Source organism: Vigna unguiculata, chromosome 10, assembly GCF_037176805.1.
Source record: "Vigna unguiculata cultivar grain cowpea cultivar isolate G323 ecotype 2 chromosome 10, ASM3717680v1, whole genome shotgun sequence".
Classification (NCBI taxonomy): domain Eukaryota; kingdom Viridiplantae; phylum Streptophyta; class Magnoliopsida; order Fabales; family Fabaceae; genus Vigna; species Vigna unguiculata.
In genome coordinates this window covers 41,136,433-41,208,521 of record NC_140801.1, presented here as the reverse complement: position 1 = coordinate 41,208,521, position 72,089 = coordinate 41,136,433, and the positions used below count along the sequence as shown (strand labels likewise).

The following is a 72,089-nucleotide window of genomic DNA, read 5'->3' as shown; positions in this document are numbered from 1 at the left end:
GAAGTTGAGAAAGGTGGAAGATGGGAGAAGAAGAAAGGAGAAGACTTTTCATGGTAGTTGATGACGGCAAGAAAATAAGATTAAATAATGGAAACATTAAAAAAAATATGTTATGTGTGGCCATATTTATTTATTTATCCATCAACAATTCCAGGTTTTGTTTTCTACGTGCCAAACTCGTTCAAGGATGGGTCTGCTATTGCCATGAATAATAATAATATACAACGATGGTGGGTGGTTTTTGAATTTTGACTGCGTTTTGGTTTTGGTTTCTGTGATATTTTGTGCACACGGAATTCTGGTGCAGTTCTAATCTTTTGGTGATACCTCAGTTGACATTGTTGTTTTTGTGGTCAAATTTATTAGTTGACAAAGCGTGTAGCAGCCAATTTGTTGAAGTCCACATCACGCTCCTGGGTTAAAGTTTGAGTTTGTGAGTTTGAAGCAAAAGGGGTAAACAGTTAATTGAAATTGTGTATGCAATAATGTTCTGCATATTTTACTATTATAGTTTTCTTGACTTTGTATGAACTGGTAGGCACTGGCTTGATCAAGTTGGTGAGGCTGCAATTGGTAAGGGTTGTTGTGGACTTAGCTGTTAATCATATATTATGGTCTTCCATCATTGCATTTAAGTATTCATTGAACCAATCAATTACTTTCAGGATCACTCTTTGGTTTGGTATATATCCTATTTGGATTTAATATTAAAGAAAAGAAAAGCCTTTACATTTTGAAATTTTCTTTTAAAGTACATAGAGCATACACGTATCAGAAAAACCACATATGATGAGCAATGATTTTGCGAAATAGCCTAGAAATCTAGTGAGACCACAGCATCTAACTTTATCTTTTCATCATATACATGAATACAGCTGGAAGAATACGTGTCTTGCTGGTCTCAAAAGTTAATTAATTAGTAATTAATCTGTGAGATTAATGGTACTGATATTTTTATTTGGGATGCTTCCTTTACTGTCTTTAATGGGGCATAAATGTTGGATTCGTGTGCCCTATGATTTCATCATTGATGTTGTTGAATTTTGTGCAGAGTGGATTTTGACATTTTAAGGAAGTTTCAACAACTCTTCAATTCAATATGGTAAACGAAATCATAGACAGTTCCTTTCGGTACACAAATCATATATGCTAAGAAAATTTTCTCCAAGAGAAAATTTGAAAAAAAAAAGTATTTATTTTGAATTTTCCTCTTTTGAGATTCTTTCTTATCCAAATAAATCTTTGTACATTTATATTTGATAACAATTGTTATCCATGTCTGGGGCACACAATCCAAGGTTTTTTTTCGGTTTACTAACTCCAATTTTTAGCCGCCAAATTTGGATGACTTCAATGGATTAACCGGATGTTGACTAAGCTGCAAATAACTTTGATAAGCACGCAATTAAGATGGCCAAGTAATGCTACGGTTTATTTATTAATAGGATAAGACTTTCATTTCGCTTTCACAAGTATCATTTAAAGTCCTACTTGTGTTTTTTTTCCCTCTGCTCAGGGTCTCTTCATCTTCACTTTTTACACTTTATTTTTGGCCACATTCATAGAGAACGATCCCAATTTTGATACTGTTTCATTAGGCGTGGAAAATCTTTAAGACATGGTTGGTTGGTGGGTTTCTGTGGGCTGTGTTTCACCAGCTAAGGGTTCAATGTTCATGTTCATGTATTTGATCACTGAATCCCATGGTTGCTGTGACTATGTCCCACGCTGTTTTTGTACTTTCTTTCTGTTTTTTGTTGCCAGAAAATTTGAGTATAACTTAAAAGCAAACTTATTTTTTCCATTACTTCCATTGTGGTTTAAGGTAACATTACCAAAACGAGTTAGATATCTACTTTAATTCATATCTTAAATGTGTTGCCATGTCTCAACTTACTACCAACAAAAAAATGTGTTTGAAGATATTAATTGTTCCGCAAAAATAATAACAAATTATCATGAGACATAAAATCTTGCTTTACTCAATCTTGGAATTTCTTGGATGATTACTCTTCGATCTTATTCGATATCTCATCGTGTTCTGTTGTCGGAAGAGACATTTTGGAGGTTACCTGCAAAAAGGACTCCATCGATCAAGTCAACCAGAACTTAAAAGTCAAATCTCAGTTTTCAATATTAATGAATTGTGTACATTTAATTGCTGAGGTCCACCTGTATTTATAGAACATTAATTATAGTTTTACTTTATTTATAGGTTGGACCCATATTTGGGCCTGTATGGACCTGATTCAAGGCTTCAGGTTTGGACCATCATTTTGTTGTTTTCTAAATCTATTCCCATGAATTTTGATGCTTCCACAATAATAAGAATAATAGATTATATTTTTGTAATTTTAAATAATAACTTCAATTTCATTTTAATAATTTCTACTATTTATATTTAAATTTATTACATTTATTTTTAAGGGTAAAATGGTAGTCATCTAATTTTATCCATTAAAATATTTTTTTAGTTTATCATAATCATCACATCATACACAATTTTTCACAAACTTTCATCTCAAACCATATCATTTCTTTCTTAATTCAAACAATAGTGCAATCCTCTCTCTATCTCTTCAAATTCATTCACTCATTCTCTCTCTCCAATCCTCTCTCCAATCGAAACACACCCTTGGTTGGCCCTTAGACTCTCTAATATAATAATGAAAATACAAGATTCTTGAAAAGATAATATATAATTGAAAATTTGCAAACCAAACAAACTTATTCATTATTAAATGTTAATTACATAATAAATATAGATTCTTAATGGGACTTATTGAAGATATTACTTCTAAAAAAATAACAATATACAAATATATACAAGATAACAAATAAAAACAGACAATTTCCTTATATAAATAATATTAAAAAAATAAAAAATATATTTTATTTGTCAAATAATGTTACAAGAATAGAAGTTGTATGAAAAAAATAAAAAATAAAGCAAGCATAACATACAATACTCTTGAAGACTCGATGCTTGATGTTCTTTCAGGACCCAAAATCCCTAAGACCACTTGACCTTACTTACTTCTTTGGCTCTTGATATACAGTCCTAGATGCATGACTCATAGTCTCAGTCTTCTTTATTAAGGAAAATTAACCTATTAACCATTATTACATATTCCTCTATTTACAGGGGAAGTTGATTAGAAGAAGCCCAACCACTAATTAATCACGTTTTATTTGCTTTAAGCTTTATTTTTCATATGTTTAGTGGTAAAATTAATTCGAGACTGATCCAAGTGGTTTTCAGCTTCTGGTTATGGTAAAAAGAAAAACATACAATCAAATGTTATGGTAAAAATTGTCAAAATTTATACAAAATTAAATGTATTAATTATCAATTAAATTAACTTACTTTAGTATTTAAGAGTGGTTCACTCTATAACAATATCTTGAAGATAAAAATACAAAAAAAGTAAAGTTATTTTTTTCTATATATTAAAGTTAATCTATATACAAGTTGAAAATAGAAATTTTAAGAAATCACACTCAAAAAAACTATAAATTGGTATATATAAAATCATCTAAATGTATATACAAACTAATTTCATGCTTCCAAGTATTTTCTAGAATTATGTATTGGAAAGGTTAGAATAAACATATCCATAAGAAGTAATAAGTGGTTGATGAAAGTAATTGAGTGAGGAACATTAATTAAAGTTAGTTGTAACAAACTTGCATGATTGAGAAGAAATGAAGCCGGCCATGGTATAGAAAATGGTTTGTTTGATCTCTCCAAGAATCTAACCAACTAAATGACAACCTTGTAGCTTAGGCATAGACTAATGAATGACATACCACGAACAATACACCAAATTATGGTTTCATAAAACAAGAAAAAGAAAAAAAAGGTAAAAAGAAGAATGATTCATAGCCGAACATCTTTTATGACAAATAATGTTTTGTCCCAATACTCATTCACAAAACACCGTTTGGCAACTTTCGGACATATGATGTTAAGTAACATATCCAAAAAAGTGGAAAAGTCCAAAAAGCACGTTACCAACTTACCCAAGTTGTGACTTCAAGGTTAATCTGCCTCTTCCTTAGCGATCCCACTTTTCCTTCAAGATACGTGCTCCCTCCTATTTCTTTAATAGACAAAATTCTATCTTTATCTTGATTAAATTTTAATCATTATATAAATTTAGAGGATTCATATGAGTCTAAATAATATCATTAACATCGTAGTTATATTTAATGTATTATATATTTTAAAAATTGAAACTTTTACATAATTTTGTTTTTAAAAAATATTTTTGGAGGTTTAAAGGAGTGAAATATATTTAAATTCTTACGACATTAATTTTTTAATAATATGGGACTTGTACCACACCTAGCCAGTCCCTCTAGCATATCAACACATATCACCCTTGACCGACACCTATATCGGCCAAGGCTGGGGGACTGGTGTACCACACCAAGCCAACTCAACAAAATAGTAATAAAACAATACCTATATACCAAAGCATTCAAGTAATCGGCCTAGGCTGGGCTGACCTAAGCCTAACCCGCCTAAACCGGTAACCTAAACATCTAGAGGAACAACCTGCCTAAGACAGCGTATGAGCAACACAAACCGCTGAGGAAAGTAGTTGGCTTAGGCCGACAACCCCAATATACTTAGCAAAATTAAAGTCCCCCTAGTATTCAATGAGTCCACCTAAAGGCCTGGGTTAGGGCCGAGACCCACTTACAACCCAAACTAAGGCCCAAGCTAGGGCCCGACCCATGGCATAACTAGACATAATTAATACTCTATAAATATACGTGGACCCCAGTAATTAAAGGTACGCATTCATTACTCCATTAATCACCTGATTTGACCTTTTGAGAGCTTTGACTCACTTGAGCTTCGGAGTCCCTTTTGCAGGAACAATTGGTGCCCACCGTGGGGCACGAGACAACACCTTAGTACCCATTTTTCTTTGAAGATGGTTTCAACCCACATCAGAGCTGGAGTTAACAAGCAGGCTGATGCTGGTCCCTCAGGACCCGCTAACATCACCCCTGACCTAACCGCCATCCTAGAAGGCCAGGCTAAAATGCAACAAAAGTTGACAAATTTGAAGAAATGCAGCGCTGATGAGATGGAGGCACTACGACAAGAGAATTCTCGCCTCAGGCGAAAGATCGAAGCTGATCCTACCCTGAAAGGAAAAGCCAAGGAGGCGTCTGAGGCCGCAAGGTCCCCAACCTTCCAACCCACAGAAGAAGAAAGCGAATACAACCCCACCCCTCACACCTTCACTACCACCCAACAAACACCCATTCCCTCCATCCATCCCACTCACTTCCCCTCCACCCAACCAGGACACACCGCAGCCCCTACCCCTGCTGCTACCCTCCCCACCACCCAGATCCCTTACAATATACCCACCACCCTACACACTACACATGTTCCACCCTACAACCCACAATACCTCCCGACAACCCACATCCCCCCACACAACTTCACCTCCACCTTCCCCACTCTGATCCACCATCCCATCCCTCCCCATCCGCTCCCACCCCACCAGCCCAAACGTCACCACCCCTTCACCGATTTTATCGCCAACACCCCCGTTCCTGCCCAGTGGGAACCCTTCACACTGGACCGCTACACTAGTGAAACCGACCCTGACAAACACCTCAAAGTCTACATCACCCATGTCGCCCTGTACACGTCCCAGGACGCAGTCTTTTGCAAGACCTTCCCTACCACCCTCAAGGGCCCTGCTCTAGAATGGTTCACAACCTTTTCACCCTACTCCATCGACAGCTTCGACACTCTCTCCTATATGTTCTCCACCCATTTCGCTGGCAGCCGCCCACATCAAACTACCGTAATCTCCCTCCTAGGCATTAGACAAGAACAAGGCGAACCACTCAGAGCGTTCATTGATCGTTTCAGTACGGCAGCCCTTCGAACCCCACATCTCAACCAAGAAATGATCCTTCAATGTATGGCACTCACCCTCCAACCCGGCCCTTTCGCCAACAATGTCTACCTCCACCCACCTGCCTCTATGCACGAGCTCAAGTTGTGTGACGCCGACTATGTTCGCATGGACGAAATGCAAATCCTCCACACCAATTTCTGCAATGACTATGCCACCACTTCCACCAACCCAACCCCGCAACCCCCTCGCCCCGATACCCGCCCACGCGAATCCCGCCAACCCCATTTTACCAGATATGCCCCCCTTACTGTAGCCCGCTCCCGCCTCCTTAATGAGGCCTTACAGGCTGACCTCATTCTGCCACCACGTAAGACAATCACTCCCCCTAACGCCGATATGACCAAGTATTGCCGCTACCACCGCAACCATGGTTACACTACAGAAGACTGCAAAGCAGTCCAGGATAAAATAGAAGAACTGGTACGTGCTGGTCACTTTCGCCGCTTCATCCGTAGAGATGATCATCCCTCTCGATCCCGTCACCCCCCTCGATCTGACCACAGACGCCCCCCACACGACTCTCGCCACGACAAACGCCCCGCCCAACCCGCTAACCAGGATCCCCAATCGGCCCGCACCGACATCACCCATGCCGATCCTCCCCTATGTGGCACTATCAACACCATTTCTGGTGGCTTCGCTAGTGGAGGATCCACCTCTTCTGTCAGGAAGAAACACCTCCGCCATATTCAATCCATCAACCACATTACCCATTCTCACCACAGACGCCGCATGCCTCCCATTATCTTCACAGACGACGACTTTCACGGCCTCGACCACCAACAAGACGACCTCATGGTCATCACTGTTGAAATCGAAAACTACGCTGTTAAGAAAGTCCTTGTCGACCAAGGCAGCTCTGTTGACATTCTCTACTGGGCCACCTATCAAAAACTCCAGCTCCCGGACAATGCCATGGTCCCATATGACGAACCAATCTATGGCTTTTCCGGCGAACAAGTTTACATCCGCGGCTACATCGACCTTCACACCGTGTTTCGTGATGGAACCCAAACCAAAACCATTCCCATCTGCTTCCTTATCGTCGACGCGCCCACATCCTACAATGTCCTCCTAGGCCGTCCTTCGCTCAACACTCTCGGCGCTGTCGTCTCCACCCCCCATTTGGCCATGGAGTTCCCTTCCCCTTCTGGCGACATCTTCACCGTCCACTGCGACCAACGCCTGGCACGCGAATGCTACATGGCCAGCCTGCGCCCACAACTCCCAATCCAGCAAACCAACCACATTGAGTGACCACCTGGCTCCGGCATCGCCCTATTAGGCGAAGATCTAGACCCTAGAGTGGGCCGGGATGTTCGTCTCGAACCTGTTGAAGAGACCTCCCCTCTAGAGCTTCCCAATGGCCACTCCATCAACTTAGGCACCGGTTTGAACTCTGACGAGTGTGCCATCATCATACCTATCCTTGTCAGCAACACGGACCTTTTCGCCTAGTCAACCACTCACTTACCTGGGGTAGACCCCCCAGTAGCATCCCACAAGCTATCCATCTACAAAGAAGCCCGCTACATCTCCCAGAAAAACGCAAACTTGGCGAAGAACGATGCCTAGCAACTAAAGCCGAAGCCGACAAGTTACTGAGCGCAGGATTCATCGAAGAAGCTCAATACACCACTTGGCTTTCTAATGTAGTCTTGATGAAGAAAACCAATGGCAAGGCGGATGTACGTAGACTACACAGATCTAAATAAGGTCTGTCCTCGAGATGCCTACCCCTTACCCAATATCGACCGACTCGTTGATACAACCAAATCCCTATGGTTGCATCTGATATGAACAAGACTGCCTTCATCACGGATGACGCCAACTACTTTTACAAAGTTATACCCTTTGGTCTTAAGAACGCTGGAGCAACCTACCAACGACTAATGCCCAAAACCTCTCGGCGGTCTTCTCCGCGTTACGCCAATACAACCTTCGCTTCAATCCTGACAAGTGTGTATTCGACGTCGACCGCGGTAAATTTCTCGGATTTATGTTACCCAGCGCGGTATAGAAGCCAATCCCGAAAAGTGCAAGGTAATTATCGAAATGCGCAGTCCCACTACCATCAAAGAGGTCCAACGCCTCATAGGCCGCCTTACAGCCATTTCCCACTTCCTACCCAAATTGGCTGAACAAACCCAACCCAAAGTCCAACTCCTCAAGAAATCCGCCCAGTTCATGTGGACAGACGACTGTGAACAAATATTTCAGAAACTAAAAACCACTCTCACCTCACCACCTATCCTCCACAAGCCGGATACTCGCCAACCCTTGCTAGTGTACATCACTGCCACTGACCATACCGTTAGTGCCGCGCTTGTCCAAGATATAGAGGGCACGCATCATCATGTCTACTTCGTTAGCAGGATGCTGCAAGATCCTGAAACCAGGTATCAAATGGTGGAGAAGTTATCCCTATCCTTGGTTCACGCAGCTCGTCACCTACGCCCATACTTCCAAAACCACAGCATCACCGTCAAAACCGACTACTCAATCCAAAAGATATTGCAACAACCAGACCTAGCAGGACGGATATCATCCTGGGCCGTTGAGCTGTCGGAATTCAAAATTCGTTATGAGCCCCATGGCTCCATCAAAGCCCAATGCTTCCTAGATTTTGTTAGTGACCTCCAGCAAACACCAACAGAGGACTAGTAGACACTTCATGTAGATGGTTCCTCAAATCTGAAAGGTTTCGGTGCTGGCATTGTGTTAGAAGGGCCTAACGATATCCTCATTGAGAAATCCCTCCATTTTGCCTTCAAAACATCCAACAACCAAGCCGAATACGAAGCCATCCTCGCCGACCTTTCTCTTGCCTGCAAAGTTGGTGTCAAAACGTTAACGTGCAAAACTGACTCCAAGCTTACTGTAGGACACCTAAATGACGAATTCCAGATTAAAGACCCCATCCTTCTACAATATTACCATCTGGTCCGCACAGTCATTCAATCCGCCTTTGAACGAGTCCGCATCGAACACATCCCCAGGACCAACAACATTAGAGCCGATGTCCTCTCCAAATTAGCCAGCACCAAATTAAAAAGCCGCAACCGATCCCTATTACAGCAAACATTATCTACACCCTCTATCACAAATACCTGCCATAACCTAACCCACCCTCAGCCGATAATACCACCCCTCCCCAAACCCACAATTCGACCACCCCCTATATCCAATACCTCCAAACCGGCAACCCACCCCAAGATACTGACAAAACTTTGGCTGGCTAAGGCCGCCAGGTATACCATGATAGGCGATGACCTCTACAAACGCGGATACGACCAACCGTTTCTCAAATGTGTCACTGCAGAACAAGCGTAGTATATCATTAAGGAGTTACACGAAGGCATTTGCGGCTACCATTCCGGCGCACGCACTATGGCCACTAGAATCCTCCGAGCCGGCTACTTCTGACCGACTATAGAAGCAAACTACCATGACTACGTCAGAAAGTGCAAACCATGCCAAAAACATGGCAACCTCATCCACTAGAAACAAGAAGAACTCCATTCCATACTATCCCCATGGCTCTTTGCTAAATGGGGAATGGATATCCTCGGCCCCTTCTCCCCCGGCAAAGGGCAGGTGAAATTCTTGATTGTATCCGTTGACTATTTCACCAAATGGATAGAAGCCAAGCCGCTGACCACTATCACGACCCAACAAGTTCAGCAGTTCGTTTGGAAAGATATTATATGTAGATATGGTGTTCCACATACTATCATCACCGATAATGGCCGACAATTTATAAATAAGGAGCTAGTCAAGTTCTACACTGGTCTGGGCATCAAACACATCACAAGTTATGTAGAGCACCCACAAACAAATGGACAAGCAGAGGCGGCCAACAAAGTTATCCTAGTAGAATTGCGCAAGAGATTAGATAATGCCAAAGGCCGATGGCCCGAGGAGCTGGTAGAAATGCTATGGGCTTACAGGTGCACCCTTCAATCATCAATAAACGAGTTCCCATTCAGCCTAGTTTACGGTGCAGACGCCATGATACCGATCGAAATTGGCGAGCCATCCCTACGCCGAGAATTGTACGAACTAACCCGCAACCACCAAAACATGGCCACTCATCTCGACCTCCTACCCGAACTCAGAGAAAAAGCCCAGATACGTAACTTAGCCGCCAAACAAAGAGCTGCCAGAACGTATAACGCAAACCTATGTCCATGATCGTTCGTAAGCGGAGACTTAGTATGGAGAATGACTAGCAGTGCAAGAAAGAAGGATGGCAAGTTCTCCGCCAACTGGGACGACCCATACAGCATACGTGAAGACGTAGGAGGAGGAGTTTATCGCCTGGAACATTTATCTGGGGAGAAGATACCCAACACTTGGAATGTGTCCCACCTCAAATTCTACTTTAGTTAAATGTATACTGTATTGAACCGAATACTTGTAACCCTGGGTGTACTCTTTTTTCTCACCTGGTCTTTTTTCCCTAAGGAGGGTTTTGGCCAGGGAGGTGTTAACGAGGCACCCCAGATTCAATGAATAAAACAAAGGGTTCTCAACTGTAGGACTATTCTCTATTTACCTTTCGCATTCGTTTAAGTTCCCCACCCTTATCACAAGTAAGCGGCCTGGGTCTAACACCTTTAACTTGATGTTAATTCGTTTAAGTTTCCCACTCTTATCACAAGTAAGCGGCCTGGGTCGAACACCCTTAACTTGATGCTAATTCGTTTAAGTTCCCCACCCTTATCACAAGTAAGCGGCCTGGGTCAAACACCCTTAACTTGATGTTAATTCATTTAAGTTCCCCACCCTTATCACAAGTAAGCGGCCTGGGTCAAACACCCTTAACTTGATGTAAATTCGTTTAAGTTCCCCACCCTTATTACAAGTAAGCGGCCTGGGTCGAACACCCTTAACTTGATGTTAATTCGTTTAAGTTCCCCACCCTTATCACAAGTAAGCGGCCTGGGTCGAACACCCTTAACTTGGTGCTAATTCATTTAAGTTCCCCACCCTTATCACAAGTAAGCGGTCTGGGTCGAACACCCTTAACTTGATGTTAATTCATTTAAGTTTCCCACCCTTATCACAAGTAAGCGACCTGGGTCGAACACCCTTAACTTGATGCTAATTCGTTTAAGTTCCCCACCCTTATTATAAGTAAGCGGCCTGGGTCGAACACCTTTAACTCGTGGTTAATTTGTTTAAGTTCCCCACCCTTACCACATGTAAACGGCCTGGGTCGAACACCCTTAACATACAATCGATTGCGCCAAACATAACATACACCACAACTCATCAAACACCTGGCATACACAATAACATACAAAGCATTAATCACATTAAGCATAAACTCAAAGAAATGTGCCAGCGTAACGAACATAATGTACCAGTTATTACAAACATAGGCTCAATAATACTTTTAAATCATTAAAAAATTGAGGTCCTATTCTGCTGAATCATGGGCCACCTCCACGGCATCATCCGCCTCCTTCTCTTCTTCGGCCGCCTCCTTCTCCGCCTCCTCGTCTGGACTGCTCTCATCCTCCTTGATAAGCTTCCCATCAACAACATCCTTGTTCACATCAAATTTTGAGTCAGCGGCGTTAACATCTTGGTGAAAAAAGGCTGCTTGCCGCAAACCCTTCTCAAAACCGTTGATATGCTCTTGGATGATGCAATTCTTCAAGTCATCAAGTTCACCTACAACACCATCATACTTGTCTTTCAATTCATCATAATTTGCCTCCAAATCTTCTATCTTCTTATTCAGTTTTCCCTCTGAGTCCAAACAACGGACCTTCCAGGTTCCCAGCCTTTTTCTCTCTTCTTCCCAACTTTCCCTTTCCTTCTTCCATGCGGCTCTCTCCTCCTCGAACTTGTCGACCTTTCCCTGAAACTCCTCCACTTTTTCCCTACCTCCCTCCTTTACTTCCCGTCGATACAGAGACCCAACACGATAGCTCAATATCAACGCCTTACTTCCAAACTCGACCATCGTCCTCACAATATGATCTGCCTCCATACCGTTAATGGAGTTGATGATGGTATCTGAGTGATTGATCGCAATATCTTTTCTGACAGATATCTCCGGCAACTCAATCAAGCCGGACTCAGGTCCCTTCACCCCGCTGACCGATGCCGCCCCACTAACCGGCCCCGCCCCGAGTAAGGCCGCCCTCACCTTCTTCACATCCTTCCCCTTGCCGGATCGAGGCGGCAACTCGGCCTTCCTCTTGGTCCCGTCGTGCACATGTACCTCAACCAACGGTTCCTGCAAGTTGGGAACATCAGTCTTCCTGGCTGCCTTGACCTTAGCAACCATTTATTTCCTCAACGTCTGGAAGAGCGCCAAATTCTTCTTCCCGATTGCGCCATGTGCCCTACAATAACATATCAAACCTCGGTTAAGACAACTTAGAATCATTACCACAGTTTAAGTAATAAACAGATACCTTCAATATCAATAATCGGGTGCACCGAATTATAAACTCTGACTAGGCCCTTAGTGGGCAACTTATCAGTAAACTTCATCAAAGTCTCCACCACCTCCTTATCCCCCGCCGACAACTCGTTGGTGCCCATATCCTTATACCGAGAAGGGGTTCCCGTCCAGCTAAACGGGAATTTTGTACTCCCATCTGCGTTCAAGAAATGGGACTTGCCCTTTTCCTTCACCACAACTTTAAAGTATCCATCCTTAAAATGCTTGAAGGATTGAGAAAATGCGTCCAATCTGCTGATGCTGGGACGACTTATCAAAGATAGCCAAGTAGTCGGTTGTCAAGGCCTAGTATCATAGAAGTATAGGAGAAGGCTGCAAATATAGGGATTGGCACAAAACGCGGAAGGCTTGCATATAAGCCCAACTGTTTGGATGTAGTTGTGTAGGTGCAACGTTCAGCGCACGCAACACACCCATGGTGAAGTCGTCCAGTGGCAACCGCACATGTAGCTGAGAGAAGTGGCACATGTACATGTAGAAGAACTTTTTAGTTGCCCCTCTTGCCCATGGCATACGCAGTCGATGGCGCTAACCCGTTCCAAGGAAACAATACTCTCGCTTACACCTTTCGTGATAACAAGTGTACAATTTAGCCAGGAGTTCAACAGACGAGACCACCGAAATAAGGATGACTGATTACGAATGTCGGCAGCCACCCACCCGTAGCCGCCCTTGGCCGGCCAATTACTCTCTGCTAACTCCTCCGGAGGGTCTTCTCGAACCTCAGTCACAGTCTCCATAGGAATTATGCCTACTACACCCCTAGAACTAGTGCTCTCCTCTTCAACATGTCTATCTCTACTCCTTCCTGACTCTACACTCTCACCACTAGACGTTGACAACGACAAGCTATCGCTACTAGACATACCTTTTCTTTTTTCTGGAAAGATGACGGCTGAAATTAGGAATAAGTCGGACAGGAAAACGCACACAAGATCTCTGACTGAAAATTCTCGCGAATGAACCAACAAACCCTTACTCATTGTAAAATCCGCATTTATAGGACAAAATCCCAAACGACAGAACCCCTTCCTGCCAAAATGACAACCCATACCAATCGACACAATCATTTCAAAAGGCATAAGTGTTAAAAACGACGGCGCAAAACTCCTTTTGATTTGACCTCTAACATCCCTTCACCTGCCATCAACCCTTCCTTACCTTTAGCCTTAACATTGTTCACTGTTCATCACACTTAAAGGCTGGGGGGCTGGTGTACCATACCTAGCCATTCCCTCTAGCATATCAACACATATCACCCTTGACTGATACCTATATCGGCCAAGGCTGGGGGACTGGTGTACCACACCAAGCCAACTCAACAAAATAGTAATAAAACGATACCTATATACCAAAGCATTCAAGTAATCGGCCTAGGCTGGACTGACCTAAGCCTAACCGGCCTAAAATTTGTAACCTAAACATCTAGAGGAACAACCTGCCTAAGACAGCGCATGAGCAACACAAACCGCTGAGGAAAGTAGTCTGCTTAGGCCGACAACCCCAATATACTTAGCAAAATCAAAGCCCCCCTGGTATTCAATGAGTCCACCTACAACCCAAGCTAGGGCCCGACCCATGGCATAACCAGACATAATTAATACTCTATAAATACACGTGGACCCTAGTAATTAAAGGTACGCATTCATTACTCCATTAATCACCTGATTTGACCTTTTGAGAGCTTTGACTCACTTGAGTTTCGGAGTCCCTTCTGCAGGTAACCCCTATTGGGTCCAAGCCGACACGTACCAATCGGGAAGAGGCCAACTGAGGAGATAACGGACTACATGGTTAAGGTGACGCTTATGCCTAACTTATCTTGTTTGTTCTCTGCAGGAACAAGACTATTGTGACATCCCATTTAAATAGAATAATCTACTAAATAAAAACATCACATAATTATAGAAATAAAAGAGTCATCAGATGGACAATATACATATCAAAATCTACTGTTACAGTCATCCAGGAACAAGTACTCAAAAGATAACAAGGCATACCATAGATTGCCATGAACAAAACATAGACGATGAGTTAAATAGTTTGGCAAAAGAGTTACTCATAGAGCAAGGAATTACAAAGGCACTCGGGCCTTAACAATTCTCATAAGAGCTACAACTAACTGATTCATGACTAAGCAGCTGCGTCACCACCACTGGATCTACCATCAGAATTTCCTCATCTGCTCCCACCATAAGGTGATCATCGCAAAAGAAAGCATAACAAAGAACAGACACTAAATGAAAGGGTAAGCTAGTGAAAAATAAATTTCAACATATTATGGCAAACAGATACTCAAAACAGTTCTCAAGCATGCAACAAAGTAGGCACAAATTCATGTTATAGCAAACAAGCAGGATACTATGACTCAATTATCCGGATAAATATAATAAGATCAGATTCACTGGACGCTTGCACTTGTGGTGGCCTCTACTTCTCTGTAGAGCCATTGCCAATGGGTTTCACCCAACCACACACAAGGTTAGCCTTCAAGCATCTAAGGCCATTATCCTGCCAGAGACTAGGGCCTCCCGCTACTCTCACCACTTAGATCAGTTTGCTCTACATGAGACTCACTGATCCTTTAGAGTTTCGGGATGCGATCCTTACTTGAATCCTTATCTTCATTATATTCACTACACACCACCATGAGATCTCCCCACGAGACTCATGGAATTACGCCTATCTCACAACCAAAGTCATGTTTCTCATACCATTCCTATCACTTTTATTTCATTCATCCAACTCTCATGTTAAAACATCACCAACCCACAAATCCATGATCAACCTCATACCAAGCATGCCAATTTCATTCATAGGATTCAAACAACCAAACACATTCACGTACATCTTGTTTAGGAAGAGTAATCTAGACAAAACATGCAACAAATCATCCAACCATTCAATAAAACAGTGTCAGAACGCACCACTGCGCTAGCCTCGCTCAAGCTAGGAGCCCTCGCTCAGGCGAGGGAAGTTGCCTCGCTTAAGTTGTAGGCTCTCGCTTAGGCGAGATTGCAACAGTGGCCCCTGGGAGATTTCACGAGCTCTAGCTTAGGCGAGGCCTTCTCTCTTGAGCGAGACGGGGTGTCGCTCAAAACGCGAATGGACTGCTTGGGCGAGCGCTCAAGGCAGAACCTTGGGCCAGCTTCTACTATTCTCGCCTAGGCGAGGCGAGCTCGCTTGGGCAAGAATATCAGCTCTCCCCCACTATTCCACACATGCAGGGTAGAAAATAATACAAGACAACATCTATAATACAAGCCAACCATTTGCACATGATTAAAAATACCATTCAAGCACCCAGAATCATGGAACAGAACATAAACATGCGAGAATAACTTTAAAGCTTAAAAACCTAGCTTCCCTTACCTTTTTAAGCGCTAGCAAACACAACGGGTCCACAACTACAAAACACCACAACTCCATAGACTACAATAATGAGCTGAAAACATGAGACCAGGACAAAGCAAGGGTACGAAGTTAGACCCTAACCAAACTCACGTGCCCAAACAGTGAAGGAGAGGGAAAAGACCAAGAAAACTCTAAGGTTTAACTTACTTGGAAGCAAAGTGGACTTAGCTAGCTCGATGCGGGAGGTTCACTGTGCCCTAGCAGAGCTCTCAAGTTCCAGCAGAGAGTGTGAGAGAGGTCTGTTTCTGGAAAAGAGACAAAGAGAGAGTGAGGAGCTGGAAGGAGTATTGGGGGTCCCTTACTAGGCTGGCCTTGAACCTACGAAAAGGTCAAGTTATAAGCTGGAAAAAAATTTATTGAAAAAACGTTGTTTAATTGATTAATTAAAATATTTTTACCTTTACTTCTCACGTCTGAACTCACCCGTCAACTCTCTCATCCTTTCTCTAACAATAAATTCACGGATTAGTAGGAGAATATTACAAACGGAAGGGATGAGTTTACTGATAAATTAACTTAAAGCCCAAAAGTAATGGTCACATTGACCATTAACACCAAAATTAAATAACTGAATATTGATGAAAAAAAGTTGAGCACGTGAAATGTTTTAGTAAATATTTTATTGAAAATAGCCAAATTTATTACATACATATATTTTGATTAAATTTCTTTTTCAAACTTATTTTTCGCTTTTTACATTTTAAATTGATAAGTCCATCTTTCAATTTTTCTAACTTATTAAAATATGAAATTTTAATATTTAGTGATGATTTTTATTATCATAGAATTAATACAAAAATTAAATACACATATTGTTAAGGTTTGAGTATTAATTAATCAATTTATAAAATAAAAAGTAAAATAAAATTTGACAAAAACTACATTTACCAAAAACATATCTAACCATTATTTTATTAAGGATCTTTCTCAAGTAACCTTTTATTCAAGTTTCTCAAATGAAAACGTTCCAAAATTAAACACTCGAATTGGAATTTCACCCCAGCAGTGGGAGAAAAAAAATTTTCTCTATTCACCATACTATTAACATATTTACTTAAATAACAGTTTTATTTTTTAAAATGAAAACCATCTTAAAAAAATATTTTACAAATTTAAAAAGATATATATATATATATATATATATATATATATATATATATATATATATATATATATATATATATATATATTTAGAGAGAGAGAGAGAGAGAGATTATCTTTATGCAGAACTAGTTTTCACCATACTTAGTGTGCTCTATTGTAAGCGATCATTACCCCACAAAAAGTTCTTGTTTAGATACCTACCAAAATTTACAAGTATCCTAAATTTACACACAAAAAAAGTTGAAAAAATTAAAAGGAACCATTTATTATTTTTACTTTTTAAAGTGATGATTCCATCACATACTAATTATAGTTGATAATTCAAAAGTATCTTTATTGTGTCTTAGTTCTAGCTTCCATCGAGATTCTACTTCTTTCTCAATCATTCTGTTAGAATCTGCATCATCTTTACTTTCTGAAAACACATAACAAATGCAGAGGCTTCAGACACGGTCTCTCAGTTCATCGTGTTTATAAAGACGGTAGCTGAAAATTCTTGACACCTCAGAGTCATTTGTATGCATCACTTGATTTTTCACTATTTAGGTCGATAAACCATCATCTATTAATAATAAGTTGAATTAAATGATGATTATAGATATCAAAAATCGATTTTATTAAGATTTGTTGTTTATTAAATTTATTATATTATCCGTTGAATCGATAATTGTTCAAAATTCAACACATGTATCTATTTTGTTTATATTTGTATTCTACTTTCTTTGTAGTTGTTACGTCCTTGATCCAAATATATCTTCTTTGTTCGGTTTCAGTAATTCTCGATTGATGAGTTTATAAAGTTATTCTGACGTTGAAGTCACTAATATGTAAGAGACAATAAATACTATAATGATAGAATCATATGTCATATTTTCTTAATAATGTTTATTTATGTCCTTGGTCCAAGTATGTCTTCCTCGTCCGATCTCAGTAATCCTCGGTCGACGAACCTATAAAGTCATTCTGACGTTCAAGTCAGCAATATGTAAGAGACAATAAAACTATAGTGATTAGATCATATGTCATATTTCCTGAATAATGTTTATATCAACGTTGGTCCTTGATGAAAGTGGCGGATCTTCACCAAAATTTTTGGGAAAGCCAAAATAATATACTCAAAATTTATATATTTAATATTATTGTGACTAATTCAATAAAAATGAATACATAATCTAGTACATTTATAATTATCAAAGAAATTACACATATCTAAAGGAATGTCTATTGTTTTTTCATATTTTTAAACTCATGATAATTGAATTATAATTAAATTTTTCAGTTATTCTTTTTATGTAAATAACCATATTATCTGTAAAATATTCATATTCTATTTTATTAACCTGCATTTGATTCAAAAAATATTTACAAGCTTTCTTTTCATTGTTATGCGACAAATAACCATATTATCATGTTTTCATCTTCACCAGTAGTTTCTCTATCAACTTTAAAAAAAATAAATGTATTCTTTTGTTTTTCATTAATATACCTATTTAAAAAGTAAGTTTAAGACTAAAAAATAATTTATCATAATCTAATCAAAAGTTGAGAGACATAATTACTAAAAAAAACTATGATAATCAAGTTACAATTAAAAATCGATTATGAAAAATCACATATTACATTGTTTCTTCTTCTACATTAATAAAAAATGAATATACTAAAAGGTCATGAAATAAAAAATGATGCTAAATGTTAAACAAATAGTTCATTATCATGTGATATAAGAGAAAATTACCTTATTTATTTATTTATTTAATAATGAAAGAGAAAATATGAAAAAATAGGACAGAAATATTGAGTTTATGTCTAACTTTTCTTTAATAACAAAAGAAAATAAATAAGCATGAAAGAAGAATATAACATATGAAAAACTCAGAAGACAATGGGAGAGAAAATAAAAAATATCTTAATAATTTTGTTTCTTCATATATTTAATTTTATATTTTATTATTTATTATTGTACTTTATAAAATAAATAAAAAATATTTAATTTAATTTTTATTAATTTTGAATTTAATATTATTTATTTAAAAAAATAGAAATGTTGAAAAAAATTTAAAAATTTATATAATTTAAAAAAAAAGAAATATAAAATAATGAAAAAAAATAAAAAAAATTGGGGGAGGGGGCCGTGGCCCCCGCCTGCCACTTGCATCCTTCGCCACTGCTTGATGAACTTAGGTTTCATAGGTGTATCCTGGTTTAAGTTTTCCTATGTAACAATTAGTTACTTTAATCCTCTTTTAACATCATGTATTTGTTTTAATAAGTAACATTGTTTGCATAAAACGCGAAGATCGAACCTTACTTTACCGGTCTTTGTGCCGAGGTCATTATGTATTTGTTTTTTCGGTGTAAAGTATCAAATTTTCATTAATGTTTAGTCCCAAAATCGAAAATGAGTTTGAAAATGTTAAGAAGTAAATTTTATGTCTAACTCGATTCCACAAGATTGGCTTGTAAAGTAAGATTTGCACTTAGTAGTCTTATCTCTAGCGATGTGGGACTTTGAGCACACCTCTCTCACAATTAGGTATATACATCTCGTATATGGGACTAGACACTAATGGGTGGTCTAATAGTGGGTGGAATTATATGTCTAACAAACACAAATCTCGTATGGATAGACTTTAAACTAAGACTCTTATACGACGATAAGAAGTGAAATTTAAGTCTAACTCAATTCCACAAAATCAACATATAGAATGAGATTTACATCCAATAATTAAGCCTATATTGTAAATTGGTCTTTTTATCAAATCGATATAGGACTTTCACTAAAAAATTACATATTTAAATTTGCCATCGATGAATTCAATGAGCATGTTGGCTCTATTGAGGAGCGTGTTCCACTTGGAAGATGAAGCAACCTTTCCACCATTTATGGTCATATATAACTCCTCATCAGATAAAAACAACCACAAAAATGACACAATGTTCAATTCAACCATGATGACGATGTATCAGTTTTGTTTGCCCATATAAACAGTAGTTTTCAAACAGTTTATATTTTGCTGTTATGAATGGTCAATGCCGTGGTTTGGAAATAATTTCAACAATTGTGATGTGGCTGTATGAAAAATATGAACACAAATTAATTTTCAAAACTTGTATTGTTCAAATTAACTCAATCTTTGGAGATACAGAAGATCGATTTTAGCTACAATCAAGCATTTTGTTTTTGAATGATTTTTTATTTTAATTCTGTTCCGTTATAAGCTTGGGTAACCGTCAAGGAATTTTGAGATTATATAAAGGATAAATTACTTTTTTGTCCCTCTATTTATTAAAAAATTTCAATTTTATCCTCAAGTTTTTCGTTATCTCAATTTGATTCTCATTTTCTTAAAAATATTCAATTTGGTCCTTGTCGTTAATTTTGACCAAACGGTGTTAAAGTCAACGTCACGTGTCAAATATTCAATTTTGATAATTAAAATTAAAATTATCATTAATACTCAAAATATAAATTTGTAATATGTTACTGCACATTTTTTTTCAATGATTTATTGTAGGATGAATACAATTTCCAAATAATATTTTAAAAAAATTACACTGTTTATATTAATTATTAATTAATATAATAATAATAAAACTTGTATGCTTTTTTTTTATTGTTGTAAAACTTATAAATGAAGACATTTTGTGTTTTTAAATCTTTTAATGATTTCAATTATTTTTCATTATTATTAGTTCTATTATTAATGTTATTAATTGTAGTAGCTACAAAATTATTATACTATTAGAAACATCAATATTTTAATAAATTAATTGTTTCCATTTTCGAATTTTTGTTTAGGAAAGGTAGAAAGTTGGAAAATGAAATATGAAAAAAGAAAAATGTTGTAATATGAAATATAAGAGAATATACAAATACTTTGTGAAAAGAAATCATACAAAAACTCACTTTTCAAATTTTAAATTTTGATAATAGAAATTAAAATTATCATTAATATTTAAAATATAATTTGTAACACTAGTGCAGATTTGATAATTTACCTCGCCTTATAGGCCTCGGTTATGGTGGAACCGAAGCCTATAAGGAGGCGATGACAATTTTGCAATTTCAGCAACCTATATTGCTTCGGTTCTACAAACAACCGGTGCCGTAAGCAGCTTTAGGCCTCAGTTCCTTAAGAACCGAAGCCTATTAGGCAGTCCAGAAATGAAAATTTTAAAATTGGCGCCAGCGAGAATACATTTGGCCTCGGTTGCTTTTCGATCGAGGCAATATTGGGCAGTTTTAGGCCTCGGTTGAAATAGAACCGAAGCCTATAACCCTGCCCAGAAACCTTAATTTATAAATTTCATCAGCGCCGCCCCCTTTGGCTTCGGGTCCCCTTCGACCGAGGCCATTAAGCTTGTTAAAATCCCCAAATCGCGAACCTCGATCACTATTCATCTTCTTCCCCAATTCTCTCTGGGCGAACCCCAGGTGTGATGGACTGCCTACTGCTGTTGCGTTTGCGTGGTGGTGTGGAAGCTATGTTCGCTGCTGTTGCTACTGTCAATGGCTGAACGATGGAGTTCTCGTCACTGCTTGGTGGACTGCGCGAAGGATTCGCGATGGGTGTTGTCGGTAAGATGAAGAATGGAACTGCGGTGGCTGAACTCGCGTCTTTGGTGTGTGCTTGCGTGATTGTTGTTGGCGCTGTTCTGGTTCGCTACTGCAATGGAGGATACGTCTTCGCTGCTGCCATGGTGGTCGCGACTCTGGTTCGATGTGCAAAGGTGGAGCTCGCGCCGGCGTTGCAGTGGAAATGATGGTGGTGATGCTGCGTTTTCAATGGTTGTGGTGGCAACGTGAAGATGAACTCTCGATGGTGATGGCAGCGTCGAGATGATGCACGGCTGCGTGGCTGAAAGGTTGGACGCAATGCAGATCTGTGTCACAGTGATGTTGGTGTTGCATTCGCGTTTCCGCTGTTGTTTCACTGCTACAACTGTTTCGGTGTGATGGTTCGTTCTCGCTGCTTCCATGGTGGAGTGTTAATGGTGTTTTGAACGCTGTTGTTGCTCCAAGCACAATGGTGATGGTTCAGCTGCTGTAAATTCGAAATGCAGGTAGCTTGCTCATGGTGGTTCGATGGGGTATGGTGTTGCGGTGGCTGCGCGTTGTATAGAAGATGGAGAAGCGGTGGCTGCCGGCAATGGTGGAACGTGAACTGCCATGGTTGGTGCGCGAGGAAGCTTCGCGGAGGCTGCAAATTTTTTTTTTATTTTAAATATTGAATCTATGGCTTCGATCTCTCTACAACCGAGGCAGAAAAGAGATCTATGACTTCGGGTAATGACCGAGGCCAAAAGGGGGTGTCTTTTGGCCTCACTTTAATATGCCTCGGTTCTTAAACCGAGACAGAATCTCGAAAATAACTGGGGCCAAAAGGGGTACTGCACTAGTGTAATTTACCATTGTAAATTTTTTTTCAATTATTTATTGAAAGATGAATACAATTTTCATACAGTACAAACATTTAAAAATTTTACTTGGTTTATATTAATTATTTTAACAACTAATAAAACTTGTCTGTTTTTTTTATTGTAATAAAACTCATATCGAGAATATTTTGTATTTTTAAATCTTTTAATGATTTTAATTATTAATTGTTATTATTAATTCTATTATTAATGTTATTAATTGTAGTAAAAAAAATTATTATATTATTGAAAACATAAATATTTGAATTAATTAATTATTTTCATTTTCGAATTTTTATTAAGAGTCATAGATAGATATTTAGAAAATGAAACATGAGAATGAAAGACCATTAAAAACTGAAATATGAGAAGCATTCGTACATTGAGACTGGTTTTAAATTTTCAATTATTTGTAATAAAAATTAAAATTATTATGAATTAAATTTCAATTCTAATTTGAAATTGTGAGACCCCTTTTTACTACTCCTTCTTTTTCTCTGCTACCACTTACACAGAACCCGCACTCTTCTTAAAACCACTCATAGACTCTGCATTCACCTTCTTGTTTTCCACTTCTCTCTAACCAGAGGACTTGAGCTCCCATTCTTATACATCCTCTCTTCCTGTTGTAGCCAGCAAACTTGAGATTAGAGCAAAACCTCTCCCTCAAGCTGTGTTTCCTTCCCATCCATGTAAGTTGATTTTTGGTTTCCCCAATTCTTTTTAAATTTTGAATGTTGGAACCTTCTCCTTCTTCTAAATCGAATGAGAGCCCTATTCTCACTCTAAGTTTATGCATTCTAGTTCCTTAGGTTGTGCATTTGAGGTGCCCCCTACTAAAATTTGTTCTTGCTAGTTGGTGATTGTTAGAGGTAAGGGAGGCTAACTGTTTTGCTTGAATTTAATATAGAAATCATTTTGATGACTTTGAATTGCATGATTGGGTGTTGTATGAGTGCTTGAACTGTGTAATTGGGGGTATGAATGGATTGTGTGAGGTTTATGGGCTTCTGCATGCGAGAACAAATTGGGAATCTGATATTTTCGCCTAAGCGAGCAGCTATCGCTTGAGCGAAAACATCAGAAACTCACCCCTGTCACTGCGCAAGATCTTGCCTAGGCGAGCCAGTCTCGCTTGAGCGAGAGACACTCTCTTCTAAGCGAGATAGCTTAGCCTGAGCGAGAATTCACCCGGAGTTTGGGTTGTTCTCTGTTTCAAGCCTCGCTTAGGCAAGAATGATTCGCCTAAGCGAGAGAGACCTTTCGCCTGGACGAACCCCTCTAGCTTGGGCGAGAACCTTTGCAGTTGAGTGTTATTTTTTTTGTTTTGAGGGATGAAGCTATGTTTTAATGTTCAAAGGTGAATTTAATTAGGATATGCATGGATTGTTATGGCTGGTAACATGTGTGGTGAAATTGCATGAATTATTATTATGAAAGAATGTGATTGAGCTAGGATTTCAAGGGAAATGTTTAGTGTATGTAAGGACATAAGGACTCACTATTGGAGGTATCCTGAAACTCCAATAATCGTTCACGCTCAGATAGAGCAAAATGGATTATGTCGTGAGGAGTAGCAAGAGGTCCTAGCCTTTGGACTTAATCAGTCTTAGGCGCAAAGGGGACTTACCCTGTGAGTAGTTGGGTGATAACCCCTTGAGGCCAAACTCTGCAGAGTTTGGGAACCATCACAGGTGCACGCCACCAAGAGGTCCAATGTCGCTTACATAATCCAGTGTTTGTGTGGCCTATATGATTCTGGTGAAAAAGAAGAAGATTGCATGGTTTTCTGTTTATAATTGAATTGCATGACTCCTTTAATCAGATTAGCTTACCCTTTCATTTCTCTGCTTGTTTTGTGTTTGGTTCTTTCTTGCAATGATCACTTTGGTGTGAGCAGATGAAAATGCAGGTGAAGATACTCCTCACCTAGATAGGAGTTGACAACAATTTAGGGGTTTGATGGTTGACCTGTTTATGTTTTGTCCGGGGGACTTTTGTTAGCTTTTTCTTAGTATAGGATGTGTCTAGAACCAACATGTTGTTATGGTTCTTCGGATGACTGTATGAATACTTCACATTTGCTAATTTTTACTATCTGCTTTGTTTTATCATGAATGGTATATTTTATTTGGTAACGTAAAAACTATTAAATGGGAGGTTACAGAAATAACATTAATAAAAATTAAATATAAATAATTATAAAATAAAATATAAATTTCAAAGTCACTCTAAATTAATTGATCTTTCTATTTTAAAATATAAATACAAATGTAATTTTAAAAATAAAATATAGTATACTCATTGTTTAATTTAATTTTTAATATATATATATATATATATATATATATATATATATATATTGAATATAATATTGTTTAAAACTTATCTTTCTAAAATAAAATCTTAAATATTTTATAATAAACTGTAAAAAGTTTATACTTATTTTCTTACAATATTTTTAGAAATTAATCATAAGGTAATTAAAGTTTATTTGAATTTTTATAACTAAATTATATATATTAATTATATAAAAAATATTTTGACTTTTTAACTGAAAAATTATCCGGTAAAATATTGATCGTAAAATAAATTTAAATTTAAATTTAGTTCATAGGAATTAAAAATACTATAATAAAAATAAAAAATATATGTAAATATCATTTTAAATCAGTTCTTCATTCCATTAATTAAATATAAAATATTTTATATATAGGATTTATGTATATTTCATTCTTATATTATTTTATTCAAACCCAATAATTTTAATTATATAATAAAATTCATATTTGTACCTTATATTATAATAAACCTATATTATAATTAAAATTTTACTCGAATAATGAGTAAAAAATATTTATTTTTATTTATGTAACATTTTAAAGTAATATTTTATAATTCATGTTTTCATTTTTTTTTTCTAAATATTATTTCACATACTATTTCTTAAAATTCATAATTAAACTTATAAAATAAGGGATGAACATTGTGAGACTCACTTCATCTCTTCCCTTTTCTTTTCCTCTTTCCCCTTTTACTCTCACGATATCACTGCTGCCACACTCACAGAACAACACAATTTCACTTCACCTTCTCCATTTTTTTTTCTCTGCCATCTCTCTAAACCAGTGAATTGAAGCTACCATTCTAATTCACTCTCCAATTCTGCAGCAGCAAACGAACCTGGACCCAGGGCAGAAACTTCTCCCATAATTGAATTCCCTCTTCATCCATGTAAGTTAACTTCAGTTTCCCTTTTCTCTTTAATTTCGAATCCGGGAATTCCATCAGTGCTAAGTCAATTTAGGATCACATTCTCACCCTATGAACCTGTATTTCAGCTTCCTAAGTTGTGCGTTTGGAGGTGCTCACTGTTAAAAAGGGGTCTTGTTTGTGAGTAAATTATAGAGGTAAGGGAAGCTAACCGAAATTCTTCTCATTTAAACCGTGAATCATGTTTGATTGAAGCTTTGTATGTTGAATTAATGTTTGAAATGCATGTGTGGTTGTTTGATTGTGGTTTGCCATGGATTCAGTGCTCCTACATGTAGGAGCAGTGGAGTAACCTGGTATTTTTGCATAGGCGGGTGGTTCTCGCCCAAGCGAAAACATCAGAAAACCCACCCCTATTCCTGCGTGAAGTCTCGCCTAGGCGAGCTGGAGTCGCTTAAGCGAGAGATACTCTCGTCTAAGCGAACCAGCTTAGCCTGAGCGAGAGTTCGCCCAGTTTTTAATTTTTGCCACTATTAGAGCCTCGCTCAGGCGAGACTGACTCGCCTAAGCGAGATGGCCTCTCGCCTAGGCTAGAATGTCTAGCTTGAGCGAGATCCACTGTAGTGGGACACCTCAGCTTCTGTTTTAAAGAGTGAGATTACATGTTCTAATGTGGTTTTGTGCAAATAAACTCTTATATGCTTGGAATGTCATTATTAATGTATTGTGTGATGAAATTGGATGAATATGAATTATAAAGAGTTGTGGCTGGAATAGAATTTCAAGGGAAATTCAGGTGAACTTGTTAGTGTGTGTAAGGACGTGTGGAATCCATATTGGTTGGTATCCTGAAACTCCAATAATCATTCACGCTCAGATAGAGCAGAATGGATTATATCGTGAGGAGTAGCAGGAGGTCCTAGTCTTTGGACTTGATCAAGTCCTAGACGCGGAGGGGACTTACCCTAGGAACAGTCGGGTGATAACTCCTTGTGTCCAGACTTTGCAGAGTCTGGGAACCGTTACAGGTGTAAGCCACCAAGAGCTCCAATGTCGCTTACACAATCTGGATATCGAGTCTAGAATTATACAATTGAGTTGTGTGTTATGAATGATATTTATATTGTGAATTGTATCATTTTTTCTCTTATTTCAGTTAGCTTACCCTTTTGTTTATGTTTGCTTGTCCTTGTGTGTTCTCCTTTGCAATGATCACCTACGGTTGGTGTGAGCTGAGCCGAATCCAGATGACGATACCCCTCTGCTGAGCAGGAGTTGATCCTTTGCTTGAATGTTGTGTTAGTTTTTGGACCAGATTCTGCAAAGTCTTGAGACTTGTAGTTTAGATCTTCTCCTTATATTTCTACTCTTGTCACCAGGGTCTTATATGGTGATTTTGGATGACTGTACCAGCTGTATATACTTATATGTATATGACTGTTATTCCTACTATCTGCTATGTTTGATCATGATATAATGTTTTATTTGATAGCGTGAAAAACTATTAAATGGGATGTTACATTTTTGGTATTAGAGCAGTAGTTCCTTTAGGGTCTGTAGGTGTGTTTCTCATAGTATTTTTGGTGCAGTTGTGGTATTTGTTAGCTAGACTGATGATTCTCTCTTTGTGTGGTCAGAGCTATGGCACTTGGGCCCCCTCCTCCTCCTCTTCCTAACCCGGATAGTTCTCACTTGGTGGGGACAATTGAGGCAATGTTAGAAACTATGCAGCAGCAGAATGCTAACATGATGAATCAGCACAACTTAGCTCCTCGTAATCAGATTGCACTTAAATCTAATAGTATCATGTCAATATGTGTTTTTTAAACAATTTAATAATATTATTTTTTATTTTCAGTGCATATGTATTTTTTATTAAAACTAAATTAAAGATAATCTTATTATTCATTATATTAACTAATTAATACGAAAATTTTATTTTTGTAATATCAATCAACTTTACAAAAGAAATCAATTAGTTTACTCTATCTTATATTCTCATTCCCTCAAACAAAAATGCATAATGTTCAGGAGAGATAAAAAATAATGATTCTAACTTTTTTAAAAGATGAATGCAAGTTATTACAATATATTTAATAAGTATATTTATTTACAAAAAAAAATAAGTTAACCTCATTTAAATATAAGAAAAATATGTTTTTTGTCTCTCAAGTTTGATCCAAGTTTAGAGATGGTCCTCGGTCGAAACTTGGTCACTATTTGGTTACTGCACATTAAATAATAATTATATAATAATAATAATAATCATAATATTATTATACTAATAATAATATTATATAATAATTTATAATTATTAATAATATTAAAATAAATAATAATACTACTACTATTAATAATAATAACATTATATATTAATAATATTATATAATTGTTAATAATAATATTATCATATATTAATAATAATTAATAATATTAATATATCAATAATAATATAAATAATACTATTAATAATTATATATCAGTACTATAATTATATTATTAACAATATTAATATTATTATTATCATATAATCTTATTAATTATTATTAATATTATTACTGATATATTAATATTATTATTTATTATTTATATTATTACTGATATATTATTATTATATAATTATTTTTAATATTAATAATAGTTATCATATTATTATTTATTTTAATATTATTAATAATTATATATAATAATAATTATATATTATTATTATATAATATTATTATTATTAGTATAGTATTATTATGATTATTATTATATAATTATTATTTAATATGCACGGGCTATACAAAGTTTCAACTGAGAGACAATTTCCAACTTAAATTCAAACTTCAGGGATCAAAAGTATATTTTTTCCAGTTTTTGTGAAAAATCGTAGGCCGACGCTAGTTTTATTTTTTATATAAAAAATTAAATAACACGTGGCACGTTGTTTGTTATTTTTAACGACGTCCAAAAATAGGGACTAAAAAATTTGATTTTGAAAGTATAGGGACCAAACATTGACCAAGTTTCGACTAGGGACCATTTCCAAATTTGGGTCAAACTTGAAGGACCAAAAACATATTTTTCCCTTAAATCTAAAAATAAAACTTATACTTTTCATGTGAAGTGAATTTTGAAAGGAATATATTTCATATAAACTACTTTATATAAACTAATTTGAGTACCAAATTAAAATCTAAACACATTTTTACTATTCAAAAAATTGTTCTTAAACATTAAAATATTCATCCCACCAAAATTTTACAAAATATCAACAAAAGTTTTCAAAACAGCGAGGAGAAGGTTGAGTTCTCGCTTTGCAGAATTATTAGTTGTTTCATCCCAACACTTTGCAGTGAATATCATAGAAAGAGCCAATTAGACTTTTGTAAATAATCAAATTAATTTCACTTCTATAATAGAATGAAGTAGACACATTAGTCGAAATAAAGTCAATTTCTATAAACTAACAAATATATCCTAGCAGCATCCATTTGCTGGTCAAACTCGATTGAAGAGAGGCTACTTGAGAATGCTCTTCACTTGGTGCCAATGATCTGAATCAAGAAATGTTTTTCTCATATTAAGCGGATCTTGTTCATCTATAGCATTAATATGAAGAAAAAGAGAGTAATAAAGTCTATATTAACCATTTTTCCAGAAAAAAAGGCATGAGACCGGTAACTTAGGAATAACATTGATCTACTCAACATAGCAAGCTTTGATTGCAGTACTAAAAAATATAGTAGCCACAACATCATTGTCCACAAATAGAGAGATTAGAGAGTGGTTCTACACTTGTGAAAGGTAAGTAAATGCATACTGTTCCAAAGCCTACAAACCCATTTGTCTACTTGATTAGTATGCCAGTAAACATAAGCATTATCACTAAAACAAGTAGAGTTCGGTATAAATTTGAAGAAAACAAAGAACCAAAAGTCTAGATCAAGAAGTTGCAAAATAGCAATACCATAATTAAAAAACTACACTTTTAAGAGAACCCTCAAAATAAAAAACTGCATTGTCATTATCTCCGACACTGGAAAATATGAATAAAGAGCAAGCCAAAATGTATATTAGATTTATCTGCTAAATTATTGATTACTTAATTCGAAGATTCTTAGTTTTGATGCACCAATATTTCACAACCAAGAGGGGGGTGAATTGGTTTTTCAAACTTTTGATTTGTTCTTACACTTGAAAAACAATTTTTATGAAATCTTTAACCAATTGACAAAAGGAGTTTAAGAATGCATATTGTTCAACCTTTATACCTAGCATAAATTAAAAGAGAATGAAAGAGAGCACGAGAGACAACAAGATTTATACTGGTTCGATTCAAATGAATCTACATTCGGTCTCTAGTTTTCCTCACTAGAAATTTCACTATATCAACAAGAGAAGGAATACAAGAAACACCTATGCAATTCCTAAACTCTAAAACCACACTTTCTTGAAAACATCCCTTCAAGAAATGTGCAAATTGTAACGCTCCAAGCAATTACACACAATTACCACAATCATAGTGATAGTACACAAAATTTCAGATTCAAGACTTACAAGAAACTAATACAACAACTACTACAGAATTTGATACAGAAATAGTGACAGTAATGAAATGAAAACACCTGATTTGTACACTACTTTAATGTCAATATTACACTCTCTTCACTTGATCTTGTTGATCAATCTTGATGAACACATAAGCCCTTGTTGCAGTATATTCTCCAAGAAAATTTCCAGCTCTCTTTTTCACTTTCTTTCTGGTTGAAAACGTATTCTTTAGAGGGTGCAAGAAACTATTTTTATCTAACAGCTGCTGTCAGGACGAGACTTAGTCGACTAAATTAGTTGGATAGTTGACTACATTATGATAGGCCCAAAACCAAGTACCAGAACTAACCTAGTTAACTAGATTAGTAACTTAGTCGACTATCAAGGCAACATATTATTTTCAGATTATCACATACATGTCATGCTAATCATTGTCATGCTATTATTGACATAATAAAAAACTTAAAATCATCATACATACATTTAATAACAATAATTTCCCCCTTTTTAATGATGGCCAAAACAAGATATTCATCAATTCAGTTGATTTTTGTTACCCATATATCATGTTAATTCAGATATAAGTCGTCAATAGCAGTCAACTTTCAACAATACAAAGTTCTCCCCCTTTTTAGACATAAGCAAAACAAGGACAGACCAACCATAACAAGACAAGATAACGCAACCTATACTAAGTGAGATTAAGAAACTGAAATTGATCAGATATATGTAGAGATAAAGGAAATAACCCAATAAAGGCCAAAAGTGAGTAAGCAGCAATGAAAGGTTGCATTAGTCAGACATGTCATCTGTAGTTGAGTAGGTTTCTTCATCAGTAGTATAACATCCCATCCGGATATTATTTTAAATAAAATAAAATAGAAATAATCGTCAGCGTCATTTATTAAATCTCATTTCCCAAAACGCGGGAAATTTAAAACTTCATTACATAGTCAAATAAACTAAATCCAAATCATAAACTTGATTAAATCATAAGTATCGCAAAGTGTTTACAAAATTATTCCAAATCATAAAACAATAAAACTCTGAGAAAACTCTTTATCCCAATCTAGCCCCGCTTCGGCTCTATGCCTCACTAGATCCACCTGCAACATCATCTGCTCACGTGTACCGCGTACACGATCATCGCCAAACACAAGCAGATAGGGTGAGTTAACAAAATAAACATATATATCTATGGCACAATTATACAATCACACAATCACACCAAAGGAAATCCATCCCTTGATATCCCATCACATGGCCACCACCATGTTAATCATGTTCTACGTCTTCTAATGAGTACCTCAAGGTGTCTTGCTGCCATACCTATCGGCCACAACCGATAGAGCACGTGCGAGAAACCATTGCTACGGATCACACACTGTAATGCCAGGTGGAGTTCCCAAATACGAACATAGTTCGCAACGTCCCAAGACTACCAAACTCGTCAGTCAACTACTGAGGAGGGCAATCTATCTGGACCCATCCGTACTGGCCACAACCAGCACACTCACACTAGCAACACTCGCCAACCCGAGCCACAACTCAAGAGTTCCTCGTGTTCATCCGCCATCTCGAGCCATAACTCGAGGGATGCAATTCCGAGCCACAACTCAAGGGATATGTTCCGAGCTCAACTGAAGGAATACCAGCAAACCCACCTTTAAGATACCCTATAAGCCTTGTAGATCACGCACATCATAGCAAGCATAACACCAATCTGCTGTAGCAAAATCGCCTAGCGAGGGATGATGAACGTTTGGCAAGTGAACCAATCGTTAACGTAGTAATAAAATATCGTCCTCTAGGATTGACTTGTTGAATATTAGATTCTTAATTTACGTAATTTTGAGCAAATGTGAATCAATATAATTGCAAGCATAAAATTTATAACAAAAACTTTAATCAAGAGAAGAATCGTTAGAGGATTGATTTCGTACTTTTTCCTATAAAATTCTACTCCTTTTCAATTGATGCGAGTAATGTAATCATCCACTTGAGTTTACTGAGAGCTGTTTTACCCCCAATCCCTTAGTAGGTAAAGAGAAAAAAAGAGTAAAAAAAATGAGAGGAAGAAGAAGAAGTTTTTTTTCCGTGAACGCTCCCCTTTATCTTTCATCCACATTCCTCTTTGTTGAGATCACTTTCTCTCTCCTCTAACCGTTTCCCCTATCTCTCCTCTTTATATATATTCTTTTTCTTTTAAATCTTTTGGAGTCCACGTAATCTTTAATTTTCTCGCTAGAAAATCCACAGGTTGTGGAAAAATTCACAGGACACCTATGGAACACTCTGTTTTGCGCATGATCTTCTGAAGTCAAAACCATAGGTCGGGGAAAAATCCACCAGGCACCTGTGGAACACCCTGTTTTTATCTTCCAATTCGCTGCACAAAATCACAGGTCGTGGAAAAATCCACCAGGCACTTATGGAAGAAACTGTTTTGAAACTTGCATCTTCTGAAGCCACATCCACAAGTCGTGGAAGACTCCACCAGGCACTTGTGGAACATACTGTTTTGCGTCTAACTTACTCATTTCAGACCTGTTTACACAAACAACGTACCAATCTAAATGTATGATCCGAAACTAGATAATGCATGATGAAATGAGTCAAATAATGCACAAATGAATAAAAATGTCCTAAACTAATGCATGAATATATCTATATATGATATGCTCATCAAATTCTCCCAAGCTTAAACATTTGCTTCATTTGCATGTTAGTTGTTGCATTTCATTTGCATAGCATAAAAATAAATCTAACTCAAGTCTAAGTTTATTCAATTATATTTGGAGAAGCACATTAGATAATTGTTGGGGAACTCACACACTACACAAGATGAGGGTTTGACACTTGACATGTAAGGAAGATAATTTTTGAGTGATAGACTTTAAGAGTTTCTTTTTGGGTTTCTAAGGTGACACTCCCTGCATTTGGTCACTAGAGAAATGACTGTTTGTTTCACAATATAAAAAAAAGGAAGAGAAAAGAAAAAAAAAGAGTTAAAAAAAACAAGAGGAAGAAGAAGAAGTTTTTTTTTTCTGTGAACGCTCCCCTTTATCTTTCCTCCACGTTCCTCTTTGCTGAGATCACTTTCTCTCTCCTCTAACCGTTTCCCCCTATCTCTCCTCTTTATATTTTCTTTTTCTTTTAAATCTTTTGGAGTCCACGTAATCTTTAATTTTCTCGCTAGAAAATCCACAGGTTTTGGAAAAATCCACAAGACACCTATGGAACACTCTGTTTTGCGCATGATCTTCTGAAGTCAAAACCACAGGTCGTGGAAAAATCCACCAGGCACCTGTGGAACACCCTGTTTTTATCCTCCAATTCGCTGCACAAAACCACAGGTCGTGGAAAAATCCACCAGGCACTTATGGAAAAAACTGTTTTGAAACTTGCATCTTCTGAAGCCACATCCACAAGTCGTGGAAGACTCCACCAGGCACTTGTGGAACATACTGTTTTGCGTCTAACTTAATCCTTTCAGACCTGTTTACACAAACAACGCACCAATCCAAATGTATGATCCGAAACTAGATAATGCATGATGAAATGAGTCAAATAATGCACAAATGAATAAAAATGTCCTAAACTAATGCATGAATATATCTATATATGATATGCTCATCAAATTCTCCCAAGCTTAAACATTTGCTTGTCCTCAAGCAAAGAACATGTAATGAAACAACAGAACAAATGCAAACAGAATGATGATGAGTTGGTATCTAAACTCAAATCCAAATTCATCCAAAAATATTCTAGATACACACATTCCACATATGTTGGGTCCCTAAGTGCAATTCAATCAATGAGTAAAGACACAAGACACTAAGGAGGAGAATATTTGATGTGGTTTTAAAGTGCTCTGCAAAAAGATATCTTTTTAGGTTTCTAGCCTAGAAAACACTTACATGCTAACTAAGCATGGATCCTCCACTCCAATGCTTTGCACTTACCACACCAGTCTCAAAGGAGTGTCTCTTTTCCCAGTAACTAACAGTCTCAAAGGGATGTCCATTTCACTTATTATTATTATTAATTATACTCTCCCCTTTTTTTCTTTTCTTTTTTTCTCTTTTTTTTTCTTTTCTCTTCCTTTTTTTTTATATTGTGAAACAGACAGACATTTCTCCAGTGACCAAATGCAGGGAGTGTCACCTTAGAAACCCAAAAAGAAACTCTTAAAGTCTATCACTCAAAAATTATCTTCCTTACATGTCAAGTGTCAAACCCTCATCTTGTGTAGTGTGTGAGTTCCCCAACAATTATCTAATGTGTTTCTCCAAATATAATTGAATAAACTTAGACTTAAGTTGGATTTATTTTTATGCTATGCAAATGAAATGCAACAACTAACATGCAAATGACTCTCCCAAGCTTAGATGTATACGTTGTCCTCAACATAAGCAAAAACAACTAAGAAAGGAAGGGAGAGACTCACAAAAAAAAAAATATTAATGGTGGGGACGAAGCAAAGCCAAAGTGTCATGGAGCAATTGTTCCACATGTTGCTGATGGAGAAGTTGACTATCTCTGAATTGCGCGAACTCATTGTAATGGCGTTGTTGTTGCAAGTGGAGCTCAGCAAGGGACTGATGGATACGGTTAAATGCCTCAGCATGAGACTCTGTAGTGCTTGATGGCACCCGAGAAGGGGGAAAAAGTGGGGGAGGAGAGGAATGGTGTGCATCAGATGCTGAGAATGTCCATATATCTCTACCATACACTGTAGTAAAGGCAGGATTAGGGAGAGGTTGTGGTGGCATGCCTTCTATAGAATTCATCACTAAACAGTATCGACCATCTCGTTTAACCAACATGCCATTGTTGACAAGCATATCAAGATCAATACAAGATGTCCCTAGAATTGGCTTATCATCCTCCAAGGGAATGTTGAAATGGAGAGCAATAGTTGTGATCAGCCCACCAATTGCGATGTTTCCTGAAGAGGCTTTTCCAACCTTTGTGAGCTGACGAGCCAACCATGCACCGGAGTCTAGGTGAAAAAATCATTGACCATACCCCACATAAATAACAACTCTGATTTTCTCACAGCAGCAGTGCTATCACCCCTTGCAAACAGTGTGTGAGCTAATAAGCGATGAGCATAACGAAAACAGGGATGATGAATATGGGATTCTTTGGAATCTGATGAAACAAACTAACTAGCAGTGGATAAATGACACCAAAAAGCATGTTCATTAAAAATACGGGGATACCTCCTCTCACCACCACTAGGAAACCCAAAAATAGCATTCAACTCAGCCAATTCAAGAGTATAATCAGTGTTATGTAATCGGAACTTAATCAACCCCTCTTCGCAATTCTTTCCCTGCAAAATCTCTGTGCTCACAGAACTGAGGAATTCAAGAGTAATCCTCTCATAAGCAGGGTTTTTCAAATTGGTAAAAGTGGTCCAACCAATATGTCTCAGCATAGTAGTCATGTCTTCTAACATTCCCAATGTATTCAAAGAATTTTCATCAAGATACCGTGTAGGGAGAATCACTCACTTGTGTAGAGAAGCATACCTCAGTTTTTGTTCTTCATTTTGGAAAATAATTCCATGGCCATTGTCCGCAGATGAAGAAGAATGCCTACGTTTTCTTGTGCCGGCCGACCTTCCCACCGTCTGAGAAAACGCTGATGTCGCATAAGGTGGTGCAAGAGAAGGTCTAGGTACGGGAGAGGTTCGAGATGCGAAAGATACTCGAAGTTCTGATGAAGCAGGAGCGTCAAGAGAGGCTCAAGATTCTTCTTCTTGAGTGGGTTGAGGTTCCTCTAGAATGGGTTGCGATGACGAAGAAGGAGATGAACTCACAGTGACTAGGGCAAAGACTTTAACTAGGCGGGGCGGTTTCCTAATCGAAAGGAGGCGGCTAGAACGGCAGCACATTGTTGGAGAGGGAAACGGTAGCCGGTGGATGGCAGAGACGTGACGGAGGAGGGGTAAAAGTGAGCTCTGACGATTATGGGGAGCTTTAGGGTGAAAAGGAATTACCTCTCTCGCATCCGTTGTAATCCTCTTTTGTTCCCCTTTTTTTTTCTCATTTTTTTTTTCGTTTTTTTTTTCGTTTTTCGTTTTTTTTTTCATTTTTTTTTTGAGATGAAAAAGAGGACTTATTCAGTATCTGGTTGTGGTAATGTTAATGCAGAAGTGGTTACATTCTTTTTGAAAACATCACCCACATACACCTTCAATCTTTGACCATTCACTCTAAAATTTCTTTTTGAATTGAGGTCTGAAATTTCAATTGTACCAAAGGGAAATACTTGCTTCACAACAAACGGACCAGACCACCTTGACTTTAATTTACCAGGAAACAATTTGAGCCTAGTATTGTATAATAACACATGTTGTCCTGTTGTAAGCTCTCTATGTGCAATTCTTTTATCATGCCATTTTTTTGTCCTTTCCTTATAAATGCTAGCATTCTCATAGGCTTGAAGTCTAAATTCATCCAACTCATCCAATTGCAATAAACACTTCTCAATAAAACCACGAGCATCTTTAAAGAGAGTAGGCCAATAGAAGCCACTTTGTAAAACTTTAGAAGCTGTTCTCGCAACACTAAAATGCCCCCCATAATCAGATCCATGACAATGCCACAGGATACTTTCAAATTCATTTTCAGGAACACATCGCCTAATGATACCATCACCACATCTTCTAAACAACAGAGGATCATCCCATAAATAACTTTTAACATCATGCAATAATTTCTATCTCTGCTGAAAACTCAAGTCATAAGGAATTATACCAGCTGCTTTGAAATTGGCAAAGTCTGCAAACCATGGCAAAGATGTAATGGCTAATAACTACTCATTTGGAAACTCCTCTGGAATAGGTTGTATTTCTCGAGCATCATCCTCACCAATTTTCAGTCTTGAAAGGTGGTCAGCTATTAAATGTTGCTTCCCTTGCTTATCCTGAATTTCCAAGTCAAACTCTTGTAACAAAAGAATCCAACGGATTAATCGTGGCTTGGCATCCTGTTTAGCAAACAAATACCTCAAAGCAGCATGATCAGTGTAAACAATAACTTTAGATCCCACAAGATAGGATCTAAATTTATCAAAAGCAAACACTATAGCAAGCAATTCTTTCTCAGTCGTGGCATAATTCTTTTGAGCCTCATTCAATACACGACTGGCATAATAAATAACATGAAACACTTTGTCTTTTCTCTGTCCTAATACAGCACCAACAGCATAATCACTAGCATCACACATAAGTTCAAATGGTAAAGACCAGATAGGTGTTGTAATTATAGGAGCATAGACAAGTTGTTTCTTTAAAGTTATGAATGCTTTCAAACATGCATCATCAAACACAAAAGGGGCTTCTTTTTCAAAAAGGTTTGTCATAGGCTTTGCAATTTTAGAAAAATCTTTAATAAATTGCCTATAAAAACCTACATGTCCTAAAAAACTCCTTACCCCTTTTACATTCAATGGAGGAGGTAATTGTTCAATGATTTCCACCTTTGCTTTATCAATCTCAATGCCTTTAGCAGAAATTTGATGACCAAGAACAATTCCCTCCTTTATCATAAATTGACATTTTTCCCAATTTAGCACTAAATTAGTTTCTTGACATCTTTTCAACACCAAGGTCAAATTAGATAGACAAGAATCAAATGAAGAGCCAAATACAGAAAAATCATCCATGAAGATTTCAATGCAATTTTCAATCAAATCAGAGAAAATGGAATACATACACCTTTGAAATGTTGCAGGTGCATTGCAGAGACCAAAGGGCATCCTCCTGTATGCAAAGACTCCATAAGGGCATGTAAACGCTGTCTTCTCTTGATCTTCAGGAGCTACGGCTATTTGGTTGTAACTAGAATAGCCATCTAGAAAATAATAGTATTCATGTCCAGCCAATTTCTCAAGCATTTGATCTATAAATGGGAGGGGAAAATGGTCCTTCCTTGTAGCTTGATTAAGTCTTCTGTAGTCAATGCACATGCGCCACCCAGTCACCTTTCTTGTGGGAATGAGTTCATTCTTTTCATTTTTCACAACTATCATCCCACCTTTCTTAGGCACCACATGAACCGGGCTCACCCACTCACTATCCGAAATTGGATAAATAATGTCCGCATCTAATAGCTTTATCACTTCTTTCCTCACCACATCTTTCATTGTGGGATTGAGCCTTCTTTCTGGTTGTCGGATAGGTTTGAAGTTATCTTCCAAATAAATTTTGTGCATGCACACTGTAGGACTAATACCTTGTAAATCATCAATTTGCCAACCTATAGCAGATTTGTACTTCCTCAACACCTTTACAAGCTCTTCTTCCTTAACAACAGTAAGTTCATTGCTTATAATGACAGGATTGAGCTTTTTCTCATCTAAGAAATTGTATTTATGGTGAGAAGGAAGTTGTTTTAATTCTACCTTGGATGTCTCGTTTCCTCCACCTTCACTCATGTTGAGATCTTCTACTCTTTTGGTAGAACTGAATAAAGGCTTAAGAACTTCTAATTGATGTGCACATTGAACCACCTCTTCATCACTCACTTCTGCCAATAACTCATCCGCTTGCATACCTGATAACAAAGTGAGCTCTAATGGACTCTTCCTCCCATGATTATCCATTTCTTTATACACCAGAGACTCAATAATTTCAGCTCGAAAACAATCCTCCTTTTCCACCTTGTGTTTCATTGCTTCACTTATGGAAAATGTGACTTTATCATCAGCCACTCTTAACATCAACTTGCCTTGTTGTACATCTATCAATGCTCTTCCCGTGGCTAAGAATGGTCTTCCCAATATAATTGGAACTTTAGTATCTTCTTCCATATCAAGGACCACAAAATCAGCTGGAAAGATAAATTTATCCACCTTTACTAAGACGTCCTCCATTACTCCATATGGATAAGTCACTGAACGATCTACCAATTGGAGAGTTATCATAGTAGGCTTCACTTCTCCAATACCCAACCTTTTAAAAATGGATAAAGGCATCAGATTAATGCTTGCTCCAAGATCACACAATGCTGAAAAGGCATATAGATTTTCGAATGGTGAAAAAGCAAAGTAAATAATAAAATCATCTAAGAGAAAAGTATATAGGGAAGAAGCGAGAAGAGGGTAAGGTTTTCATGTATGTTGGATATGGTGTGCAGTAGGGTTTGTGATGATAATAAAGTGGCAAGGAGAAAAAGATTAAGGTTTTGCATTTGGAGAATGGAGAGATGTGTGCAGGAGGCCTGGAACTAAGAGGCTGAGAAATGCACCCGATAAGGCGCCGAACATTTAAAAATTCAAAAGTTCAAATTGCAGAAGTTGATTTTTGTGTTACTAATGCACGTGTCAACCGTTTATGTTGCCAAATCTAAGACAGAAAAACTTGTCAAAATTTTAAGTGTGTAAAAGTTTCCCCTTTTAGTTAGTTTTGTTATATTTTGAATTTTATGTTTGATTGAATATAAGAACTTGCATTTTTTGGTCCTTCTAATTGTATTATATATAGATTCAAACTTTTTTTTAAACACTCTTGTCTCTTTTTCAATCACAAACTCCTTTATACTTTTACTCTATCAACCCAACAATGTTTCTTCTACCATTATAGAATTATTTAAGTAAGTGCATTTATCTCCAATTAAATTAAAATAGTTATTGCTCTCTTAAAATCATTCATTCTTTTTCTTGCAAAACTTTAATATCTTGTTAAAAAAATACTTTTAGAAAAATACATGTATTTTCGTAAAAATGCTTTTTTTTTAACATTCCAAAATACTCTTTTCATTTTTATGTTTTAGGAAATACTTTTAAAATATTGAAAGTATATTAGGAGTGACAATGCAGGACAGCTCTGGCGGGCTGGCCCGCAGAAGTTTGACCCATGCAACTTGCAGCCCGCGTAGGCTAGAGGCGAGGCGGGAAGGGTTCACCCACTGACTCGTAACTTACCCCAATTTAATTGAAATGTTGAAACCCTAATTCATTTGGATTCTTGTCTCTCTGTCATGTTTTGCGTTCTCTTTCTACTCATCGCATGTCATCCCTAAACTCACCATCACTCATCTCACCCAACCACAAATCATCTCACCCGACCACCAATCATCTCACACCACTAACCGTAACAAACGGAGATGAAGATGTAGGCGCATATCCCACCACCACTGCAAACAAAGACGCGAGTGCAAAGCAAACAAAGACGAAGATGCATCTCACTCGCCACCATAGCAAACAAAGTCATCTCACTCACAAATTTTGAAGAACTGCACCATGGATTTTGAATTATTGTGTCGGGACACGAGCCTCCATCGTAGACGAAGACTCCGAGCAACGGCCTCCTTACCAGCATCGTCATTCATCAATTCAATCCTCTCTTTGATTCGTTTTGGAGACCTCGTTGTTGTCCTTGCAGGTGAGCTCCTCTTCTTTGTTGGTTTTTTAGTGTTTCTTTGAATTTGAATATGCATATATATATATATATATATATATATATATATATATATATATATATATATATATATGATATTGTTGTTATGCTTCAACACTGTTGTGTAAAAATTCATGATTATTTAGTGTAGTCTTAATCTTTTGTGTGATTGTGTGTGCTTTTATTGAGTTGTCACAAAAATACCTAATCTCTTCCTGAAAGTTAAATAGATTTCTTATGATATCTATGTATGGACATATGAGTTGAATCAACACCCGAGGGGACCAATTTCTAATTTTAAAAGTTCACCAAAATCAATAAATATGTTAGTTTAAATTAATCGGATTTTGAGCAGTTTCCAAGCCTGAGTCACTCTATTATACTTAAATTGAGAATGTTTCGATGGTTGATATATGTCGAAACAAGTTCAACAAGTTGTTTAATTTAAAGATGTATTTAGTTAAAAGTTTAATTAAGTGTAAGCTCCAGTTGTGTGCTTGTGTGTGCTTCTATTGTTTAATCCATGGTTTTCTATGTGCATCATATTTTCTAATTTTGCCAAATTGTTTTGAGAAGTTAGAATGAAAAGGGATGATATTAATATACCCTTTTGTGAAAATGAGATTGAGGTGAATCATACTGAAATTATTGAAACTAATAAAAAGAAAAAAGGATAAGGTTTCCACATCTAATTGTTGGAGGTATTTTACCAAGATTGGGGTTGATAGGGAAGGAAAAGAAAGAGCAAAGTGCAATGGTTACTACAAAATATTTTTGTGTGGTGGAAGAAAATATAGTACTTCTCATTTGAATTGTCATGCTATGAAATGTGATCAAAATAAAACTGAGGATATTGGTTAAATGATGTTAGACATTCATGGAAAATTGAAGGGAAAACAATAAATCAAGGAGTGCACCGTCAATTGTTGTGTAAAGCAATTTATCTTTGAGTGCTCATTTTGTTGATTCGAGTTAGATGTTAAATAGCAAGATTCTCAAGTTTTTTCATATGCCTCCTTTTCCACACAAGTTTTGAGTTGTCTAAAAACATTTATGAACTTTTACAAGACTAAGGATTAGAGAAAAAAAAAAATCTATCACTTTTGGACAATGCTTCAGCTAATGATGTGCTCCAAAATAGTTTAAAAAGTCAACTTATTCTACAAAGTGGCTTGATATATGGGGGGAATTCTTTCATGTTCGTTGTTGTGCACACATTCTGAATTTGATTGTTCAAGAATGTTTAAAGGTGTTTGACAATGCTCTAGATCAAATCAGAACTAGCATAAAATATGTTAGGGGTTCAGAAGCTAGAATGATAAAATTCAAACAGTGTTATGAGAGGTTTAATGATATTGATACATTGTGTGGGTTGTGTCTTGATGTCCCCACCCGTTGGAACTCAACATACTTGATGCTCAAAAGTGTCCTTAAATATAGACATGCTTTTCATCTTGCACTTGATTGATGAATGTTACAAATATTGTCCTTCGGAGTAAGAGTGAAAGAGGGCTGAAAACATTTGTAGGTTATTAATATCTTTTTATGATATCACCTGCTTAATTTCTGCTACAATCTACCCTACCCCCAATTTGTACTTTCTACAAGTTTGGAAGATTCAAAGGATGTTGATTGAAAATATAAAGGATGGGGATGGAGTAATTAAGAACATGACTGAATTCTTGATGGTCACATTTGAAAAATATTGGGATCAATATGGCATTATGCTTTCTCTTGAGGCAATTTTAGACCTAAGAATGAAATTGGAAAATTTGGCCTTTTTCTTTAAAAAAAAAAAAATTGATTCACTTACTTGGGAGCCAAAATTGGAAAAATCAAGAAAATTTTGTACAACCTATTTGGTGAATATAATAATAAAGGTTTGACAACATCATCAAATGTTTAAAAGCGCAAACATGGACAATCTTCATCCTTAAACATGAAACACCTTTTTTATGTCAATTGTTTGCTTCTTTTTAATTTACTTAAATTTATTCTTGTGCAATTGTTCATTATGTTATGCATTTTACTAATTTCAAATATTATAATACGAATTGATAGAGTGCAAGCATCAAATAACTAATAACCTGGAAGGACACAACTTGACATATATTTGGATGAACCAACTTTAGATTTTGATCTTTTGGAGCAAATGGATGCCTTACAATGGTGGGAAAATAATAGTCAAAGATTTTTTTGATCTATCTTGAATGGCTAGAGACGTATTAGCCATTCCAATAAGCATTATGGCATCTGAATCTTCATTTAGCATTGGATCTCAGATCCTTAACAAATATATGAATCGACTTTTGTCAGAGAATGTGGAAACAATTATTTGTAGTTCTAGTTGGAAGCATTGATTTGTTAAGGGTAATTATTTGACTTTGATTCATACTTCTTGTTATTGTATTTTTTTAATCTATGTTGACAAAAAAAGAAGATTGATTAAAAAGATTTTGATGATGATAAAGATATTGAAGAAAATACTTGAAGATATTGAAGACAATACATTTTATATTTAAAGTTCTTATTGTAATATGCTTAACTTTTATCGATTACCAATGGTAATCGATTATCACTGGCAGTTATAACTTGGCTCTTGCAAACCAACTCGAAATAATCGATTACCATTTCTGGTAATCGATTACCACTAGCAATTATAAAACTATTTGTTCAAAAATGTACATGAGATAATTGACTGCCATTTTGGGTAATCAATTACTGCTGCAAAACTTTGTTTTCAAAAATCACTAGAATAATCGATTATCTTAAGTGGTAATCGATTATCCTTGGCAGTTTCAGCTCAACTCTTCATTTCTAACTTAACTTTTGAAAACCTCCTTTAATAGAACTCAGTTTAGTTTCCAACTTCAAAAGCACCTTTTTAAGATTCAGAGTTCTTGTGTTGTGACTACAAAGTGGTGCTCTGTGAGATTCTTAAAAATAGTTTTGAAAAGCCTAGTGTGAGTGAGCAATAACTTTTTCTATGTTAGTTCTCAGAAGATTGAGTGTTGTGTTGTTGTTAGGAAAGTTGGTCATCCTCTGTGTGACTCAGGGGGAGTTTTTGTTCATTCCTTGTGTGATTCAAGGAAGGTGTTTTCATCCCTTGTGGATTTCAAGGGAGGTGTCTTAATCTCTTGTGTGATTCAAAAGAGGTGTTTTCTAATCCTTTACTCTTTTATAATATGTTTGTACTCTGATTATTATAGTGATTGAGTTAATCTATTTGTTTAAGAGATTAACAACTGGACGTAGGGTCTTTTGATCCGAACCCGTATGAAGACTTTTGTATAAAGGTAGTCTTTACAATATATTTTTCCTTTTTTCTAATATAAAAGGTATTTTTTTATAACATTATTTTCATAACACTCAAAAATGTATTTATTGCAAAAAAAATCATTTACTTAACATTATGGAAAGAAATTTTTGGAAATGAAACAAGAAAAGAAATTTCAGATGAATATTTATTTTAAATAAAAGAAAAGAAAGGGGGTGCATTTAAGAAATATGGAAGTGTAATAGCATGAACATATTTGGATCTCGCTCACACCTTTTGGTACTTCCCATTTTCACATTGTCTTTTTCTTCCTGCATCCTCAGAATTTCTATATGCACTCCCACAATTTTCTCAACTTTTTGATGATTTTTACTCTTTTTAACAGTGTCTTCTTGATTAAGAATAATATTTTTAGAATATGATTTTCATAATAAACGTTCAAAAGCACATAAAATTTATTCTGAAACAAAATTAGTTTTTATTATGAATAATATTAGTTTTTATTATGAATAATATTAGTTTTTTCGTTATTTTAAAACTCTGGTACAAAAGGACCCGGGTTCAAATTCTACAAAAGTCAATTGTTTTTATTTTTTCATTTATTTATGATTTCAACTATAATATTAATTATAAATAATATTATTATTTGTAGTATTTTTATAAGTATTAGTATTTCTAATTATTAATAATATTATTATTATAAATATTATTTATAGTGATAGTAGTAAAATTATAACAAATATTAGTATTATTATAATAATAATAATAATTTTTATTATTATTATATGTTACTATTATATATTATTACTATTAGTATTATTAACATTATTAGTAATAAAGTTATTACTCTTATTTGTAATATATAATATTATTACTATTATATATTTTTTTTTAGTAATTACAACTCAATTTTTATTAGATTATGATAAATTATTTTTTTGTCTTAAACTTAAAAAAAAATAGGTATATTGATAAATATATGATTAGTTTAAAATTTCACTCCAATATTTCATTGTTGATGTTCACACTTATTCAAATTTGAAGGATTTGTCGACCAATATTGAATTATGTCAATATTTGACAAAAACAAACAAATTAAAGATATTTTACTCGATTGATTGTCTAATTCATTTTATTTAATTCTTAATGTTTCATTTTCTACAACAAAGATTATCAAAACAAAATTCGGAATAAGATGAAAAATGAATTTCTTGAACACAATATGGTTATTTACACTAAAAAAGGAATAACTAGAGATTTTTATTCCGAATAAATTATTGATGAGTTCAAAATTTTTTACTATAACTTATTTTGGCTCCTCCAAAATTATAGGTCAAGATCTGTCACGGGTTATTATTATCAACTATAATTAATAATCATTATTACTATCAACTATAAATATTATTATCATTATTATTAATTATAATTATTTCTATTATTATATTACTATTATTATTATTAAGAACTATATTTATTATAATATTTATTATTATTATTGTTTTATTATTATTGTTAGATACACATTTTTAGGGATGTCAACGGGTGGGTAGGGTACGGGTAGTAGTTCCCCCATACCCTACCCGCTGGAAAAATATTCGCTCCGTACTCATACTCATATCCATCGGGTATCCATTATGCAGGTATCTGCCTTTTTTTTTTCATATCCGCGGGTATCCACGGGTACCCGCAGATATTTACAAAATTATTTAAAAAACAAATATTTAATCATAATAAAATACATCGCTGTCATAAATTTTAAATAAAGTTCAAATAAACTCAATTTCATACAAATCAAAATAATTATAAAAATAAATATAAAATGACATTCAACACAATGAAAATTCTTTAATTAGTGTTTTGATCAATAAGCTCACTTTCTCCGATTTGATTCCTAGAAAATAAAAAAATAAACAAATAATAAAACTCAACTGTCACGTGTCAAGTATTCTTATTTTGATTCCATCATTTGACAACAAACATACCATAAATGTCACTGTCTATATAGAGTTTGATGTATATGTCCAATTTCAAAGAAAGGAAAGAGAATAATTTCAAGGGGTGTACTTGGAAGAAGACAATGTACCAATACTCGAAGTTGGAAGAGTGAAGACAGAAGACAAGATGTGCAGCTTATAAAAAATTAGGTCAGAATGTGTTTTACTAATATATATATATATATATATATATATATATATATATATATATATATATATATATATATATATATATATATATATATATATATATATAAGGGTATTTTTGTGAATTAAAGTTTAGTGGGTATGGGTATCCACGGGTACGGATACTATGATACCCGTACCTGCCCCGTTAACTTGCGGGTATCAAACATATATGTACTCGTGGGTAGAGGGTATCCATTTTTAATATTTGTTTCCTACCCGTTGCGGGTTTTATCCGCGGATACCTGCGGGTACGGATTTTTTTGACATCCTTACACATTTTACTTTTACTTACTATGTAAGAGTCATGTTTCAATTACTTGTCATTTTTATTTGTTTTGTTGTTCATTTATCTTTCCATTTAAACAATTATTTCAATTTAAAAAAATAGTTACTAAAATTAGTAAAATAATAAAACTGAAAAATATTTTTTTTATTATAAATAATTATTTAAATTTAAAATATAATAATTAAGAGGATAAAATTGATAAAATAGAAAGGACACCAAAGATGTTTATCTCTTTATATATGTAGTTGTATTAATATTATTATTATTATTATTATTATTATTATTAGTATTAGTATTTTTTTTTATCACTACGTGATCTTATTATGGTGGTATTATTATTGTTATTATTATTATTATTATTATTATTATTATTATTATTATTATTATTATTATAGTTAGACACATATTTTACTTTTATTTAATACGGGATCATATTTCAATTATTTGCTCTTTGTATTTGTTTTGTTATTCATTTTATCTCTATATCTTGATATTTTTTGAATTGAAAAAAAATAGTTACTAAAATTAATAGAATGATAAAACTGACAAATAATTTTTTATTATGAATAATTATTTAAATTTAATAAATAATAATTAAGAGGATAAAATTGTAAAAACAAAAAAGAACATAAAAATGTGTATCTCTTTATATATTTAGTTAGTGTATTATTATTATTATTATTATTATTATTATTATTATTATTATTATCACTACGAGATATTATTATTATAAAGGTATTATTATTATTATTATTATTATTATTATTATATTAGACACACGTCTTAATTTTATTTATTACGAGATCATATTTCAATTAGTTGTCCTTTTTAATTGTTTTGTTACTGATGTATATATCTTTATATATAATTATAGATTATTAGTATGTCAACATTAGTCTTGGTATTTGCATTGACATTAATATTTATAATATAAACATTATTATTATTATCATCATTTGTTTGTTATTATTAGTATCATTATTATTTTTATTATTATTATTATTACTTTTCATAGTGATGTTATTAGTATAAGTGTTTTTTTTTAATTATAAAAAACGTTATTATACTAAATACTTTTGCTAAATAGATTTTTTATCTTTTACAAATTTTATAATTTATATTATTATTATTATTATTATTGTTTTTATTATTATGGTTATATACATATTTTACTTTTACTTACTATCTATGAATCATGTTTCAATTACTTGACCCTTTTATTTGTTTTATTGTTTATTTACCTTTACATTTGAATAATTATTTTTATTCAAAAAAAATAGTTACTAAAATTAGTGAAATAATAAAACTGAAAAATAATTTTTTTATTTTAAATAATTATTTAAGTTTAAAATATAACATTTAAGAGGATAAAATTGAAAAAACAAAAAAGAACATCAAGATGTTTATCTCTTTATATATGTAGTTGTATTATTATTATTATTATTTTTTATCACTATGCGATATTATTTTAGTGTTATTATTATTATCTATTATTATTTTATTATTATTATAATTAAACACATATTTTACATTTATTTATTACGAGATCATATCTCAATTACTTGCACTTTTTATTTGTTTTGTTGTTCATTTTATTTTTATATTTGTGTAATTATTTGAATTAAAAAAATAGTTGCTAAAATTATTAAAACGATAAAATGGAAAAATAATTTTTATTATGATTAATTATTTTAATTTATCAAATAATAATTAAGAGGATAAAATTGTATAAACAAAAGAGGACACAACAAATGTATATATCTTTATATATGTAGTTATTGTATTATTATTATTTTTATCATTAGGAGATATTATTATAACAATATTATTATTATTATTATTATTATTATTATTATTATTATTATTATTATTGTTGTTGTTGTTATTATTATTATTATAGTTAGACACACATCTTAAAGTAATTTACTACGGGATTGTATTTCAATTACTTGTCATTTTTTATTTGTTTTGTTGTTAATGTATATCTTTATATATAATTATAAATTATTATAGTTGATATTAGCCTTAGTGTTAGCATTAATATTAATATTTATAGCATAAATATTATTATTATTATTGGTATCATTATTATTTTTATTATTATTATGACTATTCATAATGGTGTTATCATTATAAGTGTGCTTTTTTTTTAATTATAGAAAATGTTGTTATACTAAATATTTTTTCTAAATAGAGTTTTAATATTTTAAATTTTTATAATTTATAATTTATATTAATATTATTATTAGTATTTTTAATGGTTAAATAAATATAAAAACAATTATATTATTATTCTAAAAAAATTTAAAATAAAACAAAAACAAAAAAATGTTCTCACGGATCATAGGCTATTATCATCATTTCATAAATTCAATTAATTATATTATATTGTGATATCAATTTTATTTATTATATTTAAAACTAAAATTATTATTGCATCACTTAGATTTACTATTTCATTACTTTAATAACAACATTTACATTTACAACAATATAACTTAATTTTCATAATATTTCATTACATAATATTTTTATTATTTTATTATTTTAATATACAAAATAAAACAAATACGTCTCGTGCACGCACATGTCAGTATACTAGTTTTAAATAAAAGAAAAGAAAGGGAGTGCATTTAAGAAATATGGAAGTGTAATAGCATGAACCTATTTGGATCTCGCTCACCCCTTTTGGTACTTCCCATTTTCACATTGTCTTTTTCTTCCTGCATCCTCAGAATTTCTATATGCACTCTCACAATTTTCTCAACTTTTTGATGATTTTTACTCTTTTTAATAGTGTCTTCTTGATTAAGAATAATATTTTTAGAATATGATTTTCATAATAAACTTTCAAAAGCACATAAAATTTATTCTGAAACAAAATTTTTAAAATAAAATCTTCATAATATATATAAGATCTTTTAGATTAAATTTTGAGTTTTTCAGAATAAGTTTTTATTTGGAAACAAACTTTCTTTTATAATTCATATATAGTAGATAATGCAGGTGCAACAGTGATGACACAATAACAATAATAACATGACCTTATTATAACATGATCTGATTAGGAATAATATTTTATTCTTTTTCTATTAGTACATGAATGTCGTTAATAATAATGACAGTGCACAATGATAAAGCTTTCCCATTTAAATTCATTTAAACAAACATTTATGTCATTTATATTTTAATATATTTATCTTCTAGTAAGAATTCGAATAATATAGTAAAATGTAAATCAACCTAAAATTAGGATTTATTTTTTCCCTTAACTTGAACGAAAATTAGAATTAATTTCTACTCAAAAATTTAACCATTTATTTTAATTTTAGAAATGCATAAATTTATACTTTTAACAAAATTTGGTTAAATTTATTTGATATTTTAAATATTTTTCTTAATGATATTTAAATTGCTTATATCGTGTCACAATGTATCCGCTTTAGTATTTAGCTAAAAAAGTTAAGAAAAATATTTGAAATGTGAAATAAACATAACAGTTGATTAAGAAGCCTAAATTCTCACATTTTTAAAGAAAAAAGATTAAATTTATTTAAAATTTCGATAAAAAATTAATTTTAATTTTAATTTAAAATTAAAAAGTCAAAAATATATTTAATCTTAAAATTAAATAATAATCAAATATTAACAATATATACATTTTTTTATTAACAATAAAAATTGAATAAATATAAAAATATTTGGAGTACTTTAATTTTTTTATAAAACTTATATTTACATGTCATAATAGCATAAAACATTAAACATATCTATGAATCTCATAAAATTCCTATTAACTCCTACAAAAATATCATGTTTGCAAAACTCTACAAACCCTATAATCGTTCTTCATTACTATAATTCGTATTAAAGAGTTTTAATAGAATTAAAAATAGCAAAACTCTCGAATGCAACAACTTGTTGATCTCAAAAAGAATTTTGAAATTAGAGTTGATATGTTCAAAGTGCTTAATTAATTGGTGTTAAACATCATTAATATAAAGAATTATAATATTTATATCCACTCTGGAAATCTTTGATGAATATGTAACATTAATGAATTAAAAGTATATCTCGATCACAACAATTAATGACAATAGAAAGTAAATGATTAATTGGATGCAAAATCTTAAATTTTAAATTGAGAAATATTTAAAGTTATGATTCCAAAGTCTTTTTAATCAAACAAGTTAAGACAATGATATTTTAAAGCTTTTGAAAATAAAATAAAATTGCTACAAAAAAAGTATATTTACATTATTAAGTGAATAAGTAGACCCAATTGAGATAGTGGAGAACCTTCTTTGATTTTGAGAAAGTCTTAGCCTTCTAATTTTTTATATATGAAATTAATATATAAATAAAAATAATTTATTTTAATTTTAGTATATATATATATATATATATATATATATATATATATATATAACATTCCAAAAATTTTGTACATGTATTTTGATATTTTCAAAATATTTTTTTTAAAATCTCACTGAATTATGATGAATTAAATTTTTATGAAGTTGGTATGAGAAAAAATTATTGTATACATATTTAATCACATCATTACAACTATACTTGGATTATAGTTTATAAGACTAACCGAAGAATTAGTTAAAAGGTAAAAGTTATTTAGAAACTAAAAAATTGACTGGTAGTAAAAACTATTAATCTAGTTTTACTGAATACAAGTGTTTAGTACAATTATGTTAAAACTATAAAATAATGTAAACAGAAACTTTTAAATGATATTTTTATATAAAAAATAATTTAATCATATTGTCAAATATATTTAAACCCTAATTACTAAAATTTGAAAACATAATCCGACCTGCCGGATTCGAACCAGCGACCTAAGGATATCTGGTGAAACAACTACAGTCCTCCGCTCTACCAACTGAGCTAAGGTCGGTTTACTCTTTAATTTTTCCAAAGATTTAATTTAATATATATTATGTATATAAAAAAATTTAATAGTAGATACTTTAAATTTTTTAGTTAAGTAATTTTGATCTAATCAAATATATTATCTAATTATAAAGTGACTATTGTTATGCAAGAACCACAAAAAATAGACTATTAAGTCAACTATTTTTTACTAATTTTGAATTGTGTAAGTATAGAAAAAATAATTATCATATTTTATGTTACTTATAATTTTAGTATATTATAACTATTAAATAAAATATAAAATATACGTTATTTTTTTATAAAATTCTTATTTATGATATATCAAAATAATTATTTTACAATTATTTGAATTATAATATTAAAATTAATTTGCAGATAATAAATTATAAGGGCATTATTTAATTATTTGTAACAAAATAAAATTTTAAAAATTTATTGAACAAAAATGTGCTTATCTTTTATATATTAATTAATTTTTTATTTAATTTTTTTTTCTTATCATTTTAATGAAAAAAAAATATACCTTTTAAAATTCAATTTAAATCATTTGGAAACAAATTTTCTAATACATTTAAATACATACAAATTTTCAATATTAACTTAAATAATTAATTTAAATTATAACTTAAATAGTAAATTTTATTATCAAATAAAATTATCATTATTAAACAACTTAAAATGTTATCAATTTTAAATCATAAAATTTCTTTACATAAGAAATAATAATTTTAAAAAATACTATAATACTTAAAAAATAAAAAATAATTGTAATATATTATTTCATTAAAAAATCTCAATTCAATATAATACATTACTTATTACTTAACATATGTTACATAATCAACTCAACAAATTTATTGAAATTATCATAATATTTAATAAGTTTGTCAATTGTTGTAGTATTTATGCTATTCCATAAAAATCATAAATTTCTGATGAGAAAACAATACAGACTATCATTTGAGTAAATATTACAAATAATATATCTAAAAGAAACATATTACTTTGGAAAGAGTTTTACCTAACATTATTCCAAATTGAAATTACTAAGAATTCAAAAAAGAATAACAAATTATCATCTAAAGGTTAAAGTTATTGAGGGGATAGGATTAAACACAAATTTTTACATAAAACTTTACGTATTCATCTTAAAATTTAGGTTTAGCTATAACTCTCTTGATTTTGTTGGATCCACCCTTGTATTATTTGAAAAAAGTAGTTTTGTTTAATCTATTAATTTGTGATGTTTTATTTTACTTCAACTGAATCCTAAATCCAACATCTTTACTCTCATAAATGTTTTAATAAATTAAAATGTAAAAGACAGGAACAAAATGAAGAGATAAGATCTGAATATTGGACCAAGTCATGGTTTTTTTTAGAAAAAATGGAGACTAAACTGTCTATTGTATTAATTTTAAACTTGAAATTTGAAAATTAGTAAATTTAAAAAATAACAAATCCGACCTGCCGGATTCGAACCAGCGACCTAAGGATGCCTATTTTGCACAACTACAGTCCTCCGCTCTACCAACTGAGCTAAGGTCGGTTTGTTTTTGAAATCCCAGACTAAAAGTATATAAACCATATTATTTAATTATGTTTATGCAATTTTCCCTAAACTATTTAGTTAATGACTAATTTTGGTTATTGTAACATAATTTTGTTTGCTTCACAAATTTCAGTATTCCAAGTAAATTATCTGGATTGGTTTAACTGTTACCATAAAATTTATTAGTAGAATATGTTTGTATACAAAAGTTTTGGTTACATTCATATTTTATTACAGTATAACATCAAGAAAGTTAATTAATCTTTATATAATAGATTGAAGTTAAATATATTTTTGGTTGCAAATCGTAAAACTTTAAATTAAATTGTAAAATATATTTTTCAGTAAATGATATGTAAAATATTTTGTATTGATAAATAAAATTCAATCGTAAAATATAATATAACTTTCATGAAAAAGAACATGTTTTACACAAATTTTATAAAATATAAAAACAAAATATTTTATAATTTAACTTAAGAATTAAAAATATTTTTTTTAATAATTTATAAGATAAAAATATATTTAATTAATATTAAAGTTTTAACCTATCTTATTAATAGCTCTTAAATATCTTGGTATAACTTTTTGTAAGGATAATTAAAGTGACATTACAATTATGTATTTGATATGTTTCTGTTAGGTTTTGACACTGTTTAGTACATCAATTTTCATGATTTAAAGTTTGATTGATCTTTATACATCACATTTTGATAAGTCATCAGTTTTTCCTTGAATTATTTTAATTATCAATTTTAAATAATGATGTTATGTTTTAATTTAATAAAATTCTTGATTTCAAATGTTTTTAGTTTTTAAAAAATTATATATTTTGAATCCAGTTTCGAATATAATTTTTTTATTTGATTTTTAAAAATACATTTATTTATAATTTATTTACCATTCTGTTATATTTTCAAGTGTTTATCAAATACTTTTATATTTGTTTGCTTAAATTTTATATGCCATAATATCTTATATTTTTGTATCATATGGGATAATACTTTTATATTTGTATGCTTAAATTTTATTTATAATTTTATATTTTATATGCCATAATATTTTGTTGGGTTAATAACAATGTATCCGGGGCAGACCTGATAAAAATAAAAAATCCCATGAAAATTTTGAAAAATAATTATTAGACACTAAATGTAAAATTTCTAATTTTTTTAATAACCAAAACATTTTTAAGCCATAATTTTATTGTCTATAGTTACAAATAATTTTCTATTGGTTTTATCTTTAAAATTTGGTTAGTTGAAATAAAAATATATTACTTGACTAACTTGTATGCCTAAAAATAATTTGATCATCATTTTTTTATTTTAATTAATATTTGTGAGAATTAAACTGATTAATAATAAGAATAAAAAATTTCCAAATTTAAAATTAGCAAAATTTTACATGAATTAAAACTAAAACATAAAACAGTTAAATTTAATAAATATGAATATATAAAGATTTTGGTTAAGTTCTGAAAAATAGAAAACTCCGACCTGCCGGATTCGAACCAGCGACCTAAGGATTTCCGTTTGTGACAACTACAGTCCTCCGCTCTACCAACTGAGCTAAGGTCGGTTTGCTTCCCAGTTAGCAAACTGACATATAAATACGAGTACAAATATAATTTCAAAAAGAGAATTTTTTCCCTTTTACTTTTAAACTAGTTAAATTTGTCTTTAGTTCTTTTGATTTTTACTTTATAATTCTTAGAAAACAGCTTTTAAAATTATTTTTTAATATAATATATTTCAAACAACTTATATCATAAAGGTGACTAAGAAGTGTAGACATGAGAAAATGGAATTGAACTAAAGTATATATTAAGCAAGTATGATTTGCCATAACTGTTTCTACAAGTAGAAAATAATGTTCAAGTGTGTCATGAAAAACATAAATAAATCAAAAACATTCCAATTTTCTACAATTCATTAATAATGATCTAGTAACATATCTAAATGAAAGCCTTTCCATATTTCTAAAATTCATAGCACATTATTTTATCATTACCAAGAAATTTGATATTTTTGTCTTATTTACACTCTCTTCTTATAAAAACATAAACCAATCTTTTGACATTACACACTGTGAAAAATGTTATTTTATTTTCCGCCATAGATTAAAAAAAAAATAGACGAGAAGTTAACTATGTTCAAGATATTGTAATTACTATTAAAAAATTATATTTAAAGAAATTATATTTAAAGTATTGTTGTCAAAGTTTCAAAATATTTGTGTAACATATTATATTAATCTTAGTTTTGTATTGGGGCTCGATATAAAGACTAAGTACTATTTTTAATAGAAAATATGTCTATGTTTTCTTTCATACAAAGATACGAAGAGAGATTATTGAGAATTATTTTTGAAATTTTAAACTGACTAATTAGACAAATTTGGAAGATGAATAACTTTCTTTTTTAGTTCATTCATGAATATATTTTAATAAACATTTCATATATTTCCTAATATTTTTGTTGATTATATTTTATGTTGCTATTTGGGTGCATTTGGATGCTTAATTATCTTGATTTAATCTCATCAATATTACTTTGTCTTTACATGGATACTAACAGAAAAATTGTAGAATTTTAATGAAATATAAAGAAGGCATTCATGCATGTCTTCATTAAAATGGTGGATTCATGAATAACGTGTAAGTACAATTTTGTTAGAGTAAAAGTCCAATCTCCCATAATTTTAATAAATAATAAAGTATTAAAAATAGTCAAAAATAAAATAGAATCATGCTTATTCTTTGTATAAGATATGATAATATAACTTAACAAGATATCATAGCACAAACAAATATTTCGTCTGACAAATAATAATTTTTTAATTTTTACATGACAAAATATGTGTTTAGACGATAAGAATATAAAAATAAGTTAACCTTAAACTACACAAAATATACAAGAGAAATGATATGTTGACAAGAAAAATTTGATAAAGTTTTGACAAAGTTGAGGTGGCTTCAAAGTGACATCTATTTTCAATTTCTTTTATCTTTTAAAAGTTTTTTCACGTGGCAGAGGAAAAAAACTCTATTCTACGTTTTCCTTTCTATTTTCACTCTTCTCGTCACCAGAACCCTAATTTCACACTTTCAAATCACCTTTTGCACATTTTCTTTCTCTCGATTTCTCTCTCAATCATAATTTCAGCATCCATGTTTCATTATCATGTCTCCGTAACCGCTTGCACATTTTGAAGTGATGAAATCGTTAAGGAAGTTGAAGAAGAAGAAAAGAAAAAACAAATATGGTTGCAATCTCATATATAGCATAAAACTCCCAACTATAGTTTGACTGCTCAACACACTTTCAATTGGATGGTGATTTTTGCTCAACACATCACCTATCCCTAATCTTGGAGCTTTTGAAGACAAAAAGGTTGACATAAATTAGGAAGATTTAGGGTCGTGGCCTATGGTAGTTGGAGAAATCAGCAACAACAAAGGTTTGGACTCTTGCAATTGGAAAAAAAATGAATTTAAAAAAAATTATTATTTGCTTTAGTATTAGTATTAGGTACCAAAATAGAGTAATTATGTGACAAACGAAGTGTTACTTTTTTCAAAATTATAATAATTGAGTTATATGTTGTGATGAATTTTTCAAGCTCTCACAATTGAATGGTATTTAAAAAATGTGTATGGTTGGAGTCTTGCAATTGGGAAAAATTTAATTTAAAAATTATATATTTACTATTTCTTCCGAAGTATTTGTACCAAAAATAGAGTAATTATGTGACAAACATATGTGTACTTTTTTCGTAATTATAATAAATGAGTGCTTAACTACCTTGTATATGTTGTGAAGAATATTTACTATATCACAATTGATTGGTATTTACAAAATGTGTAGGTTTGAACTCTTGTAATTAAGAAAAAATTAATTTACTATTTTTTCCAAAGTATTAGGTACCAAACATAGAGTAATTATGTGACAAACACAATGTTACTTTTTTCCCCAATTACAAGAGTCCAAACCTACATATTTTGTCGATACCTTTCAATTATGAGCTTGTAAATATTCTTCTTAACATATACAGGGTAATTAACCACTTATTTATTATAATTATGAAAAAAATAACATTGCATTTGTCACATAATTACTCTATGTTTGGTACCTAATACTTTGAAAAAAAAGTAAATATATATTTTTTAAATTAATTTTTCCAATTGCAAGAGTACAAACCTACACTTTGTAAATATCATTCAATTGTGAGCTTGGAGAATCCTTCATAATGTATACAAGGTAGTTAACCACTCAATTATTATAATCATGAAGAAAAAGTAACATTGTTTTGTCACATAATTACGCAATGTTTAGTACCTAATACTTTGGAAAGTAATAATAAATGTATATTTTATTTTTAAAATCATTTTTCCTAATTGCAAGAGGACAAACCTACACCTTGTAAATACCACTTAAGTGATTCAATTGTGAGCTTGTAAATATTCTTCATAACATATACAAGGTAGTTAACTACTCATTTAAAAAGTAACAATACGTTTGCTACATAATTACTCTATATTTGGTACCTAATACTTTGGAAAAAATAGTAAATATATTTTTTTAAAATTAATTTGTTCCCAATTGCAAGAGTCCAAACTTATAGATGTTGTTCCTGATTTCTCCAACAACCATAAGCCCTAACCCTAAATCTTCCTAATTTATGTTGATGAGCATATCATATAATAGATATATTCATGCATTAGTTTAGGACATTTTTATTCATTTTGTGCATTATTGGACTCATTTCATTATGCATTATCTAGTTTCGGATCATACATTTGGATTGGTGTGTTGTTTGTGTAAACAGGTATGAAAGGAGTAAGTTAGACGCAAAACAGCATGTTCCACAAGTGCCTGGTGGAGTCTTCCACGACTTGTGGGTTTGGCTTTAGAAGATGCAAGTTTCAAAACAGTTTGTTCCATAGGTGCCTGGTGGATTTTTCCACGACCTGTGGTTTTGTGCAGCGAATTGGAGGATACAAAATAGGGTGTTCCACAGGTGCCTGGTGGATTTTTCCACGACCTGTGGTTTTGACTTCAGAAGATCATGCGCAAAACAGAGTGTTCCATAGGTGACCTGTGGATTTTTCCACAACCTGTGGATTTTCTAGCGAGAAACTTAAAGATTACGTGGACTCAAAAAGATTTAAAAGAAAAAGAAAATATAAAGAGGAGAGATAGGGGGAAACGGTTAGAGGAGAGAGAAAGTGATCTCAGCAAAGAGGAACGTGGAGGAGATATAAAAGGGGAGCGTTCACGGAAAAGAAACTTCTTCTTCTTCCTCTCGTTTTTCATCTGTTTTGGCTACCGTATAGAGTTTTTATTTTCAGTATGCAGAACTAATTTCATTTTGTTGGAGGATTGATGTAAGACTTTGGATTATAGGTTCTACTCTTTACATTTGATGTTTTGTTAATGTTCTTTATCTCAGTGCTCTATTTATGGTTTTATCGTTTATTTATGAGCAATTTCACAATTGGGAAATTAGGGATTGCTTGCGATTATAAACAAGACAGGTTAGATTATGTCACAATTTGGAAATTGGGCATATCTAATTAGTTTGCAATAGAGATTATTATTGATTTTTCATGATTTTATTGAATTTTTGTAAACTGACCTAAGGAATTGGGGGTTTGAATTCAATAAATAGATTTTACCTACTAAGGGATTAGGGGTAAAACAGCTCTCAGTAAACTCAAGTGGATGATTACATTACTTGCATCAATTGAAAAGGAATAGAATTTTATAGGAAAAAGTACGAAATCAATCCTCTAACGATTCTTCTCTTGATTAAAGTTTTTGTTATAACTTTTATGCTTGCAATTATATTGATTCACATTTGCTCAAAATTACGTAAATTAGGAATCTAGTATTCAACAAGTCAATCCCAGAGGACGATATTTTATAACTACGTTAACGATTGGTTCACTTGCCAAACGTTCATTATATGTCAACCTTTTTGTCTTCAAAGCATAAGCACCGAGATTAGGGATAGGTGATGTGTTGAGCAAAGATCACCATCCAATTGACCACTATAATACGGAAGCAGTCGAATCATAGCTAGGAGTTTTTTGCTATATCTGAAGTTGCCTCCATATTTGTTTTTCCTTTTCTTCTTCTTCAACTTCGTTAGTGATTTCATCATTTCAAAATGTGAGTAGTTATGAAGGCATTACGATAAAACAACTGAAATTATGGTTGAGAGAGAAACCGAGAGGAAGAAAATGTACAGAAGGTGATTTGAAAGTGTGAAATTAGGGTTTTGGTAAGGAGAGGAGTGAAGATAGGAAGGAACAGCGACTTGAGTTTGAATGACACTCTTCATTTGTGCTTCAATGAATGGAAAAGGAGAGAAAAGAGGAGCGCCAAATGAAAAAGTAGTGAAAACAGGGTTTCTCTCCTCTACCACACGGAAAAGCTTTTAAAAATTAAAAGAAATTGAAAACAGATGCCACATGAAAGCCACCTCAACTTTGTCAAAACTTCGTGTCGCAACCTAAATCGCGACGAGATGGCGAATCAAAAAGAAATTGATTTGAAAAAAGAGATTAGAAGTCGTCACTATAGTTTATTCTGGAAAACTATGGACAACCACAAAAATAAAATAAAGTCTGCGAAAACCAAATTTAGGGTCTGAGAGTCGATTACGCGTAGGGAAGGTATAAGCACCCTATAGTGTCCGTCCAAAGGCGGTACCTTTAATTAAATTTGCATAAGAGATGTGTTTATTTTATAATATTTATTTTCTAAAAAATAAGAAAATAAATTGAACAAATATATTTTTTTGAGTGAAAAGGACCCGACAAGGGTTAACCTTGGTCCTACATATTCTCATTAAAATTGAGAAATCAAAGATACATAGTTCTTTATAAAACTATTTAAAAATGAAATTTTGAAAGTGAACTCGACAAGGTCTGACCTCGCTCTTACATATTTCCATTTACAATGGAAAATCAGGGATCACGTAGTTCTAGATAAAACTCGATTAAAATATTTAATTTTTAAAGTTGTCTTTTGACATTTTTTAAAATAAGTGTCGTGCGACTGGGTTGACACCAAAAACATTTTTTATATTTTACATTTTTGAAAAGGAGTGTCGTGCAACGCGAGCGGTCGATTAGACACAAAAACATTTCTATGATTTTTTATATTTTTGAAAAGGAGTGTCGTGCGACACGAGCGGTCAATTAGACACAAAAAATATTTTATGATTTTTTATATTTTGAAAAGGAGTGTCATGTGACACGAGCGGTCGATTAAACACCAAAACCATTCTATGATTTTTATATTTTTAAAAGGAGTGTCGTACGATGCGAGCGGTCGATTAGACACCAAAACTGTTTTTATAATTTTTGTATTTTAAAAAAGAAGTGTCCGTGCATTGCGAACGGTCTATTAGACTTTTTATAATTTTTGTATTTTAAAAAGAAGTGTCATGCGACGCGAACGGTCGATTAGATACTAAAAAGAAAAAAATAAAGAAAAAAAATATAAATTTTTATTTATTCTTATTTTTATCATTTTAAAAACTATTTTAATATTTATTTCAATTTAAAATATTTTTATTATTTTAAAAAATGATGTGATTGAAATATGAGATTTAATTAGAAAATAATAAAATTGGAAATAAAAAATGAGAGTACATAAATGAGTATGTAAGTGCAATGTGAAAAATTATACACATTAAAATGGGGTGCACATAAAAAAATGACGTAGTGTAGGAAATAAATCAGTCTACAAATAAAATTAAAGTAGAGTGTGTACTTAGTAAAAATCCAAGTATAAAAAGTAAAATCAATAAAAATGAAACAAAAGTTGCAAGAAACCGGGGTTATTACATTGAAAAGTGCACGAAGTGGAAAATAAAACAAATGGCCCAATTATTATGCAAATTTGGAGAGGTATGAAAATTAAGTTATGCAGGTGCATCATGTTATACTCTGTCGGCAGCAAAACACTAGTCCACTATCCCCATATTCATCAACACACCAAACTTAATTTTCTCCAATTTCTATCCCACATTCACGGTGCACAATATCAACATCACTGCCATCTCCACTGTTCACCGCAAAGTCGGCGCCGGCGGCCCCAGTCACCCTCAACAACCTTGCCGGCGCCATTTCCGTTTTGCCTCTGCACGAAATATCACTAAACGGTAACCCTCATGTTCAACGTCCCCATCTCGGGCCACCATAGCCATCGCCGGAGCCGCTGTTCCGTCAAAGATACCGCCGTCAACAATAAGGGTTGTCACCAGTGCCTCTTCATGCTTGTTGATGTATACCTTATGTTGAATGTTGATACTTTCTCAGATTTTTCTTGTCAAAATATCATTTCTCTATAACATATAAATGTTTCTTACATGTAATTAGGAATGTTAATAACTTCTTCAGTCTACTGTAGAGATTTATTAACAAAAGACAATAATCAAGATTGTCTAATGTAAAAGGAGATTCGTTGTGTGAATAAATAATAATCAAAATGTTTTAAACAATAAATAGTTAAGCCATAAAATTACGTTGTTGCACATCATCAAGCAGAGCTACACAATTATCATCAACTAGTTGCTTAACATATAAAACTAACTTCTAAATATCACTTATAATGATATTTACAAAAAGTGTCAATCAATAAATTAAAAGCTCGATCCAACTCTCCAAGCAATTATTTTTGGAAAAACAATATTATTGCATAGTTTTATTTTTTACATAAAAGGTCAAATATTGATTTGATAACTTTAATACAAATGTGTGGTTTAGTTAAAATATGATCAAGTTTTTTTCTTTCATCTAAAATATTAAGTTACTAATTAGTTTTTAAGTTTAATTATGTCTTTGGTCCCCATTTTGGAGTCAAAATCTCAAAATGGTACCCAAATTTTTAAAAGTTTCAAGTTGGTCCCTTTTTTTGTTAAAACGTCTCACGTTTGTCCTTTCCGTTAAGTCAAGGTTGACGCCGTTAGAGGAAGTGCCACGTGTCAATTTCTCAATTTTTTGAATTTTTTTATTATTTTTTATTTTTTATTTTGAATTTTTTTAAAAAAATCAAAAAAATTGCACGTGTCAAGTTGTCATTGTGCCACGTGGCAGTGACAAAGTGGCGTGGTAGTGACAAAGTGACGTGGCAGTGATAGTGACACGTGTCAGTATTACGCCAGGTGTTGTAACACCCCATTTATTTAATAAAGCTAAATAAAGGATATGTCACACAATATAATATAAGAAGCAAGGATAAAAGAGTATAACGTCACTCCTACAGATATCCCAATTGCTTAGAGGACGAATAAAAGAGATACACCACGATGCCAGGTACAAAGTAAAGTAAGAGAGTGAAAATGACTTAAACAAATTTCCGGAGAAAACAATACATGGGCCTTAGCCCTAAATGAAGAGCCCAAAGGCAGAAGTCAACCCAAAGGCTAAGCAGCAGAACCATCACCTCCATGTTGACCACGGGTGTTCCTCGCATCTGCTCACATCAACAAGTTGATGATCATCGCAAAAGAGAGTACCACACAGCAGGACACACAACAAAAATAAAAGGGTAAGCTAGAGCCAAAAGTGGTTTTATCATGCAATCAGATATGCTTTCACAGTCAATTATACATACATCACCCAAGCATGTTATGACCTTCCAAAACAATACACTAAGACTCGACTCATCCGGATACATATAACCTGGTCGAATTCAGCGGATGCTTGCACTTGTGGTGGATACCTCTGCTCACCCCCGAGCTGCTCACCCCTGAGCTATGTGTTACAAGTGTTACAATGAATCGATTTCCCTCACACACAAGGTTACCCCTTAATGAGTTTCAAGCCTCCTGCTACTCTCACCACAGGAGCCAGTCCGCTCTAAGTGAGACTAACTGACTCCTTAGAGTGTCAGGATACGATCCTTACCTTGAATCCTTACCAAGTTATATAGATAGGGCACCATCATAGACACCCACTAACAGGGGCCATGGAATTACGTCTCGACCACTGAAACACGACCCTGAAGTCCCACCTAGAGACTTCAAGGGATTACGTACTGACCATACAACAAACATACACAAACAGCCAAGTAACAGATACATATATCATAAATAGGAACCTCATCCCCTCATTCGTAACCAATCCTTATTTATCATACGTTGAATCAATACCAACTCGTCATTCCCAACCATGAGTAAAGAGTTTCTCCTCATACCAAAGCCATGCCACTAGATTACCAACCATCATGTCCATTGTTGCTCATGTCAAACTCGTGACCACATATATACATATATTCAACCTCTCGAGTATAATTCATATAAAGATTATGTCAAACTCATGATTCACACATAAAACCCTCTCCCAATCATGCATAAACATTCCCATTAAGCCATCATACAATAACTCATACAAGTACTAGCTAAACATTCAAGCACAGAGGGAACCCAATTCAGGACGCATTCTCGCCCAGCTCGTCGCTTAGGCTGGAGGATCTCGCTCAAGCGAGAAGGACTTTCGCTCAGGCGAGCTCCCTCCGCCTAGGCGAGAGCTCGACACAACACAACACAACGGCCTTTGCGCATTCTCGCTTAGGCGAGACTCCCCTCGCCTGAGCGAGACACTCGCTCGCTCAAAACTGAGTTGGTCGCCTGAGCGACCCCTCGCGTAAAAAGTCTGGGTGAGCCTCTGCTCATCTCGCCTGGGCGAGATAGGCTTGCCTGGGCAAGATTATCAGGTCTCGCCACTGTTTTCCTGCGACAGCCATTCATACCAAGCCAAGAATAACACACTAAAGCATTTCACGCATCCAGGACATCATATCAACCACAAAATCGTAGTACAACAGCCAAACAGTGAAAAGGACGAATACAAGATTAGGTTCTAGCTTCCCTTACCTGGAATGAGCTAGTGCAAGGCCTTGACACCAACAGCGGAGCACCACAGCTCAAGGAACAAACTTAGAAGCTGGAAAAATAGCATAATAGAACATAACAAGGGCATCGAGATGAGCCTCAGAGTAAACACGAAAATAAGACCAGGAGAGATCTAGTATGAGCTAAGGAGCAACTTACATGGGGTCGAAAGAGCTTGAGCAACCTTGACAAAGGCTAAGGATCAAACCCTAACAAAGCTTCCATTGAGAACGAAGGGGTTTGAGGACAAATGTTTTCTGAAAGTGAGATGGGAGTGAGAGTGTTAGGCTAGTTTAGGGTCTTTGGCTCCTCATGGGCCAGCCCTTAGGCCCAATTAGATATGAGGCAGCCCTTAAACATAAGGGCAGAAATATTGGGTCTTACATGTGTCATTTCCTTAGTCTCAATTTGGTCCCTTTATTTTAATTTGTCTCAATTTAGTCCCAATTTTTGTAAAAATTAGCAATTTTGTCCCTTTTCAAATTGAAACAAAAATTAATTTTATATAAATGTTATACAAATATTTTTATTAAATTTGATACGTGCCACATCACTCTGTCACTGCCACGTGGCACGATGACAGCTTGACACGTGGTAATTTTTTGGATTTTTTTAAAAAAATTCAAAATAAAAAAAAAAATTCAAAAAACTTATAATAAAAAAATTCAAAAAATCGAGGAACTGATATGTGACACTCCCTTTAACGACGTCAACCTTGACTTAACGGAAAGGGCAAACGTGAGACGTTTTAACAAAAACATGGACCAACTTGAGACTTTTAAAAATTTGAGTATCATTTTGAGATTTTGACTCCAAAATGGGACCAAAGGCATAATTAAACCTAGTTTTCATTTTACTATGTCATGGATATATACAATGTCTTAGATAATAAATTTACTTTGTTATGAGATAATCAATATTGGATTTATCCTAATACATTTAGTTATTCATTAAAATACACAAAACAACTGACTTAAAAAATATATATATTTTCTATCAATGACACTACCTCATAATGTCAGACAATAAATAATACTATATGATAGTGTGACCACCCAACTAATCCTAAACTAATATGTAATAACATAAGGAACACATGTGAAATTAAAAAACAGTTGTTTTTGAACATTCGTTATTTTTAGGCGGAAAATAATAAAAACGAGATTTGAACATTTTGCAGTTTCAAAATAGTAAAATCGTAAAGGTTAAATCATTTTATAGGTTCCATGGAGCAGCGAAATGTTAAATATGTTCTTTCATTCTTTATTTAACTCAATTGAGTCTCTATTTTAGAAAATTCGTTTCAATCAAGTTGTTTTTGTTAATAGTAAACTGTGTTAATTATATTCTACATGTCAATACGTGGTTTTTTTTATTTTTCTTTTTAATTTTAAATATTTTTATAATTTAAAAAAATTAAAGATATATAAATATTTTAAAAAAATTTAAATAAAACTCAATATAAAATATATATTTAAATAAACTTAATTTTATTAAAACTATCAATTATAATAAAAATATTATTGTAAAATTTATATAAAAATTAAATTTGATTTAACGATAAAAAAATTGAGACAAAATTGAAATAAAATAAGAAATACAAATACTACATTGAGACTTTTCACATCTAATAGTGACACGTGGTCCCTATCACATCACATTGTCTTTGCCACGTGACACCATATCAGATTGAAACATGACAATTTTTTTTTAAAATTATAAAAAAATATAAGAATTTAAAAATCATGTATACTATACTACTAACCATAACAAAATTGATCTGATTATAATGAATTTTCTAAAATAGAGACTCAATTAAGTCAAAAAAAAATAAAAAAATCTACTTAAAATTTCACTAAAAAAATAAAGAGATGTAGAATGATTTAACCAATTGTAAAAGTTAAATATGCATACACAATAAATATGGAGTTGAAAAATTAGTGTAGCATCCCTGAGAAAAAGGGAATGATTACGTTAATTATGCTATTATCCTTCATTCAATCACAGGTAATACCAATTTATTTGATCTTCCATCAGACTCAGATAACTTCTGGCAAAGGTAAGAAAAATTAAATGCCCATAAATTCTCCGTTTCAAAACGTCCAAATCCAAATCACTTCAATGCTTTGTTTATCTCTTAGCTTACCTTATTGTAGAAACAAACTAGTACAAGTTTCTGTTTGATTCTGCATCAAATTAATAATAATCAATTAAAATTGATTTTTTTGGGTTTGATTTTCAAAATAAATTAAAAAGTAAAAAAAATTATATTAAATAAAAAGCTACTAATTCTTGATTTTGCAAAAAATTGATTCAGCTAAAATAAACGCTGACCCTAAAAAACTGAAATTGAATTCAGTTTCTTTTTTTCAATTTTTTATTTCAATACTGTGATGCTGAGATTAATAAGAGCTAGATCTCTGAAGTGAATAATACACTCTTCAAAAAATGCTACAATACCATACAGACTAAATCAACGATTGTATTATAGTTTTAAGCCATTGATCTTCTAATGAACAAAGCAACTTTATGACACCTTTACTCTCTTGAGAACAACACATTTTGGAACCAAATCCATGTCCAAAATACTGAATCCAAGTAGTACCATCATCAAAATATTGAATCTGTTGATCAAAATGTCCAGTACCCACTAAGGATAATTAGTAGAAACAGTTATGAAAACAGATTGAAAAGTCAGTCAGTCAGGACTGAATGTGCTACTACTGCATTTTGCTCTCCATTTTTTTTTTCATTTCTGACTCCTCAATCATCTTTTTTTAAAATTTCAAATCAATAGAACAATGTCTGGCACTTTACTACATGAAGAAGATCAATCAAAAAACAGATACAAGGCAACACAAACGGCTGTCTTTAATTTATATCAATCTAGATATCATCTCCTTTGTCTTAGTATTTACAGTTCCACGAACTTCTCTGCAAGACCCGCTGCTCCTGCTCTTTCTTGACAAATCTGCCATAACCAGGTCAAATAATAAATTCATTCCACGAATGCATCAAGTGTAACTAAATCAACACTCATACAAAAAGTACAACCTTACCAGATCTAAATCTAACGCAATTCATAAATCAGATGGCTAAACAAAAGATAGCCACCCTTATGGAAATCGTTGAAATTACATTTATATATGTATAGAAAAAATTAAATATATAAAGACAAATTCGTACCATTGTTGGTTTTTCCTGAATTCAGTAAGTACAGGATATATGTTTTCAAAGGCAGTGTAAGTCTCATCTCTCACCTGAAAATGGAAATGAAAACAGCTAAAATCCAGTACAAAAAAGGGGGCGTGGGTGGATGGCAATTACAATGGGAAATTATAAAGCAAAAAATCACCTTAGCTCCTGTTAGAACAATTTTTCCAGAGACAAATATAAGCAACACTATTTTAGGTTGCTTCATACGGTAGATTAGACCTGGAAACAGCTCTGGTTCATACTACCAACACCACAAACAAGCAAAGTATCAGCAAATAACCATCATTTTCCTCTACTTCAAAACATTAGATTAAGCACATGCATAAACATAACAGAAGATGTCCCTTTCCACAATTTATACTTCATCAAGTTAGTTGATCACACGAGCAGAGTGATTTATAATAATATTAGTCCGGTTCAACCATTTCACTCTATTTAAAATTTTAAAAATCAAAAAGCCTTTCCATCCTTTATGCTTTGGTTGAGGGGTGGATTGTAGTGGATTGATTTGGAGGGATTTTAAGAGAGTGAGGTGGTTTGGTTTAATGGAAGATAATGGATTTGAGTAGAAAGTTTATTGGTATGTTATTGATTTGATTGAATTAATGAAGAGTGGTAAGTTGTTTTTTAGTGTAATACAAAAATTGTCATTAGGTGTATTTTTTAAAATATAAACATTTTGGTTAAAAGAAATTTAGCTGGGTAAACGAAAATAAATTATTTCTTAAAAATATTATTTATTAATTTCCAGTAATTGTAAAAAATTAAAGACATGTCAAATAAATAGAATTATTTAAAAAATCAACTATTAGATGCAGGGCTACATAAGTAATTTACTAAACCCCCCCAAATATACTACTTTCTCCTCATCTCACTCTTCATTATTATCTCTTTCAAAACATTACCTACAAATCATCACAAATCACCTTAACCAAATACACACAATCCTCACAAATCATCTCAAATCAATCGCCACAACTAATACATCATGCATACCAAACAATACATTAAGTACCGACACTGTTAAGCAACACATTAAAAAAAGCCTTGCAACATAGTGCTTCAAACAAAATACAGTTTTTCCACAGGTTATTTTCATATCAAGTATACAATTCAAAAAGACGCCCTTAAAACTGTTTTAGAGACTGCTAAGCATCAAGACAGTGAAAGTAAATAATAGTGTTATTTTAAAAGTCAACATCAAAGATCCGATCCAAGCCTGTGAAATGTTTTACCAAAAGTTAAAAAACTTACACTTGAGAAAGCACCATGAGAATACGCAAGACCCTCCAGTCGTATGGGAAACTTGACATCACAGGAGCCAACAATGTTCTGAATTTTAAAATCCTGTAGAGTAACGAAGGAATAAATTAGTAATCAAACACTACATAATTAAGTGAAAAAATAACAATGGATAAAACAATTTCAGCAAAAATCATGAGAAGGAGCAAAAGTAATACCTTAAATTTCGCTGGGAAACCAAGCTTTTGGATAATACGAGCATACTGAAAGGGGGAAAATAGAAAACTTCAGAAAATATGTAACTTTTTCAGAATTAACTTTACATTTCTAACTGAGGTGACGAACCTAAAGACCATATTAAACACACGCAAAGAATAAAAAACAGCCAGCCTCCTTCAACTATTTAACAGCTCAGTCTACTAAAAACAGGAAGAATAGTTTCAAAAACAAGCTACCAACAAAATGGTCAGGGCTTCAATTTGCGAAAAAATCATCAATACCCAGAAGACAATAGGAAAAAATAAAATAAAAGAACAGTAACATACCTTCCTGGCCGCCAATTTAGACTGTTGTTCACTCTTAGCTCCAGTACAAACCTAGCCAATGGTCATAAAAGAATAAATCAGAGTCCACAAGAAGGATACCAAATTAATTTGGTTTTATAATAAAAATTTAGAGCAATGACATAATGCAGAAAAGAAAATTGCAACCCAGAAGGCCCACGATCTGATTCATAATTGAAATGTATAGTAAATTGCAAGATAGATGCTAAATGTTGAAATAAGAAAAAAAATAAAACTGTAAAAATAAATTTAGACATAGAATGTCTTCTTTATTTATAATTTGCATAAATTAATAATTGGGTCACTGAGGTTTCTCTATGCATCATCTCTCCTTTTCTCTCATCATGCTATACAGAACCAATTGATTCATGCAATTCTGACAAGTGGCAACTGCGTTTGCAACCTCATTACGAGAACCTTCAATGATATAACTTAAGACAAAGACAAGCCTGAATTTTACAACCAACACCAGTTTGTCCATTGCTTTGATAAACACAGTCAATTAAAATGGAACAAGAGAACCACACAACTACGAATTAACATTTAAGTAATTTGAGGACAGTGCTGAATATAGCGCAATGCACTACTCTCATCTTGTAGACAGACACGGCAGTAGAGAAAAGAAGTATACCATCTTGCCAGAAGCGAAAATAAGTGCAGTTGTTTTGGGCTCTCTTATCCTCATAATAACAGCAGCAAAACGCTGCAAGCAAACACATCACAAATATCAGTACAGTAAACTACCAACCAATTAGAACAAGCATATATAGTACATCTGCTAATTAATAATTCGGAATAACTCAAGTATACTAACATGTGGAAGATATCACACGGGATATTAATATAAAATAGCAATCTGAGATTAATCATACTTCTCGGATCCAGATAAAAACAAAAAGAATTCCAAAAGCAGAATACATGACTGCACAGCCACCAGCAAACTTTGTTGCAATTCAGATGCAAAAGCAGAGAAAAAAACATGTATACACCCACAACTGTACAGAGAGGAAATGTGAGTGAAACTCACAACAAGTAAATGAAACTTGCCTTGGGATTGTACTCTGCGTTACGAGCTTGTAGTGCAATTGTTTTAAGGTCCAGCTTACAGTCCAAATTGACTGTGGATACAATATTTCTGGCAGTACAAACAGCTTGATTTTTAAATTACAATTTACACCACGTAAATAGATGAAAAATTATCATGTACACAAATATAAATAGAAACAAATCCTTTGCATAGTCCAAAGTAAATTGTAAACAGAAGTAAAAATTATCAAGTAATACAATGTAAATTCAAGCAAAATCCTTAACACTCCCATGTGAACAGAAGTAAAATTATTATACATTCCAACAAAAACAAAAGCAAATTTTATGATCAAAAGTGGCAAATTTGGTGCTTTGACACATAGGTCAAGGATTACACAAAAAAGCAGGGTGGTAAAAAGACATTAATCAACTCTGCAAAACATGCTTAGGATGAACTTAAGTAGAAAATTTGGGAATTAAAAGTTGCATCTTTTTGCCCCGCGTACTGGTTAAGTAGCGCAAATTGTAAAAATTACTGTTATATTTAACATTTAGCACTCTTTCAAATAATTATAAAGTCCACAGCTGTAATTTCAGCCTTGATGTCAATGTTTATGGGCTATCTGTGATACTGCCTATGGCCATATCGACTTCTTTTGTTCACAATTGTCCGCAATGTCAGTAATTCGAAACCTTGACCACCAATAAGCATATGCCTACTAATCCCTGATTAGGACGCCATAGAGTCGCCCACAGTCATCACTAGTTAGATAACAATAATTGAATGTAAACTAAAGGTATAACCGCCATCTCTTTTGCACCGTGATTTACCACAAAGCGATCCCAACAATACCAGCTACAGTTACATCATCACTCAGAAAGATTTACATCACTGTTTACAAGCTGAATTCCCTAGCAACACAATAGTGTTAAGAAGATACAAAGACATAGGGGATGACTTACTGGATAGCTATTACTAGCAACACATCAAAAGTCACTTCTTATTACGAAAAAAAAGGGGGCTAACCCCACAAATTAAAACTTAAAAATCCAGCCATCTGAAGCTTGCAATTGAAATCAATCGAACAAGAGAACGATGTAATTTGTTGAAAAAGAAAAAAACGGATACTCACTGAAGGGTAGGCACGATCCCAGAAGGATGCTTCTGTAGATCCACCGGCTGGCTCCCTTCCAATCCTTGGTCAGCCATCAAACCCTAATTTAACAACCCAAACGCAGAGCTGCCCGCAACCAAAAAAAAAAAAAAACAAAACAAAAACAACCCACCACGTTCAACACCAATCAGTACCAAACAAATGTTCGCTACGTTCTTTTTCAACTCTAGCCAAAGAAAAGGAAAACCCTTTCAAAAATTAAAAACCAAAAAAAGACAAAGAACCCAGATCTCGAAAATTAAGACAACCCAAACAGTTAATCAAAGATTTTCACCCGATGAAACGAACCCCTCTTTTTGTCTTAAAATTAGTTTGAGAAAAAAAAGAAAAATTGGGGATTTGCATGAGAAATCAGACCTATAAGAAAGAAATTAGGGTTGGGATGTGCTCGTGGAGCGAATCGAGAGGGAAAAGAGTGAAAAGGTGTAGAGGGAGCGGGAAGGATTCGAAAGAAGAGTTCTTTTATATGAGAAAGGAGCTATATAGACAGAGGATTTGGGATTTGTATGTTGTGATAGGTTTTGATTTGAAGAGAGAGAGAGAGTTTGTATGTCCAGAGAATGTGAGGAAGAGAGAGAAAGAGAAAGAGAGAGTGAAAGGTATTTGTAATGTGTGTGGAAAGATCTGGAGGCAATAGCGAGAGAAGAGAAACGAGATCTGCCACCTCTTATTTATAAGCGTGAGGGAGGACAATGCTATTCTCGCACCTCTTCTCTCACCGCCCAATTGCACAACGACATGTGGCTACAACGGTTGACTTGACTGGGCTTTCGGGAAATTAGGGAACCACGCCTTTTTCTTTTTTATTTCATTTATTATTTATCTTAATTCCTTTCAATAATAAAGATATTTAAACAAATATTTTATTATTAATTTAATTAAGTTTTAAACCATATTACATATTTTCGTTTAAGTGTTTATTAAATCTTTTGAGAGTATTTAAAATTTTTTATTTTTAATGATATTTTAATTTTTCTTTTATAATGTTATCGTCTTGTTCGATTATAATAAGATTTTATAAAATATAATGATATTATAATTAATTTAAAATTAAACATTTTTTATTGTTTTGATTAAAAGCATATTAGATAAAAATAATATTTTTATTTATATGATTAGTGGTGATAATGACATTCTTTGATCTAATATATTGTTCATAAAAATAATAAATTAGTTTTTAACGAAGATATCAATTTAATTAATCACATGATCA

At 33.2% G+C, this 72,089-nt stretch overlaps 2 protein-coding genes and 3 non-coding genes across 5 annotated transcripts in view; all 5 read right to left on the bottom strand.

Moving 5' to 3' along the window:
• SAUR21 (ARM repeat superfamily protein) overlaps positions 1-474 on the bottom strand; it is a 2,768-nt gene extending 2,294 nt beyond the window's left edge. The window contains exon 1 of the mRNA XM_028052163.2: positions 1-474. This exon is cut by the window's left edge and continues 2,294 nt beyond it. The gene's annotated coding sequence lies outside the window, so the exon portion shown is untranslated.
• Positions 475-51,105: 50,631 nt separating this feature from the next.
• Positions 51,106-51,192, bottom strand: TRNAY-GUA (transfer RNA tyrosine (anticodon GUA)). Its single transcript is given in 2 exon segments — positions 51,106-51,141; positions 51,156-51,192. It is a non-coding gene; the product is annotated as a tRNA-Tyr (tRNA).
• Positions 51,193-52,652: 1,460 nt separating this feature from the next.
• TRNAY-GUA (transfer RNA tyrosine (anticodon GUA)) lies at positions 52,653-52,740 on the bottom strand. Its single transcript is given in 2 exon segments — positions 52,653-52,688; positions 52,704-52,740. It is a non-coding gene; the product is annotated as a tRNA-Tyr (tRNA).
• Positions 52,741-54,236: 1,496 nt separating this feature from the next.
• On the bottom strand, positions 54,237-54,324 carry TRNAY-GUA (transfer RNA tyrosine (anticodon GUA)). Its single transcript is given in 2 exon segments — positions 54,237-54,272; positions 54,288-54,324. It is a non-coding gene; the product is annotated as a tRNA-Tyr (tRNA).
• An 11,919-nt stretch (positions 54,325-66,243) lies between these two features.
• LOC114167006 (TATA-box-binding protein) lies at positions 66,244-71,511 on the bottom strand. The gene is made up of 10 exons (XM_028051897.2): positions 71,234-71,511; positions 70,835-70,942; positions 69,723-69,810; positions 69,307-69,378; positions 68,658-68,708; positions 68,331-68,375; positions 68,125-68,217; positions 67,010-67,111; positions 66,841-66,914; positions 66,244-66,625 (listed from the first exon to the last, which is right to left on the bottom strand). Coding segments are annotated over exons 2-10 (603 nt in total). The 5' UTR covers positions 70,912-70,942; positions 71,234-71,511; the 3' UTR covers positions 66,244-66,624.
• Between the last annotated feature and the right edge of the window lie 578 nt (positions 71,512-72,089).

Coding starts and splice junctions, on each gene's coding strand:
- LOC114167006 (XM_028051897.2), bottom strand. CDS start 70,911: ATGGCTGACCAAGGATTGGAAGGGAGCCAGCCGGTGGATCTACAGAAG. Junction 69,811..70,834: donor GGGATCGTGCCTACCCTTCA/GTGAGTATCCGT, acceptor TTGTACTGCCAG/AAATATTGTATCCACAGTCA. Junction 69,379..69,722: donor ACGCAGAGTACAATCCCAAG/GCAAGTTTCATT, acceptor GTTTGCTTGCAG/CGTTTTGCTGCTGTTATTAT.